A 72,089-nucleotide genomic window follows, 5' to 3' on the forward strand; every position below is an offset into this window, starting at 1 on the left:
AGCTCCTCCGGCCCAGATTGCAGTCGGGGAGCGGGTAACCGGAGGGAATCCACCGCTACCATCAGACAACATAGGTGCAAGGAAGAGAAACGTCACCGTTACCTACCGGGAGTGCAGGTGCAGCCGTCTGTGGGACCGTCCTACCAGCCGTTGGTTTGCCGTACAAACTGTGTCCGTGTGTCGGGCTGAGTGAGTGCCATAGTGCCGCAAGGCACAGCGCGGCCCCCGCGCCCCTGCGCCCTCCAGGCCCTACACTTCACATCTCATCACCGGGCCCCGGGATCACCAACCCCTACCCACGGAGGGGCAACACAACACCTGGCTGCTCCGCATCACCATCCCCGGGACCCCCACACTGAGCAGCGGTGGTGCAATCACCACAACCGTGGGTGGCGTCACGAACTATAACAATCCCCACACCCAACAAACACCCCCTTTCACTCACGGGCGAGGAGTGTCGCTCGAGACACCCCGGGATCCGGCCCACGGCTCGAGCCACCAGGAGCAACTGCCGGACCCGAGCAGAAGGGGTGAGCGCGGTGTGCTGACACCCTCCTCCCCGCCCGCGACATAAGCAGCTTCTTTACTTACAAAAGAGCAGTTTTTTTCCTGCAGAAAAAAAAGCTGGAAAAACATGTGTAAATATAGCCTAATAAATATAAGAGAAACTGTTGTGTCCTCTCCATTTCCCATAAACATTTGTATCATCCTAGACGTATATCTCATGCTAGCAAGTCATTTTTACATTTACAGCGCCGCACAATCAGCTCTACCCTAACCTACTGTATCCTCACCCATCCCTTGTAGACTGTGAGCCCTCGCGGGCAGGGACCTCTCTCCTCCTGTACCAGTCTGTGCCTTGTATTGTTTATGATTATTGTACTTGTCCCTATTATGTATACCCCTTTCACATGTAAAGCGCCATGGAATTGATGGTGCTATAATAGAAATAATAATAAATAATAATAATAATTTTAAATCATGTAGTCCAAATTTATCTAAAAATGCAGAGTGATACATGCAGGTTTGTATACATCAGGATTCATTTATTATGAACATGGTTATTTACAGCCATGACATTGCAACTTGAGGTTTATAGATTAAAAAAAAAAAAATTGCCATTTATAGTGGAGCATTATAATAATTATTTGGATAAATCAATATATGTCATTATTTAGAGAATTAAAATAATTCCAATGTAATGAAAAACGTATGTAATTCACAGTATAGTAAAAGTGTTACAAAAAAAATCTCCTAAGCTAAAAATACAATAAGTCTGAGACAAAAATTGGTTTAAGAGCCGCGTATTTGTACACATAATAAAAATATTGCATACGAAGATAGACGTTGATTATCTTATTCTGAGTAGCATATTCATATTAACAACCGCCCCCCCCCCCTCATTGTGTCATTTGCCTCTCCCCACCCTAATGATATTTCCCCTACCGCCCCCTCCAACAGGATGATGAACTAACTTTGTGGTCACCATTAGCTGCAAACAAATGTTGTAATAGGAACATATCACTCAGACTTTCAGAGAAAAATGGATGAGGGGGAGAGGTGAAGAAGAGAGAAAGAGAGTAGAAAAGAGGGGGGAATAGATAGTGGATGGTGGGTTTACAAGAAGGGGAATACAGGTGTGATGGGATACAGCTTACATGATGTAACACCAAAAACACGAAAGACTGGGTGAGAACAAGACCATCAAAGATGAGTGTAAGTGAAGAGAGAGGAGCATAGACACATTTAGTCATTAATGTGTTTCACTTCTTCTTGTGTTTGCTTCCCTTTGCATATTTAGAGGTATATTTCTATATATATATATGTGTATACCTTTATTTATAGACATATTCACACAATTTCTCTTGGCCTCTAATTTTGGTTGTCACAAATATATACAAGTAATACAAGAAACGAGTCTGTAGACTGGCCCAGCAGAGAATTAGGCATCGAGACCCCTAGAGACCACAATACCAAAACATAAATGTTGCTCGTCACGTAGCATGAATATTTCCCAGAGTAACACAGACACATGAATAAATCTGTCCATAACTGTGAACACACAACTTTAATCTCTGAGACGGAATCTTCCCTGAATTGTTTGCGAGTCTTTGAGTTTTACCCAGTAGGTGATTTTGTATGGAGACATTTTCAGCTGCAAGCTCCAGATGACTTGGCCAATGCAGCAGCTTCTGGGATTTGTCTGAAAACCCCTCTTAAAGCTTCAAGCTCTTGAGTCAGCTGCTGGATACGGTTCCGTAGCTTCTCATTTTCTGCCATGAATTCTAGAGCCCGCTGTTGAGTCTCCATGTTCCTCCGTTTGGCTTTATCACGGCTCTTACGGACCGCAATGTTATTTCTTTCACGACGCAGGCGATACTCTAGGCTGTCTTTACTCAATGACTTCTTACCCTTATGACTTTGTTCTTTTAATGGTGGGGCAGGCAGCATCCCGGAGAGAGAACCCTGGAATTGCAGTTTTGAAAAGTTGAAGACAGAAATGAATTAATATATGCAGATTGTCAGATATCACAAAATATCAATAACAAGGTGTCACCCAGATAATCCACGTCTCATTTATATCTCTCTTTATATGGTTGTTGGTGGGAAATTACCCCACTGGCTACTTTCCATTTACTACAGTAAAAGTGACATGACTAGAAGGTTTGTTTTTGTAAGAAAAATTCTTCCAGTGGCACTAAATGCATTTATTCAGATAATGAAAACATGCGCAAACATCGTCAAAGTCTTTGGGGGTATATTTATCTAGACACATAAGCCATGTTAAACCGGGGCATGCTGGAGTAAAATGTGGAGATTATTAAAAGGCATAAACCTCCTAATAATGTCACATCTTTTACCTGTCTGTGTGCGGCCCCCTTTGCACATCCATGAGAAATGTTCATGTTTTGCACGGCCGTGTTGAAGGTGTGTATTGCCCATCCGTATTGCCGTGATTTTGACTCGAGTGTTTTCTATGTGCTATCCATGATAGCACACAGAGAGCAGGAACTTTTTACTCACCTGTCCCTGGCGCTGCTATTCCCGGTACTGATGTCTCCGGCGCTGCTGCTTTCAGGTCTAATGTGCAGTGAATATTCATGAGCATAATGAGCGTGCCTGGAAGCAAGTGACAGCAGCGCCAAAGACACCATCACTGGTAACAGGTGAGAATAGAAAATAATTTTATTTCAAATACAGGTGTTTTCTCCTGTACATGCCACACTGATATCACATAGATCACATCAGTGTGTGGTCCGTGTTACTCCTGTGCTGCCGGAGAAAAACGGACTTGTCTCCATGCGGAACACACGGACACGCGTATTGCTGCATACAGACACACAGTCCTTTGGAAGACACTGATGTTTGCTGCGCAGACCCATTAATTTTAATGGGTCTGCATATGTCCGTGTCTCCGGTACATATTAAAACGGACGTCATACATATCGGAATCACTGACGTGTGAAGGGGGCCTGGCATAATGTTAAAGCTATGCCAGGCGTGGACCATTTTCTGGCATACACTATAATAAATTTGTCTGATTGTAGAAGGCCCCGCACTCTATTAAAAGGCTCACCAACCTTTTAGAAAAGTGGTGTGAACAGTGGAAAAATGGAAAATAAATTTTCTGACGAGAAACTTGTCTCATGTTAGTTAGTAAATTTCCCCTGTTGTGGTTTATACGTCACAGTGTTTCCTTATGAAGTGGCTTGATTGCTACACTTGACTCTTCGGCCCTCTGCATGTGTCCCCCCAAGGGTCTGTTCATACATGTCAGTTTCTTACAGATTTTATCTCAAAATCCATATAGAAATCTGTGTTGGATCCAATGACATAACTCATCCCATACATTTGAATAGTGGCTTTGCAATCTTGCGTATGCTATGACTACATATGTCTACATGAATTTTTGTCCATACTACTGAAAAAAAAAAGTTTGGCCACTATTTTTACACTGATGACCTATTTTTAGGATAGGTCATCAATTTCTGATCTGCCACAGTCCAACACCCGTAAGGAGAAAATAGCGCAATAGGGTCTTATTTGGTAACACCGGAGGATATCAGTGCAAACAAGCCTTTGTAGGTTGTGAACGGTCACAATCACTTCATCACATATAAAACGGCTGCTGCATCCGCACGAGGTAATCAATATCAATGGGTGCAGAGGAAGGGGTTAACGCTGCACTGCCATATGACAAATCCAAGTGTTGATTAAAATTGTATAATTTATTGGGTCGACACGTTTCGGAGTTCAAGTCTCATTCGTCAGAACAGAACAAGTCAACATGGTCATGTACATTTTTCTGTCCTGATGAAAGAGACTTGAACTCCAAAATGCGTAGACCCAATAAAAGATACAATTTTAGTCAACACTTGGATTTTTCATATGGCAGTGCGGCGTTAACCCCTTCCTCTCCACCCATTGATATTGGGGTCCAACATCTGACACCCCCACTGCTCTCGGTCCTGGCAGTGACAGAAGGTGGCCAGAAATGATTAGTTCGAGAGCTGTCTGTCTTCTGATAGTGGCCGCGGCCAGGTACTACACATCCACTTCCTATTGATATGAATGGGAGGCGGATGTGCAGTACCCGGCCACGTCCACTGTCAGTTGATGGGGCAGCTCCGGAACTGAGTATTTCTGTCTGTCTGTTGCTGCTGATCAGACATTGATGACCTATCTTAAGGGTAGGCCATCGATATAATTGTAGTGAACAACCTCTTTAAACTACATCAATAAATAGCATTTGTGGAACATCCACAGCAAAAATCCAGGCGTCAGTCTCAGATTTGTGCCAAAGAAATACACATTGAATTTAAAGAAAGTTTGTTTTCCGGTTTTGGAGAGCCCCTGTCCTCACATGCAGTATGTAAAAATAAGAAACAAAGCAAGAAACAAAAAACAAAATGCTTTATTCATCCTTCCCATGTCCAGCACTTGAGCTCAGCAGCTCTGAGTGGGTTATGCCATCATTTGGGAATAGCCACTGAACTCACTAAATGGCTGTAGACAGTAACATACATCGGGAGCACTGATGTAGACTCAGCACTGGACCTGGGGAGAATGACTAAAGCACAGTTTGTTTTTTTAAAACAAACTGCAGCCAGAGGAAGGTTTTTTTTTTCTGAAGCTGGAAAACCTCTTTAATGCCAATGTGTGAACAAAGCAGAACTGTTGTCAGCTGTATATACTCATAAACGTGAGGTGCCAGGGATAGTAAAGCAGAACTAGAAGTTAATACCATATCATTTAGCTGTATTAAGGGGGCTTTACATGCAACGATATCTCTAACGATATGTCGTCGGGGTCACAGAATTCGTGATGCACATCCAGCGTCGTTAGGTGTCGCACGCAACGACGTCGCTATGAGCAAGTGTTAACGATCAAAAATACTCACCTAATCGTTGATCGTTGACACGTCGTTCATTTTCAAAAAAATGGTGCGGGACGCAGGTTGTTCGTCGTTCCTGAGGCAGCACACATCGCTATGTCACATGTGTGACACCGCGGGAACGACTAACAGCAGTGTTCCTGCATCCTCCGGCAACGAGGTGGGCGTGTCATTAATGCGGATGGTCTCTGCCCCTCCGCTTCTATTGGCGGGCCGCTGTGTGACATCGCTGTGACGGCGCACAAACTTCCCCCTTAAAAAAGAAGTTGTACTATATCCCTTACAAACCATCCCAATGTTGCTAAAGCATAACGACATATGGAAAATAGAAGTAGCAATTTGAAAATTCATATGGAAAGGTCGTCGCCCCCGAATAAAACTGCAAACCCTTATGATGGCCAAGGAGGAAGGAGGCACAAATTTACCAAATATACGGGGGTACAATCTAGTTTGTATGGCCAGACATATAGTGGATTGGTTGAAAGATACTACTTGTCATTCGGATGTGGAATTGGAAAAAGCGTATGCTCACCCGTGGAACATAGTAGCACTCTTACATACACCACAGGGCCTCCTTCCCACTAAAATCAAGCAAACAGTGATCTTCCGAGATACGATTGCAGCGTGGACAGAAATGAGGAAGTTAAAACTATCATGGCGAATTTCCAAGCATTTGCCATTATGGCGGAACCCCACCTTCACGGCTTTGAGGGAAAACAGCTTGTTACAGGAGTGGAGGGAAAAAGGGATACAAAAGGTGGCACATTTGCTTCATAAGGAAGAAAACAGATGGATGAGGCAACAGGAGATAGTAGATACATTTGGGCTGAGGGCACACCAGGCGCTACAATACGGGCAAATAAAGGGTTTGGTAATGTCCCCACTGGTGCGGGTCGAGGAAGAAACGCGTAATAATGTCATGGACGACTTTCTTCTTCCCATGGAAGAAAAACAAACCATAACATCATTATATAGACGGTTCAAAGGGATTTTTACTCAGAAAGAGCCAGGTCAAATTTTTAAAAGCTGGGTGCAGCAATTGGGAGGGACAGGTATGGAGATAGGACAACAAATTTTAGATGGATGGAGAATCTTGAGGAAAAGTGTACTGAGCGAGGTGTGGAGGGATACACAGTTCCGAATTATGCACAGGGCAATCATAGCATTCAACATCCTGGCGTCAGCTGCAATGTGGGATCGCAAAATACACTGCCCATATTGTAAGATCAGAGATGCAGATCTTTTCCATGGTCTTTGGGACTGCCCAGAGGGCCCGGTGGGCGCAGGGACGCGGGGGCAGCGCTGTGCCTTGCGGCACGGTGGTACTCACTCAGCCTGAGACACGGACACAGTTTGTACGGTAAACCAACGGCTGGTAGGACGGTCCCACAGACGGCTGCACCTGCACTCCCGGTAGGTGACGGTGACGTCTCTCTTCCTTGCACCTGTGTTGTCTGATGGTAGCGGTGGATTCCCTCCGGTTACCCGCTCCCCGACTGCAATCTGGGCCGGAGGAGCTCTACACTTTGCCCGCAGGCGCTGGCCCTGGGGAAACTGGTGCCCTGGCGGTGGCGGTGTCTCCCCTGTAATGGTTGGGCTGTTGCCGTCAATCGGAACTTGGTTGTTGGGGGATCTACGTCCCCTTCACTGACGGATTCGGCAAATTCGGTGACTCCTAGCCTTGCCGGGGTCCGAGAGGCCCCTGCCCTGGTGCTGACTGTCCTTCGGAACACTGCTCCAGACCACCGGGCACACAGCCAACGGGGTCCTTCCAGGAACTTCCAAACGGTCCCCCTCCAAACAGTCACCGCCGTCGCTGACCTTGCTGTTCTGGCCCTACACAAAGCTGGGCTCTCAGGCTCTGCACACTCTCTGCTCTGTCACCACTTCTTGCTCTCCTCCTTTTCCACTTTTCCTTCCTTCACTTTCTTTTAGCTGTTTACTTTCTCACTTCAGCTCCTCACACTTGCCCTGCCTGGGCTATCTGCCTGGTTACTTCCTGCCTCCAGAGTTGTGAGCTCCTCGGTGGGCGGAGCCAACCGCCTGGCCCACCCCCTGGTGTGCATCAACAGACTCCTGGAGGAAGGCAACAAGGATTTCTGGTTAGCATAGATGTGCCTACCTGGAGTGTGGGGTGTGGTGGTGTTGTGACCCGTGTCCCCTGGCTTGCCCAGGGCGACACATTCCCCCTTAGCAAAATGCAGACCGTCCGCGGGCTGCCGTCCTACACCGGTTTTATTTTTCTGTAAAAAGGGGATAACAGGGTTAAGCAAACATAAATACATTTTTAATCAAAACTCTTCCCAAGACGGGAGGCACATTTGCTTTAACGTTGCAACGGTTTACGGTCACAGTTTCCGCTCTCTCCCACCCAAGCAACCTGGCCCTGATGCTGCCCCTAAAGCCCAGGCAGCACCCCTTGACCCACAGTCCAGCACAAGTTACCCGAGCGGGATCTGTCCTTCCCCTCCAGAGGGTAGCCACCGGTTCCTTTGGTGGCTGGGCCCTAGCCTGCTCCGCTGAGGGCCCTCCCTCCAACCTGCCTCTCCGGAGGCGGCATTGCGGAAACGGTAACGGTAACCAACATATTTACAAGCCACTTAACGTTTGTGGTGCCCTGCAAGTTCACGGGCTTGTCCATGGATAGTTCCCATGCATTTTAAACGGTCCCCACAGGGACAACGGTGCCGGCTCCAGCCGGTTCAATCAAGCAGATAATCAGGTAAAAACTCAGGGATCATTTCTTATCATTTGCAGAACTTTTTCAAACAAACTTGAACTCAGTGGTGGTCCCAACGGGGACTGCTGCAGCGGGCATCCACTGCCCTGGAGGCGGCTACCACCGCAGGGTGTCGGCCCATTCCGCGACCGAGCGGTATATGGGATTTTCCTCCCACTGGCAGTTCAACCCCAAACCACTGACAGCCGTTGGGAATGGCGGCGGAGGCGGCATACTTGGGACCTCTTCCTCCATCAACGACATCCTCTTCAGGCCTCCAGCCGCGGTGCTGATGTCCGTCTCCCACTCAATCAGGGCCGGTTCGGGGGTTTGGGTGGACTGATCGCGACGCGGCACGGCCGCAGCGGCCCCTTGCTCACGGGCCCCCACTACGGCAACCATCCTTCGCATCTCTGCCTTCCAATCCATCAACTGCTGCAGGCTCTGCGCTCTCACCTTCACGCAGAATCGGCCCAGCTCCCGCTCCAGCCACGCCGCGGTCCCGGCGGGGAGCTCACCCGGGCCGCAGTCCTCAAAAGCTACTCTGCCTCGTTTCCCCCAGAGCTTGTGTACTCCGGTGGCGGGCATTCCCGCACTCCAATTCGAGGACGCTGCCATTTCTCCATTCGTGTTCCCGTCTTTTTAGCTGCGTTGTTACATGCAGCCAGCCGCCATCGCGTCCCCCTTAGCTCTTTCCGGCCCCTCCTCTCTCGGGGCGGGGTTTTGGCCTTCGCGCCTCTACTGCTCGAGAAGACGCTCGAGCGGGAACTTTTCGCGCCAAAGATGGCGGCTTCTGAAATTTTTCTGCCGGATACCTCCGGCGGTAACAAGGCGCACCTCTACCAGACGGCAGAGCGGTAAGATCCTGTTCGTGACGCCAAGTTGTCGCGGGCGGGGAGGAGGGTGTCAGCACACCGCGCTCACCCCTTCTGCTCGGGTCCGGCAGTTGCTCCTGGTGGCTCGAGCTGTGGGCCGGATCCCGGGGTGTCTCGAGCGACACTCCTCGCCCGTGAGTGAAAGGGGGTGTTTGTTGGGTGTGGGGATTGTTATAGTTCGTGACGCCACCCACGGTTGTGGTGATTGCACCACCGCTGCTCAGTATGGGGGTCCCGGGGATGGTGATGCGGAGCAGCCAGGTGTTGTGTTGCCCCTCCGTGGGTAGGGGTTGGTGATCCCGGGGCCCAGTGAAGAGATGTAAAGTGTAGGGCCCGGTGGGCGCAGGGACGCGGGGTCAGCGCTGTGCCTTGCGGCACGGTGGTACTCACTCAGCCTGAGACACGGACACAGTTTGTACGGTAAACCAACGGCTGGTAGGACGGTCCCACAGACGGCTGCACCTGCACTCCCGGTAGGTGACGGTGACGTCTCTCTTCCTTGCACCTGTGTTGTCTGATGGTAGCGGTGGATTCCCTCCGGTTACCCGCTCCCCGACTGCAATCTGGGCCGGAGGAGCTCTACACTTTGCCCGCAGGCGCTGGCCCTGGGGAAACTGGTGCCCTGGCGGTGGCGGTGTCTCCCCTGTAATGGTTGGGCTGTTGTCGTCAATCGGGACTTGGTTGTTGGGGGATCTACGTCCCCTTCACTGACGGATTCGGCAAATTCGGCGACTCCTAGCCTTGCCGGGGTCCGAGAGGCCCCTGCCCTGGTGCTGACTGTCCTTCGGAACACTGCTCCAGACCACCGGGCACACAGCCAACGGGGTCCTTCCAGGAACTTCCAAACGGTCCCCCTCCAAACAGTCACCGCCGTCGCTGACCTTGCTGTTCTGGCCCTACACAAAGCTGGGCTCTCAGGCTCTGCACACTCTCTGCTCTGTCACCACTTCTTGCTCTCCTCCTTTTCCACTTTTCCTTCCTTCACTTTCTTTTAGCTGTTTACTTTCTCACTTCAGCTCCTCACACTTGCCCTGCCTGGGCTATCTGCCTGGTTACTTCCTGCCTCCAGAGTTGTGAGCTCCTCGGTGGGCGGAGCCAACCGCCTGGCCCACCCCCTGGTGTGCATCAACAGACTCCTGGAGGAAGGCAACAAGGATTTCTGGTTAGCATAGATGTGCCTACCTGGAGTGTGGGGTGTGGTGGTGTTGTGACCCGTGTCCCCTGGCTTGCCCAGGGCGACACATAATGGTTAAACGATTAATCCTAAAGCACTGGCTAGATGACCGGCTACCTGAATTTGGCGAGATTATCGGGCAGCTTAAAGCCTTACTCAATCTAGACTGGCGGGAGGCAGAACGAAGTAAGGAGCAAGGAATTAAAACATTTATAACAAAATAGAGGATATTTTTGCTGCGCTATCACACTGAAACAGAAATAATTAACTACATGGCACCATTTAGATCAACGACATGGTATTTACTGGAGGACATAAATGGCTCGTTGGGAAAGTTGAAAGTACCCATAGATAATTAGAAGGAAGAAGAATCTATGCTGTTAGACATAAAGAATGGGAGTTGGTATTTCCGGGGTGGAGTGGACCACCTCTATAAAGTCAGAAAAGAAGCTAGCTGCGTGAGTTGGGGGGAGGGCTAGGGAAGTTCAAGGTTCTTGATTTATGGTTTAAAGAGAGATAACACAAAAGAACACAATGTTATTATAACCCAATTGTGATTAATGTCTATCTCATGTTTATGTTATGATATGTAAAAAAAAAAAAATAATAATTATTGGATAAAAAAGAAGTTGTTCGCCGCCCACAGCGACGTCGCTAGGAAAGTAAGTACGTGTTACGCGTCCTAGCGATATTGTGCGCCACGGGCAGCAATTTGCCCATGACGCACAAACGACGGGGGCGGGTGTCTTCACTAGCGATGTCGCTGCGTGTAAAGCAGCCTTTAGAACATTGGATTGCCCAGCACAAAGCTTTTAGTACACTTATGACAAGTGCCAAAAAACAGAAGCATACAGTTATATATTACAAAAATTTAAGCTTAATACTTAAATCCAACTTTCTTATTTAATAGACCTGTTTAGAAAGAATAAATAATCCTCAAAAAATAAAAAGGTCAATATATCTAAGTAAGACCATTGCGAGGTTAGAGCAGGTAGACACCTTAGGGCGGCTTTGCACACTACGACATCGCAGGTGCGATGTCGGTGGGGTCAAATCGAAAGTGACGCACATCCGGCGTCACTTGCGATGTCGTAGTGTGTAAATCCTAGATGATACGATGAACGAGCGCCAAAGAGTCGTTATCGTATCATCGGTGCAGGCTCCGACATTTCCATAATGCCGGTGCCGCGACAGGTACGATGTAGTTCCTCGTTCCTGCGGCAGCACACATCGCTGTGTGAAGCCGCAGGAACGAGGAACATCTCCTTACCTGCCGCCGGCGGCTATGCGGAAGGAAGGTGGTGGGCGGGATGTTTACATCCTGCTCATCTCTGCCCCTCCGCCGCCATTGGCCGCCTGCCGTGTGACGTCGCTGTGACGCCGCACGACCCGCCCCCTTAGGAAGGAGGCGGGTCGCCGGCCAGAGCGACGGTCGCAGGGCAGGTGAGTGCATGTGAAGCTGGCGTAGCGATAATTATCGCTACGCCAGCTATCACAAGATATCGTACCTGCGACGGGGGCGGGGACTATCGCGTGCGACATCACAGCATCGGCTTGCGATGTCGCAATGTGCAAAGCCTGCCTTAGTCTTATGTCTGCCACTTTAATGTAGGCTGGATCTTCAATAGCTACTGATAATTGAAAAGTTTTTTTCACCAGTGGTTACTGACACTATTGTTATCAATGTTCAAATCAAAAGCAAAAATGTCATTGTCTTAATTTACAGATCAGAGGATCCCTTACCGAATATTTCCTATAACTGATGACCTGCATTGGTATTGTTATTTCACTTACCATAAATATGTATTTTTAACCTGATGTAAATGACTTTCTTCTGAATCTGATGTTTTTGTTAGTTTGTTTTTGTTTTGTTTTGTTGCTGAGCCTTTTCATCCCTGAGATATGGCCCCTATTTCTATTTGTCCCATGTGTCTACTGTAGGTCCAGTCTTGTTAGCCAAGGGGGCGTGGTGTCCAACTCTTCTGTTTGGGCATCTTCTTTAGTATCATGCTCTCTTGGTTAACAAGACTAGATGTATATACAAGGTAAAAAGGAAAAACTGTGCTACATCAAAAGGTACATTACACAGAAAGATTATCTTAAGAACACTCGTTCATGATCATTTTTCCGTGTAAATTTGTTGCCATCCGCACCTGTTAATCCTTTATGTCACACTATCAAACTCTGACTGCACAATTTAAAGTCCTCCGGTGGGGATCGCACTGTGCCCTGCCGCTATCGGCGCCACGGGGCGCCATTGAGTTCCCATGACAGCGTAGGGTCAGATGATGGCCCGTCGCTGCCATACCGTGTTTCCTGTGAATGCCAGCAGAGCACCGGCACTTACAAGAGAACAGCATTTCTCCTAATCAGAGCAATGATGAAGTAACACTCTGATCAGAAGAAGCAATCTGAGTGTGCAGGCAAGATTGCTCTAAAATGCAATAATGGCAATCAAATCGTTGAATCTATCCTAAAAGGGTATAATTATAAACCTCTGCTCAAGATGCAAAAAATAAGCCATCACTGAGCCCCAGATTCTGAAAAATGAGAACACTACGGGTCTAGGAATACGGCATTAAAAGCGCAATTCTTTTTTGTTTTTTTATCACCACTTAGATGAAAGTAAATCTATACATGTTTAATATCTGAGGACTCATACTAACCTGGAGACTCATAATACCAGCTCAGTTTTTCCAAATAATTAACATGGCAAATAACCCACAAAACCGTCATGCAATTGCAATTTTTTGCAATGTCACTGCACTTGGATTTTTTTTCACATATTCCAGTAAAATATGGGGCAGAATGAATGGTGACATTCAAAAGTACAACTTGTCACGCAAAAAAACAAGCTTTCATGTAGCAATATTGATGGATAAATAAAAAAGCTATGGCTCTTAGACGAACAGAAGGAAAAATTGAAAACGAAAAACAGAAACTCGCCCTGGGTGAAGGAGTTAATTTGCTTTTTTCTCGTCCAAAAATGATCAGTCATTGTCAAAATTCTCAATTCTGAGGTAAAATCTGTATTCAAATTGATGAAATTCTATGATGATGGGAAAGGGAAGAGCTAGAGGCAGAGGGAGGAGCTAGAGGCAGAGGGAGGAGCTAGAGGCAGAGGGAGGAGCTAGAGGCAGAAGGAGGAGCTAGAGGCAGAGGGAGGAGCTAGAGGCAGAGCTCTACCCCCTCCTCACGCTTCTATCTACATGGAATCTAATGAATAACAGCTGCCATATCCTCTCTCAGCAAGGGCTCATTCAGATGACCGTTCCATTTGTGCTAGTCAATTCCTTTTTTTTGCGGACCTACTGACAAGACCATGTTTTCAATGTGGGTTTTGTGTACAAACGGATGACACACGGAAGTGCTTCCATGTGCCATCCGTGTCTGTACAGTACAGACCAAAAGTTTGGACACAGGTTCTCATTCAAAGAGTTTTCTTTATTTTCATGACTCTGAAAATTGTAGATTCACATTGAAGGTATCAAAACTATGAATTAACACATGTGGAATGAAATACTTAAAAAAGTGTGAAACAACTGAAAATATGTCTAATATTCTAGGTTCTTCAAAGTAGCCACCTTTTGCTTTGATTACTGCTTTCCACATTTATGGCATTCTCTTGAGCTTCAAGAGGTAGTCACCGTAAATGGTCTTCACTTCAAAGGTGTGCCCTGTCAGGTTTAATAAGTGGGATTTTTTGCCTTATAAATGGGGTTGGGACCATCAGTTGTGTTGTGCAGAAGTCTGGTGGATACACAGCTGATAGTCCTACTGAATAGACTGTTAGAATTTGTATTATGGCAAGAAAAAAAATCAGCTAAGTAAAGAAAAATGAGTGGTCATCATTACTTTAAGAAATGAAGGTCAGTCAGTCCGAAAAATTGGGAAAACTTTGAAAGTGTCCCCAAGTGCAGTGGCAAAAACCATCAAACGCTACAAAGAAACTGGCTCATATGAGGACCGCCCAGGAAAGAAAGACCAAGAGTCACCTCTGCTGTGGAGGATAAGTTTATCCGAGTCACCAGCCTCAGAAATCGCAGGTTAACAGCAGCTCAGATTAGAGACCATGTCAATACCACACAGAGTTCAATCAGCAGACACATCTCTAGAACAACTGTTAAGAGGAGACGTTGTGCAGCAGGCCTTCATGGTAAAATAGCTACTAGGAAACCACTGCTAAGGACAGGCAACAAGCAGAAGAGACTTGTTTGGGCTAAAGAACACAAGGAATGGACATTAGACCAGTAGAAATCTGTGCTTTGGTCTGACGAGTCCAAATTTGAGATCTTTGGATCCAACAACCGTGTCTTTGTGCAATGCAGAAAAGGTGAACGGATGGACTCTACATGCCTGGTTCCCACTGTGAAGCATGGAGGAGGAGGTGTGATGGTGTGGGGGTGCTTTGCTGGTGACACTGTTGGGGATTTATTCAAAACTGAAGGCATACTGAACCAGCATGGCTACCACAGCATCTTGCAGAGGCCTGCTATTCCATACGGTTTGCGTTTAGTTGGACCATCATTTATTTTTTAACAGGACAATGACCCCCAAACACACCTCTAGGCTGTGTAAGGGCTATTTGACTAAGAAGGAGAGTGAGGGGGTGCTACGCCAGATGACCTGGCCTCCACAGTCACCAGACCTGAACCCAATCGAGATGATTTGGGGTGAGCTGGACCGCAGAGTGAAGACAAAAGGGCCAACAAGTGCTAAGCATCTCTGGGAACTCCTTCAAGACTGTTGGAAGACCATTTCCGTTGACTACCTCTTGAAGCTCATCAAGAGAATGCCAAGAGTGTGCAAAGCAGTAATCAAAGCAAAAGATGGCTACTTTGAAGAACCTAGAATATAAAGCATATTTTCAGTTGTTTCACACTTTTTTGTTAAGGATTTCATTCCACATGTGATACAGGTAAAATATATCTTTGTTCCACATGTGTTAATTCATAGTTTTGATGCCTTCAATGTGAATCTACAATTTCAGAGTCATAAAAATAAAGAAAACTCTTTGAATGAGAAGGTGTGTCCAAATATTTGGTCTGTACTGTATGTTTGTTCAAAACTCCATGGCAGAGAGAAGGGAGAAGCCAAAGAAGACCCACCTGTCCAATCTCTTATGTGGCTTAGAGGCGTATCTAGGGATGGGCTGGCGGGGCATGTGCCTGGCGCCGCTGGCAGGGGGGGGCGCCATTGGGCAGCCTGATGTGGTGGTCAGAGGTGTCTTCCCGGTGGCTGCTTTTTGCCACCCCTCGGGATTGAGAGTCAGCTGTTCTCTGATCTTGCTGTCAAGCTGACAGCAGTATCAGTGCAAGTACAGCACACCAGCTCCCTGTGATCAATTGTACACAGGTCTTTCCGACACAAGTATAATTAGAGCCCTGACCGCTGACACTTCTGGGTCAGAGCACATCAGCAGTGTGATCAGGTCAACTAGGGCCAGGGGGTAAAATTTGAGGGACGGAGAGATTTAAGGACACAATATGAGAAGCAAGGGGTAGATGAAGTAGGATATGTACGAGAAAACAGTATGTGGGGTGGGGGGGGGTTGGGTGCAGACATAGTATGGGGGGAAGGGAGAGGTAAATTTGAGGACAGTATTGGGAATGAGGGGGAAATTAATGTAAATACAGTATGAGGAGTGAGGGGGAAATGTGAGCAGACACAGCATAGGGAGCAAAGGAGGATGAGTGCAGAGGTATTGAGAAGACAGGATGGAATGAGAAAAATGTGAGGGGGCACAGAATAGAGACTTGGTAGTGTGGCGGGGTGGTATGGAGAGAGGGAAGCATGGGTGGACAGTGTAAGGCCATAGCAAGGAGGGGTGTGTGATAAAGGGGCACAGTACAAAGACTGTGCAATATAGCGGGACACAATGTAGAGGACAATGTGAAGAAGGTTAGAGTATGGTAGAAAGAGGGCAGTGTGGAAGGCATGTACCATTAGAAAGACAGTGTGCATAGTGTGTTCATCATATTTTGTTCAGGGAACAAAGTAAGGGGCAAATATTTATTCAGGGGCACAAAATAGGGCAGATATTTTTAGTCAGGAGTAGTCTAGTCATTCTGCTATTTTTAAGGGTATCGTGTTGAGATTTGGTTCTGAAAACCAGAGAAGATGGAAGTCTGCAGTGGAGAGATGTGCATGAGAAAAGTCATTATGGCATCTTGGCAACTTGAAGAAAAAAAAGAGATGCCTGCGATCAGACACAACATCATTTATAAGGTACCTGGATGTAAATGCTATTTGTGATACTGGCTAATTCTCATCAGTGCAATGGTTCCTGTATGGTCCATAGACTGATGATTGATAACAACTCCCAGTATCTCTTTACCATTGTTAAGAACATACCGGAAGTGTAGGTTCATGCAATACAAATGTAAATGGGGATGACCTGACATTACAGTTGATGCACCATGTACTGATGGTACTGAATCCTATAAGTGTACAGTGCATGTGCTGTGAGTATTCAGAAACCTGCAGTCACCTAGAGTAACTGCAGACTTTCATGTCAAATCTGGACAAGGCCTTTAATTATAAAATTAAGCAGTGTAGCATGCCCAATCTTAACGTTTGTAATACACTCACTGTGAGGACTCATATTTGCTTGCTGGTTCCGGCAGTCATCACATGGCCGCTCCACTCATATGCAATTTTCATAATTCTGGTCAAGTGACAACTGGCTTTTCTTCCTGCTTCTCTAAGTCTTTCATTGAACGTTGAGAGAATTATGAAGAGCAGTTTGGCAGCACATGTCTGTAAGTGTGCAAATCACAAAAGAATGAGCAATCACATGATGACTACTCAAATCGCTTGGGAAGGGGGACATCAAACTGAATTCTTGCACCGGGTGCCATAAAGTCTAGATGCACCTGTGAGCAAAGTATGTTTTTCTCTGAAATGCTTCAGCATGTCGGAGTGAAACATTCATGGCTGAAATCATTCAGTCAGTGTCTGATACTTGCTGCCCCTGGATCGGAAACCATGAATAAGCTGTCAGGTTCCATTTAAAGTTTCCTGTTAGATATTTTCTAATATCTTTCTAATATATATGCCTATAAAACAGGATTTACACATTTATGTTTCAAGTGAATTTTTTTATTGAACAAACATTTTTGTAGTCACTTTGAGTGCAGATTGCCAAATCTTGACACTGTACAACATGCTCACTGTCAATATTTCCAACTACTGCTAGCTCAAGTAGTCATCATGTTACCTTGAGTATGTGATTTGTATATTTGTAGTCATGTGCTCACTGCTGACTAACAACTTTTCATGCTTCTCTCAATTTTCTGTTGACAGAAGCAGATAAAAGCATAATTTGCATGCTAAAACAGATGATAGAGTGGAATTCTGACAGTGTGCGTATTACACACCACAAGGATTAAGTGATCTGCAGTCATAAAGTAACTGCAAAAATGTATGCTGCTGACCTAAGAAAACTCTACAAACACAATTAGATAAGTTGCAGGGGTCAAAAATTATCTCAAAAAGTGTATTATAGACCCCAAATTTTTAAAAAATTATCCTTTATTATACCAAAGCTAAAAAAGACTCACAGACATAAATACATACAATGTCTCCACTAGGTTCAACCAATTAGAGGGTAGATATATAACAATGTACAATTCATTTTTCTTTCCACAGATCGATAAGTACTTCTCCTCAAAAAATAGATATTTCAGAGGGACAAAGAAAAGAAAAAATCCAAATATTACAAATATTTAAGGGTTTGTGTACAATTCATACTGATATTTATATTTTATATTTTTAGCCCTCCAAACCCCTACTAAGCTCACTGCCAAACAGTGGTATAGGAGCTGACTATAGAGACAAAAAGATATTTCGTCTCTATGTCCAGTTCCAACCCCTACCCAGCTGAGAGACCATATAAATGACCACAGATATGCAAATATTACCCTGGTAACCCCTTTTTGATGTTTTTCATGACCGCTATTCAACATCCATGTCACACCCTTGGCCGGTCAAAATAACAGAGGAAAAAACAGGGATAACTTTAAAAAATAGGCGCATCCTGGAATACCCACAGGTTATTCCCAACAGAACCAACACCCAATATGTAGTGTAAACTCATCCACTGAACTGTTGATTTAGATACCGTGCACCCTATAGAATGCCACAAGGTCATTCTCTACAGAACAGAGAATTAATATCGGCCCAAAACTATCATCTGAACTGTTAGAAAAAAGATTTTTTCAGCAAAGCAACAAACACATATATGCCATAGATAATGCAGAATTAAAAAGTCCAATAACCAAAATTTGTTCCTTAATAGGATTCTTGATAGATGAAATATTCATCACATATCCACTGGAGATTATTTTATAAATATCCTTCTTCACAGAGGTAGTTGATTTCAGAAACGTGATATGTCGCAGGTTCCTTTTGGTAATGGTTAGACACACTGTGCTTGATAGCTCCACACTCTTAGGATACAATTTACACCTTACACCTCGACGCGTTTCCCCCCTTGTATGATAAAACCAAAGGGTTCATCAGGAGGTTTTATTGATCCATGAGTTTAATATCAATATTCAATATGGATCCCAAAAACACCTCAGATAAAGCATGGTATGCCGGATAGGACCACTACATCAATAGTTTAGGGGTCCAAATAACATAGGACAGTATGAACTGGCAAAACGCCATGATAACACCCGTCACAAAAAATCCCGGAATAAGGACATCAGCACGCCCATGGCGTGCTGGTGTCCTTATTCCGGGATTTTTTGTGATGGGTGTTATCATGGCGTTTTGCCAGTTCATACTGTCCTATGTTATTTGGACCCCTAAACTATTGATGTAGTGGTCCTATCCGGCATACCATGCTTTATCTGAGGTGTTTTTGGGATCCATATTGAATACTAGAAGGTGGCCCGATTCTACGCATCGGGTATTCTAGAATTTACGTATTGTGTAGTTAATGTATGATTTTTGTTATATATATAGATGTTGTTGTGTGTAGTTATCAAGTGTTTGTGTAGGCGCTGTACATGTTCTGGGTGTTGTCTGGGTGTGACGGGGGGTGAGAGCGGTGTTGTATGTGTGTTGCATTGTTTGTGGAGCGCTGTGTGTCTGTAGCGTTGTGTGTGTGTGTGTTGCGCGGTTTGTGTGGGTGTGGTGTGTTTTGGGGGAGGTATGTTTTGTGCAATGTGTGTGTGTTGCGTGGTATGTGCGTATATTTATGTATGCCGCAGTGTTTGTGTGTTGGGTGTTGTGTGTGTGCAGCGTTGTCTGTGTGTGTGGGTGTCTATGTAGGGCGGTGTTTGTGGTTCCCAGTGTGTGTGTGGTGTGTTGTGTGTGTGTGTGTTGGGGGGAGGTGTGCACCTCCCATCGTGCTCCATCCCCCATGCTGCGCACCCCCCATCGTGCTCCATCCGCCATGCTGCGCACTCCCAAACGTGCTCCATCCGCCATGCTGCGCACTCCCAAACGTGCTCCATCCGCTATGCTGCTCACTCCCAAACGTGGTCCATCCGCCATGCTGCGCACTCCCAAACGTGCTCCATCCGCCATGCTGCACACTCCCAAACGTGCTCCATCCGCCATACTGCGCACTCCCAAACATGCTCCATCCGCCATGCTGCGCACTCCCAAACGTGGTCCATCCGCCATGCTGCGCAGTCCCAAACGTGCTCCATCCGCCATGCTGCGCACTCCCAAACGTGCTCCATCCCCCATGCTGCGCACTCCCCATCGTGCTCCATCCCCCATGCTGCGCACCCCCCATCGTGCTCCATCCCCCATGCTGCACCAGCATCAGCCTCTCTGCCCCCAGCATCATCCTCTCTGCCCCCAGCATCAGCCTCTCTCCTCCCAGCATCAGCCTCTCTCCTCCCAGCATCAGCCTCTCTGTCCCCAGCATCAGCCTCTCTCCTCCCAGCCTCAGCCTCCCCCAGCATCAGCCTCTCTTCTCTCAGCCTCCCCCCTCCCAGCCTCCCTCCTCCCAGCCTCCCCCAGCATCAGCCTCTCTCCTCCCAGCCTCCCCCTCCCAGCCTCCCCCAGCATCAGCCTCCCCCAGCATCAGCCTCTCTCCTTCCAGCCTCCCCCAGCATCAGCCTCTCTCCTCCCAGCCTCCCTCTTCCCAGCCTTCCCCAGCATCAGCCTCCACCTCCCAGCCTCCCTCAGCATCAGCCTCCCCCAGCATCAGCCTCTCTCCTTCCAGCCTCCCCCAGCATCAGCCTCCCCCAGCATCAGCCTCTCTCCTTCCAGCCTCCCCCAGCATCAGCCTCCCCCAGCATCAGCCTCTCACCTCCCTCCTCCCAACCTCCCCCAGCATCAGCCTCCCCCTCCCAGCCTCCCCCAGCATCAGCCTCCCTCAGCATCAGCCTCTCTCCTTCCAGCCTCCCCCAGCATCAGCCTCCCCCAGCATCAGCCTCTGCCTCCCAGCCTCCCCCAGCATCAGCCTCCGCCTCCCAGCCTCCCCCAGCATCAGCCTCTCTCCTCCCAGCCTCCCCCAGCATCAGCCTCTCTCCTCCCAGCCTCCTCCAGCATCAGCCTCTCTCCTCCCAGCCTCCCTTAGCATCAGCCTTCCCCTCCCAGCCTCCCCCAGCATCAGCCTCCCCCAGCATCAGCCTCTCTCCTTCCAGCCTCCCCCAGCATCAGCCTCCCCCAGCATCAGCCTCTCTCCTTCCAGCCTCCCCCAGCATCAGCCTCCCCCAGCATCAGCCTCTCTCCTTCCAGCCTCCCCCAGCATCAGCCTCCCCCAGCATCAGCCTCTCTCATCCCAGCCACCCCCAGCATCAGCCTCCCCCAGCATCAGCCTCTCTCCTCCCAGCCTCCCCCAGCATCAGCCTCCCCCAGCATCAGCCTACACCCTCCCAGCCTCCCCCAACATCAGCCTCCCCCAGCATCAGCCTCTCTCCTTCCAGCCTCCCCCAGCATCAGCCTCCCCCAGCATCAGCCTCTCTCATCCCAGCCACCCCCAGCATCAGCCTCTCTCCTCCCAGCCTCCCCCAGCATCAGCCTCCCCCAGCATCAGCCTACACCCTCCCAGCCTCCCCCAACATCAGCCTCCCCCAGCATCTGCCTCCCCCTCCCAGCCTTCCCCAGGATCAGTCTCTCTCCTCACAGCCTCCTCCAGCACGCCGTGCTCCTCTGCCGACACTCACAGATCCGATCGCATACACTCACACACACACACACCCACCCGATCGCATACACTCACACCCACCCGATCGCATACACTCACACCCACCCGATCGCATACACTCACACACACCCGATCGCATACACTCACACACACCCGATCGCATACACTCACACACACCTGATCGCATACACTCACACACACCCGATCGCATACACTCACACACACCCGATCGCATACACTCACACACACCCGATCGCATACACTCACACACACTGACGATATTGCACATACGCACTCACACTCACAACATCCGGAGATACCACATGCTTCTGGCCATGTGATCCTCCGGCAGGTCCTGGAAGCTCACAGCACAGTATCGCGGCCGAGAAGCAAGCGATATCTCCGGATGCTGTGAGTATGTGGATGCGATGTGATGTGTGTGTGAAGTGTGTGTGAGAGTGAGTGTGATCTGATGTGTGTGTGTATGTGTGTGTCTGCTGTTATGTGTGTGCGTGTGGATGTTCCGCCGCTGCAGGACCTTGATGCGCTGGTAACTATGCTACAATGGTTACCAGCGCATCACGTCCCCCGCTCGCACGGGAGCCCACACCACCATACGCCGGCAACCCCAGCAATGCGAGGGTATGTGTCGGCTGGGTTGGCGGCGTACGCTGATGTGGGCTCCCGGGGGTACAGTACTCACCTGGGAGTCGTGTCTCCGTGTCAGTTCGGGGGATGCGTGCGGGGGGCGGGGCCAGAGCGAGCGTGCATTGCGTGAGGGTGGCGGGGCGTGGCCGAGTTGCCAATACGTGCAGGGTGCCGGGGCGAGAGGCCAATCCATGTGGGGGGCGGAGCCTGTGCGAGCGGCCGGCCAATCCGTGTGGAGGGGGAGCCAGGGCGAGCGACCAATCCGTGCGGGGGGCGGGGCCATGGTGAGGCCAGCGGCCAATCCGCTTTGTGTCACCGTAAGGACACAATTTTGGAGCAAGACAGACAGACAGACAGACAGAATAAGGCAATTATATATATAGAATTGATATTAAACTCATGGATCAATAAAACCTCCTGATGAACCCTTTGGTTTTATCATACAAGGGGGGAAACGCGTCGAGGTGTAAGGTGTAAATTGTATCCTAAGAGTGTGGAGCTATCAAGCACAGAGTGTCTAACCAGTACCAAAAGGAACTTGCGACATATCACGTTTCTGAAATCAACTACCTCTGTGAAGAAGGATATTTATAAAATAATCTCCAGTGGATATGTGATGAATATTGCATCTATCAAGAATCCTATTAAGGAACAAATTTTGGTTATTGGACTTTTTAATTCTGCATTATCTATGGCATATATGTGTTTGTTTGCTTTGCTGAAAAAATCTTTTTTCTAACAGTTCAGATGATGGTTTTGGGCCGATATTAATTCTCTGTTCTGTAGAGAATGACCTTGTGGCATTCTATAGGGTGCACGGTATCTAAATCAACAGTTCAGTGGATGAGTTTACACTACATATTGGGTGTTGGTTCTGTTGGGAATAACCTGTGGGTATTCCAGGATGCGCCTATTTTTTTTAAAGTTATCCCTGTTTTTTCCTCTGTTATTTTGACCGGCCAAGGGTGTGACATGGATGTTGAATAGCGGTCATGAAAAACATCAAAAAGGGGTTACCAGGGTAATATTTGCATATCTGTGGTCATTTATATGGTCTCTAAACTGGGTAGGGGTTGGAACTGGACATAGAGACGAAATATCTTTTTGTCTCTATAGTCAGCTCCTATACCACTGTTTGGCAGTGAGCTTAGTAGGGGTTTGGAGGGCTAAAAATATAAAATATAAATATCAGTATGAATTGTACACAAACCCTTAAATATTTGTAATATTTGGATTTTTTCTTTTCTTTGTCCCTCTGAAATATCTATTTTTTGAGGAGAAGAAGTACTTATCGATCTGTGGAAAGAAAAATGAATTGTACATTGTTATATATCTACCCTCTAATTGGTTGAACCCAGTGGAGACATTGTATGTATTTATGTCTGTGAGTCTTTTTTAGCTTTGGTATAATAAAGGATAATTTTTTAAAAATTTGGGGTCTATAATACACTTTTTGAGATGACCTAAGAAAACTCCTTTAAAGGAAACATTTCAGAGTGGGGAGGAGACTAAACAATCACTAAGGCTATGTGCGCACGTTGCATATTTGCATGCAGTCACGCTGCGATCTGCACCGCAGCCTAACTGCATGCGTCCTGTGTCCACAGCATAATCTATGAAGATTATGCAGGAGATGTGTGCACGTGGCGTATTAGAGTGCAGCGCTTCGGCTGCTGCCCGAAGCGCGCGTTCTAAGAAATGACATGTCACTTATTCTGTGCGCTCTGTCTATGGAAGGGGCTGCACTCAGTCAGAGCGCATGAAATCGGCTTTTTTTTTTTTTTTTCATTACGGACTCTTTCTGCAGTGATTTGAAGCACACATGTGCTGTTCAAATCGCTGCAGAAATTTCTGCAGGTATACATATAGAAGTACACTGCACACTCAATGAAATGAATAATGTATTAATTTATTGAAAATTCAAAAAAGCCATGCAAAGGAAAATGAACTAAAGACAGAAAATTGCTCTGACGTTGCGGCCACAGGCCTTGTTCACAGAGTCTGCTGTCACTAATAGTTCTGTGTTCCAGGGAGAATGCTGTATCACTATATTAGTAGAGATTGCATATATGAATAGGGTATCAGGAACGCCTAGGATATATTCTCCGAGTCTGTGTGGACGCCGGCACTCACGTGCTTTGGCTGTATGGAACGGCTCGCGCACGTTCTAAGAAATGACATGTCACTTATTCTGTGCGCTCTGTCTATGGGAGGGGCTGCACTCAGAGCGCATGAAATCGGCTTTTTTTTTTTTTTCATTACGGACTCTTTCTGCAGTGATTTGAAGCACACATGTGCTGTTCAAATCGCTGCAGAAATTTCTGCAGGGACAGAACGCTACGTGCGCACATAGCCTAAGGCAAGATTCATGCTGCACTGCCCCATTGTTTGCTTAACTCTAAGGCGGGCTTTGCACGTTGCGACATCGCAAGCCGATGCTGCGATGTCGCACGCGATAGTCCCCGCCCCCATCGCAGCAGCGATATCTTGTGATTCCTGGCGTAGCGAACATTATCGCTACGCCAGCTTCACATGCACTCACCTGTCCTGCGACGTCGCTCTGGCCGGCGTCCCGCCTCCTTCCTAAGGGGGCGGGTCGTACAACGTCAGAGCGACGTCACACGGCAGGCGGCCAATCAAAGCGGAGGGGCGGAGATGAGCAGGATGTAAACATCCCGCCCACCTTCTTCCTTCTGTATAGCCGCCAGCGGCAGGTAAGGTGATGTTCCTCGCTCCTGCGGCTTCATACACAGCGATGTGTGCTGCCGCAGGAACAAGGAACAACATCGTACCTGTCGCCGCAGCGTAATTTTGAAAAAGTCGGAGCCTACACCGATGATACGATAACGGCGCTTTTGCGCTCGTTAATCGTATCATCTAGGATTTACACACTACGATGTCGAAAGTGACGCCGGATGTGCGTCACTTTCGATTTGACCCCACCGACATCGCACGTGCGATGTTGCAACGTGCAAAGCCTGTCTAAAGAACTATATGAATTCAGTCTTAGACACTTCAGTTCTCTTCTTTTCAACCACTTTTTCCATTTTAATTATGTATATTTATTTTGCCTTGCAGTGTAAAATTTGTTTGCTAGTTCTGAACTAGCAGGTGAATACATGATATTACCGAAATTGGGAAAAAGAGAAATCCTTATTATACCATTCTTTGTGAAAGGAATTCAAAGCTTAAGATATCTGTTGAAAATTATTCTTACAATTTTTTGAGAGATATTCATTTCTCATTCTTGCCATTGGAGATTTAAAGGGGATCACTGGGTGTGTGATATTGATATCAAATCAGAAGGAAAGGCTACCAATATCAGATCGGTCCTGGTCCTGCACCAAATATTCGCTCCCTTGGGGGCCTTTCCAGGTACTGGAGAGCAGCTCATTTACTTTTCTTGAATAGGAGCTGATCAGCTCTATAGGCTGCTTTACACGTACCCGCCCCCGTCGGTTGTGCATCACGGGCAAATGGCTGCCCGTGGCGCACAACATCGCTAGGACCCGTCACACGGACTTACCTGCCTAGCGATGTCGCTGCGGCCGGCGAACCGCCTCCTAAGGGGGCGGTTCGTGCGGCGTCACAGCGACGTCACACGGCACCCGTCCAATAGAAGCGGAGGGGCGGAGAGCAGCCGAAAGAAACTGACGCCCACCTCGTTACCGGAGGACGCAGGTAAGGTGTTGTTCCTTGTTCCTGGGGTGTCACACGTAGCGATGTGTGCTGCCTCAGGAACGACGAACAACCTGCGTCCTGCAACAGCAACTATATTTGGGATTAGAACGACGTGCCAACGATCAATGATTAGGTGAGTAAGTTTGGTCGTTCATATGTTTCACACGCAACGACGTCGCTAACGAGGCCGGATGTAAGTCACGAATTTCGTGACCCCAACGACATCTCGTTAGCGATGTCGTTGCGTGTAAAGCCCCCTTATTTGGTAGTAGCCTCTACAAATGGATATGTCATCAATTTCATATGACCAAACAACCCTTGTAAAGTCTGCCTCAAATTGTTTTGCCCAGTGAAACATTCAGTCTATGACATGCAAAGAGAGATTACACATATGAGAAAGTGCAGTCCTTTATGTGAGTGGTAATGCATTAATATAATTAATATATATACAGCTCTTGCAAAAATTAAGAGACCACTGCAAAGTTGTCAGTTTTTCAGATTTTTCTCTTTGCAGGTATATTTCTGAGTAAAATGTAAATTGTTTTTTTATTCTATAAACTACTGACAACATGTCTCAGAATTTCCAAGTAATAAATTTTAAATTTATTTTCTGAAAATTAGAAATGGTCAAAATAATAAAAAATGCATTGCTTTCAGACCTCAAATAATGCAAAGAAAACAAGTTCATAATCATTTAGAAACAACAATACTAATAATGTTTTAACTCAGAAAGAGTTCAGAAATAAATATTTGTGAAATGACCATGATTTTTAATCACAGCTTTCATGCATCAGGGCATGATTTACACCAGTCTCACACTGCATTTGGGTGACCTTATGCCAATCCTGGTACAAAAATGTAAGCAGTTCTTCTTTGTTTTATGGCTTGTGACTATCCATCTTCCTCTTGATACATTCCAGAGGTTTTCAATAGGGTTCAGGTCTGCAGATTGGGCTGTCCATGACAGGGTTTTGATGTGGTGTTCCTTCATTCACAATTTGCAAAGGACGTATGAATCATAAGGTCACCCAAAAGCAGTGTGAAAGACTGGTGGAAAGCATGCCAAGACGCATGAAAGCTGTGATTAAAAATCATGGTTATTCCACAAAATATTGATTTCCGAACTCTTCCTGAAATAAAACAATATTAGTATTGTTGTTTCTAAATGATTATGAACTTGTTTTCTTTGCATTATTTGAGGTCTGAAAGCAATGCATGTTTTTGTTATTTTAACCATTTTTCATTTTCAGAAAATAAATACAAAATGCATCACTTGGAAATTTGGAGACATGTGGTCAGTAGTTTATAGAATAAAAGAACTATTTACATTTCACTCAAAAATATACCTATTAAGTGAAAAATCAGAAAAACTGACAATTTTGCAGTGGTCCCTTAATTTTTGCCACAGCAGTGTGTGTGTATATATATATATATCATGAAGTTAGAGAGTGAGTATTTTTGGAATTTTGTTGGCATCACCCACATAACTGAACCTGATAAACTTGTAGGCGTCACCAATGAAGTCTATCCCTACTCCTTGAAATACTATTAAATCAAGAATGGTAACACCTAGTTGTTAAGAAATTCATACTTTTCCTGGAGATAGATTAAAGGAACCATACAATGTAAAGGGCAAAGAAAAGCTGCTCTAGAATTGATATGCCATGGGAAAAGTAGTTAGAGATTTTCAGTGGAGTGGAGATCTCTCACCTTCAAGACACGGAGTGCAGGGTGTACTCCCTCCATCTGAGGAGGAAGATGCATTGCTGTCTGTGCACACTGTGCAGCCTGGTACTGTAGAGTATTGCACACAGTTCTGTGTGATCCACGTGTCTCCTCCTTCACAATCACTCCACCAGACTCATATCCTCCCATTCGACGTTCTGGCATCATGCCGTGTGGGTATGCATACAGAGCAGATGTTGATAGCCCTTCTGAGGGAAGATACTGATATGATGCTTTAAGTCGTTCATGCTTCATAGGAAACAGATCAGACAAAAGTTCCTCTCCCGACTCAATGTACGTGGATAAATCCACAGAGGTCTCAGGGTCACAGAGATTGCCTCCTACAATTTCTGCTTGAGATGCTCCCATACGGGGAGCATAGCCTGAAACTTGACCACGTTTTTCACACTCATAGTAGCTGTTTTGAGACATTTTTGTCACAGGAGTCTTCTTCTATCCAAGCCTTGTGCCACACTTCTTTACATAAAAAGGGTAAGACCACTATGGAGACAAAGAAGTTTTGACATAGTTACAGGTACATGCTAAAAATTAAAGGGAGTCTATCAGCACAGAATGACTGTTCAAACCAAGCATAGACACACAGTGTTCCCTTGGCGTGGTAATGACATTTAAGTGCACCTTTCCACCTTCTTTTTTTCCCTCTATGACCCCTCTCCCTCCCCTTATTTGATTGACAGCTGTGGCTTTATTGAGCCAGAGAAGGGTGAAGATAGATGGAAAACAAGCAGGTGGGAAGGCGCACTTAAATTATTAGCCCCGCCATGCGCACTGAGATATAAAAACTCTCTTATTATGAGGGGCTGCTGATAAGTCTTTGGCTTTGTGATCTTTTTTGTTTCTATAGTAACGAATGTTACATCACATGAAGGCCTTATGTGTGTAATATATGTTTTCAAAATTTTGTGTTTGTTGCTTATGGCAACAGTGTTCTACGCACACAGGAAAACAAAATGGCAGCATCTAATGTGATCTTCACAGCAACTGAGAGCAGAGGTGTGATAAAATTCTTGTTTTTGCAAGGAAAGTCCGCAAAGGATATTCATGGTGCTATGTCGCAGACATTGGGGGATCAATGCCCTTCATATTCCACAGTTAAGAACTGGGTTGCTAAATTTAAAATGGGCCACTTCAGCACCAATGATGAGAAACGTCCTAGATGACCGAGAGTGAATGTTGTTCCGGAAAACGTCGATGCTGTGTGCAACCTCATGCTGGAGAGTTGACAAATTTCACCTAAAGCAATAGCAGACATCATGGGGATTTCCCGTGAACGTGTTTGTGTCATTATCCATGAACATTTGGACATGAGGAAGCTATCTGCAAAGTGGGTCCCCAAATGTTTGAAAACAGATCAGAGAAGCATGCGATTGAAAACTTCCTGGTCCATTTGTCAGCGTTTCCAGACTGATAAGAACTTCCTGCATTGACTCGTCACCATGGATGAGACCTGGATTTATTTGTATGACCCTGACAACAAGAAGCAGTCAAAAGAGTGGAGGCACAGTGGTTCTCCTCATCCAAAGAAGTTCAGGATGCAGAAATCAGCCACTAACGTTATGGTGTCTGTGTTCTGGGATAAGGAGGGTGTGCTGCTAGTAGACTACCTTCAAAAGGGTTCCACCATCAATGCAAGATAGTACATTGAACTTTTGGACCAATTGAAGGCAGCACTGAAGGCCAAAAGGCCCGGCAAGCTGTCCAAAGGAATCATGTTCCTGCAAGACAACGCTTCCGCTCACACTGCACATGCGACCACGGCAAAACTGGCAGAGCTGGGATTTCAGCTGGTTGACCACCCACCTTATTCACCAGGTCTAGCTCCCTCCAACTATCACGTATTTTTGTAGAAATTCCACAGGTAAAAAATGCATTTTTAAGTGTGTTTACGTGGCAGAAATTGATAAAAAAAACCTCATGTAATCAGCACTTAAGGATATTTATACCAGGAAGTTTCAAAAACAAAACTGCTTTATTTAAGGGATGACACACCAAACAGACAAAAAAACGCAGAACCAAATCTGTGATAAAAACACAGCGGCAAAAAGCGCACACAAAAACGCAATGAAAAAACGCAAGAAAACTAAGGTGATGAGATGGTGCAGAAATTCTGCAGCACCAAAGACTCAATGGATACTGATTGTGGGAACGTAGCTTCAAACAAGAGGCATGTAAGCTATCCCAGCAGAATTAACCTTCATCAATGATGTGGCACTGAACACTTATGATCACTATGAACCTTAATAAGAAGTGTGTTGCAATGGTAGTTACACTTTATATACTGCAGCAATGGTGTTAGATTATGTTGGTTTGTGTATGGACCTGTTTTTAGTTATTACTTTTACCATTCATGAATTTGACTCTCATCAAATATTAAATGCGTTAGGAATTTTGTGTATTGTGCTCTTCTGTCTTTCTGGGGGCGGCACAATTCTAAGTCTGTCGCCCTATGATACATACCACTCCAGCAGTGTTTACCTGTGCAGAACACAGTGCTACAATGCTGGCTAACAAAAGTTAGGAGCTATCCGACTTTAGCCTGCCAGCTGCAGCTTCAATATGTTTTGTGTGGACCGGACTGACACTGCTTAAGTTACAGTGATTCTAAAAAAAATAAATACCCTCGATTATATGTATACAACTTTATGTGGATACGTGTGTTTATATGGTGAGTATTGAATGAGCATATATTGTATGCAGAAGTATATAAAGCATGTGTGGCGCCCCTGACCTGGTCAGGCACCACTGAGTACTGCACCCATGCTGGGGACAGTACAATACAGGTAATCCAGAAGGCTGACCGAGGTGTGACTACACAGGCGCATAGTGATCAGGTCTCACACATGTACCTATGAGAGGACCCCTGGGGATCCCAGGAGGGGGAAAAGCCTTCACCTTCACTGGAATAGTGGAGGGGGCCAAAAGCCTCCATCTCCTCTCAAGGGGTGTGGTAAGAGAGCCTGGTTGCTAGGTGGCGTAGGCAAGAACAGGAGAGGAGGAGCAGTGAGCCGGTTCAGTGCAGAGTCCAGGGAGCTCCGAGAGGAGCTGACCCCTACCCCTGGAGCTGTTGCAGTCTGACAGCGCCCGCGCAGTGGCTACCGACGGGGGAGAACGGTCACCTAGGAGTGCTACCCGAAACCCGTCTCCAGCTAAAGAGAGAGCACAGAGTGGGAAGTAAGGAGACTGCTAGGGAGTACCAGGCCCAAACGGGCGGCAGATCCCGGAGCGGGGATAGATCCACCTTTCCTTGCTAAACCTGCCGGTGTGGGGCCCTCAAAGCCCACACCACAACACCCAAAAGCCGCAGCCACGTAGCCACAGTTAGGGCCCATAGTTCACAGGAGGCAAGCAGCTGGAGTGATCTGGTCCAGGCAACAAGCAAACGGCAAACGAAGGGGAGAGAGGCTTCAGCAACTTCCCTGGGTGACCCCCATAGGGACTAAAAGTCGGGGTTACCCCAAACCACCAAGGGCTAAGGAAGGCGAGTTGGTAGTCACCATCAGAAGTCAGCCTGAAGGATACCTGGTTCCAGCCTGGTTCATCCCAGCTACGCCCGGGTTACTCACCCTGCCATCAACTGTGAGTAAAACCCCTGAAAGACATCCTGCTTGTGTGGAGTTATTCTGCGCCTTGTGGTTCTACACACCTATACAGGGCCCTGGGGCTTGCCTCACTCTCAGGAGGCTATCCCAACTGACTGCACACACCATCAGCCCCAGGCGACCCTCAACCTGCAGTGGCGGTCACCACTGACCGCAATTCTGAGAGTGGCGTCACGACAAATAGAAGATTTCCTACCTGTGACAGGATTCAGCAGAGTGGAGTCCCTGAAGGTAATGCACCGACACAGCGTTCTCGGGGCTTCACATCTGGCGTCACGAACAGGATAAGGACTAGACCTGTCTAGACAGGTGACCATGTGCCTGGGCGGTCCGCTTGAAAAATTGGAAGCGCCGCCATATTGCCACCATGAAAAGCGCGCTGAAAAACAACAGCAGCCCGCGCTGGGAGAAGTTACCGCCCACGAAGAGGTGTGGCTACCCAGAGATCCCCTGCAGAGTTCTGACCTCGCTTGTGAAGAGAGCGGAAGCGTCCAGAGACGGCGGAACGGAAAAGAAGCCAGCAGCTTGTTGTTAGAGAAAATGGCGTCTGAATGCAGAGACCCAGAGCCAGGCTCCGCTGCCTGGTGGTGTTGGGAGCTCGCCGAGTTCTGCGATCAACTGGAGGCCAGGGTCGGAAGGCTGATCAGAGAGGGACGTGCGGAGTTCCTGGGAATGACCGCGGCGGTTCAGGCCTACGAAGAGAGAGCCGCGCGCCGAGTGCCAGACCGGGCGGTGACGACTCAGACCCCGATGCTGCCACCGATGGGTGAGTCCAGTGATGCCCCTGCCAGCGCGAGTGCCCCGACCCCTGCTGCCACGTCCGCGGTCCCTGAAGAGGCGTCCGGCGCGGCGACGCTGAAGCAGGCCGCAGCCACGCCAGGTGCAGCCCGCCAAGCTCAGGCCGCCGCAGCGATGCCCTGCTCGGCCCACCAAGACCCGGTCCCTGCAGCGACGCCCAGTCCGGCCCGCAGAGAACCGGCTGCCACCGCGACCCTCATCCGCGCCGCAGGTGTGACGCTGACCCAGGCCGCCGCCATGCTAGGCCCGGCCCGCCGAGACCCTACCGCAGCCGCAACGCTCGTCCGCGCCGCAAGTGAGGTGCTGAACCAGGCCGCAGCCCCGTCAGGTGCGGCCCGCCAAGCCCAGATCGCTGCAGCGACGCCCAGCCCAGCCTGCAAAGACCCCATCGCAGCTGCGACGCCGATCCAAGCTGCGCCAGAAACGCCCATCCAGGCCGCCGCCATGCCAGGCGCGGCCCGCCAAGACCAGGCCGCCGCCATATCGGGCGCGGCCCGCCAAGAAAAGACAGACGTACCATTGTTTACCCCGGCCTGCAAGGCCAGAGCAGACACCGCTCCCCAGTCTAAGGAAGTCCCTGCTAGGAAGTCCCTGGTAGGTGAGGACCCCGCATACTGGCAGCTGAAGGCTGACCTGGAGGCCAAGTTCCCACAGGAGATGGTGGACCGGTACATGCTCCCTCCGCATACCCCCAAGACGACTCCTGCAGCAACCATGCCGAAGAGATCCCCGCCTGGGCCGGCTGAGGAGCACCCATCCCCAGCACTGCCACCACCGGAGTGCTCAGAAGAACTAAGGGGGAGGGGAGGCCAGGAAGCTGAGGAGCTGACTCAGGAGCCACCAGCAGTGGATCCATGCCCAGAGCCGGAGATGTTGCCATATTCCCGCTGGGATGAGGAAGACCTAACACCGTCTGCTGAAGAAGATCTGCCCAAAAGCCTCACCTGGGAGCTTGTAAGCTGTACCTCGCAGAATCCAGCCCGCAAGACACGGCGCCGTAACAGAACCCAGTCTTTCCCTGCACCGCAGTCCCCAGAGCAGAGAGATGACATAACGGCCAGAGACCTAGAGGAGAAACGGTTCCTGAGAAGAGCCAAAGCCCAGGTCAGAGGACCCCTTTGTCGAGGAGTAGTAGAAGATTTTAGCCTAAAATCAGGATACGGCTTCATCGTAGCACCTGGTATGAAAGAAGGCATTTTTGTCAACAGAAGAGACGTTAGAGCTCATTTGCCCAGAGGACATCCTGGAAGAAACCTAAGGATGGGAGACACAGTGCAGTTTACCATGCATCAAGGCGAAAGAGGCTGGTATGCGCTAGATGTAACACCATGTCCTAAAGAAAAAGAAACAGACACGGAAGAAGAAAGAGATCGAGAAACCAACAGGTGCCACAGCCCTACAGGCCCAAGCCCTGGTGAGGAGGAATCCACATAAAGTACAGAAAGAAGCATAGAAGTTCCCAGTTTGACAAGTTTGAAGTTTTGCAACGTTTTCAAGTTTAAGCAATGTGCCCACATAAACTAATGTGAGAAATGAACCTTAAGGCTATGAACTGGCTATAGCCACAAACTCTCGCAGTGTAAATAGTTACACCAGAGGGCACCACCACCACCAGCGTCAGCCTGTTTAGGGGCTTGGCTCGTCTGCAACCAGGGAGCACGTCCGTATATAGGGCCTTGGCTTACCTGCAACCAGAGAGCATGCCTGTTTATGGGGCCTGGCTCGCCACCACAAAGAGGGTACCTGGTCAGCACCAACTGTGGAGGCCGCCTCTGGATCCTGCCAGAAGTGGCTGAAGGCGCGGCTTCACCAGGCCAGGTATGCCCTGAAGACCACCAGACCATGAAAGCCGCCTCTACATCCTGCCAGAAGTGGCTGAAGGCGCGGCCAACGTGAAAGGGTTTAGGGTGGGTTAACGGACTTGTGGGTGGAGGGTGGTGATGTATGGTACCTGGTGGTTTTAAATGTTTTACCATGTTTTTACTGTTTTATGCATTTTAAAATGTTGTCTTGCAGCCCGAGGACGTGCTGGTGATAACTAAGGGGGAATGTGGCGCCCCTGACCTGGTCAGGCACCACTGAGTACTGCACCCATGCTGGGGACAGTACAATACAGGTAATCCAGAAGGCTGACCGAGGTGTGACTACACAGGCGCATAGTGATCAGGTCTCACACATGTACCTATGAGAGGACCCCTGGGGATCCCAGGAGGGGGAAAAGCCTTCACCTTCACTGGAATAGTGGAGGGGGCCAAAAGCCTCCATCTCCTCTCAAGGGGTGTGGTAAGAGAGCCTGGTTGCTAGGTGGCGTAGGCAAGAACAGGAGAGGAGGAGCAGTGAGCCGGTTCAGTGCAGAGTCCAGGGAGCTCCGAGAGGAGCTGACCCCTACCCCTGGAGCTGTTGCAGTCTGACAGCGCCCGCGCAGTGGCTACCGACGGGGGAGAACGGTCACCTAGGAGTGCTACCCGAAACCCGTCTCCAGCTAAAGAGAGAGCACAGAGTGGGAAGTAAGGAGACTGCTAGGGAGTACCAGGCCCAAACGGGCGGCAGATCCCGGAGCGGGGATAGATCCACCTTTCCTTGCTAAACCTGCCGGTGTGGGGCCCTCAAAGCCCACACCACAACACCCAAAAGCCGCAGCCACGTAGCCACAGTTAGGGCCCATAGTTCACAGGAGGCAAGCAGCTGGAGTGATCTGGTCCAGGCAACAAGCAAACGGCAAACGAAGGGGAGAGAGGCTTCAGCAACTTCCCTGGGTGACCCCCATAGGGACTAAAAGTCGGGGTTACCCCAAACCACCAAGGGCTAAGGAAGGCGAGTTGGTAGTCACCATCAGAAGTCAGCCTGAAGGATACCTGGTTCCAGCCTGGTTCATCCCAGCTACGCCCGGGTTACTCACCCTGCCATCAACTGTGAGTAAAACCCCTGAAAGACATCCTGCTTGTGTGGAGTTATTCTGCGCCTTGTGGTTCTACACACCTATACAGGGCCCTGGGGCTTGCCTCACTCTCAGGAGGCTATCCCAACTGACTGCACACACCATCAGCCCCAGGCGACCCTCAACCTGCAGTGGCGGTCACCACTGACCGCAATTCTGAGAGTGGCGTCACGACAAATAGAAGATTTCCTACCTGTGACAGGATTCAGCAGAGTGGAGTCCCTGAAGGTAATGCACCGACACAGCGTTCTCGGGGCTTCACACATGTATAAGTGTATAAGCGTACAGTGGCATGCAAAACTTTGGGCACTCCTAGTGAAAATTACTGTTATTGTGAACAGTTAAGCAAGTTGAAGATGAAATGACCTCTAAAAGGCATAAAGTTAATGATGACACATATACTTTGTATTTTATGTAAAAAAAAAGTTTATATATATATATATATATATATATAAAAAAATTTTCCTCTTTTACTTTTTAAATATTACAAAAAGGAAAATTGTCCTATGCAAAAAAGACACCCCTTTGAGATTTGTATGCTCAGATAACTTTGGCCAAGGTTTCAGACCTTAATTAGCCTGTCAGGGTTATGGCGTATTCCTTATCATCATTAGAAAAAGCCAGGTGATGCAAATTTCACAGCTTTATAAAAACCCAGCCTCCAATACTCTCATGCCAAAAACAGCAGCCATGGGTTCTTCTGAGCAGCTGCTTAATGACTCGCCCGCCCCAGGGCTATGGGACACCCGATGCCGGGCCGGACTAGTCCGGGGGTCGTCAGTGGTGGCGGGGCCCGACTCTGTGGCCCTGGTGGGTGTCAGTTAAAATGACTGATGACTTGCTAGTAATTAAAGTTTTTTTATTTCGTGACGCCACCTGTGGTTTGCGGCTATTAAGCCGCCGCTGCTGTGTGAGGCCTCCGGGGTGATGATATGGCAGCAATGGTGGTACTGCTCCCCACAGGTGGAGCGGTGCCCCGGGGACACTGTTGGTGCTTATTAGTGTCTATGCAGAGAAATAACTGAGGCAACACCAGGGGTGCAGTTTCAAGGTCTTTACTCACAGTTCTTGTCAAGGCCTGCAGGAGCCTTTGGACTGCTGGGACCACCGTCAGGGACTTCCGCCGATCCCGGGTAGATCTGGGGGTTGATGCCAGTGCACCCCTCTAATTGTGTCCTTTCTCAGCTGACTTCACTGGCCACCAGCTCTGAAGCTATCTGTGGCCCTGGAATCCCTTCGTTCCCTGCTTGGTGTCACCTGGACCCTCCGAGTCCCAGGGTCTTCACCAGGAAGCGTCACTTTCTTCTTTCTTTAGCTCCTGCCTGACTAGAGCTCTTCTTCTACTCTCTGTTTCTCTCCTTCTCTGTTGCTTTCTTTCTCTGTTGCGGACACTCTGAACTCACAGAGCTCCTTTCTCTTTCACAGCTACATGCTGGCTCCTCACTCTCTCACTCTCTGAGGTAAACTGACACTCTGACCTTCCTCTCTGCTCTACACTCGGCTGGCTCTTCCCACCCCCCGGTGGCTAAGCTACCATCCTATGGGAGCAGGGATGGGTCTTACGGCCCCTCTCAGCATGCAGCATGGGAGGGTTGCTGCCACTGTCCCTGGTCCCAGTGTGTGCCTAGCAATGGGTGTAGTGCAGTTTTACCTGTGAACTGGCATGTACCCCTTTCCTTACCCAGGATGGGACATCACACCTCTGACTGGGGTGCAATGTCTCTGTGGCGACGGAAGCCTCAGGGGCGCCACACTTAGCAATCTGAAAATTAAGATGGTGGAGGCCCACAAAGCAGGAAAAGGCTATAAGAAGATAGCAAAGCGTTTTCAAGTTGTCCTTTCCTTAAGCTGGTGTCACACATAACGACGACGACAACGACGTCGCTGCTACGTCACCATTTTCTGTGACGTTGCAGCGACGTCCCGTCGCTGTCGCTGTGTGTGACATCCAGCAACGACCTGGCCCCTGCTGTGAGGTCGCCGGTCGTTGCTGAATGTCCAGCTTCATTTTTTGGTCGTCACTCTCCCGCTGTGACACACACATCGCTGTGTGTGACAGCGAGAGAGCGACGAAATGAAGCGATCAGGAGCCGGCACTGGCAGCTGCGGTAAGCTGTAACCAGCGTAAACATCGGGTAACCAAGGGAAGACCTTTCCCTGGTTACCCGATGTTTACGCTGGTTACCAGCCTCCGCTCTTGCTGCCAGTGCCGGCTCCTGCACTGTGACATGTGGCTGCAGTACGCATCGGGTTAATTAACTCGATGTGTGCTGCAGGAGAGCAAGGAGCCAGCGCTAAGCGCGGCTCCCTGCTCTCTGAACTGTGACATGTAGCTGCAGCACACATCGGGTTAATTAACCCGATGTGTGCTGCAGGAGAGCAAGGAGCCAGCGCTAAGCGCGGCTCCCTGCTCTCTGAACATGTAGCACAGCGACCTTATGATCGCTGCTTCTGCTGTGTTTGACAGCTAAGCAGCGATCATAACAGCGACTTACAAGGTCGCTGTTACGTCACCGAAAATGGTGACGTAACAGCGACGTCGTTGTCGCTGTCGTTTAGTGTGACACCAGCTTTAGTTCTAAATGTAATTAAGAAATGGCATTTAACAGGAACAGTGGAGATCAAGATAAGGTTTGAAAGACCAAGCAAAATTTCTGTGAAAGCTGCTTGTAGGATTGCGAAAGAGGCAAATTGGAACCCCAGCTTGACTGCAAAAGACCTTTAGGAAGATTTTGCAGACTGTTTAGTTCTGAAACATTGTTCTACTGTTCAGAGACACCTGCACAAATATGGCCTTTATGGAAGAGTCATCAGACGAAAACCTCTCAGGCGTCCTCAACATAAAATGCATCATTCGAAGTATGCAAAGGAACATCTAAACAAGGTTGATGCATTTTGGAAACAAGTCCTGGGAACCAATGGGGTTAAAATATAACTCCTTGGCCACAATGATCAAATGTATGTGTGGAGAAAAAAGGGCACAGAATTTCAGGAAAAGAACATATCGCCAACAATTAAGCATGGCGGTAGATCTGGGGTTGTGTTGCAGCCAACGGCACAGGGAACATTTCACAAGTAGAAGTAAGAATAAATTCAATGAAATTTCAACAAATTCTTGATACAAACATAACACCATCTGTAAAAAAAAGCTGAAGTTGATAAGAGGATGGCTTCTACAAATGGATAATGATCCTAAACACTCGGAAAAAATCCACAACAGACTACCTCAAAAGGCACAAGCTGAAGGTTTTAGGCCCTGTGCACACACTGCATTTTTACCCAGGGTTTTTTTTGCGTTTTTGCTGCAGAAATTTCTTGAGAAAATGTTTGTAACCTTTCTGCAGACATTCCCCAGCAAAACCTATGAAAAAAATATAGCTGTACGCACACTGCGTTTTTTTCTCAAGAACATTCTTTCTGCAGAATTTCTTGAGAAAAAGAATGAGCATGTCACTTCTTTTCTGTAGGTACCTTCTTTTTTTGCCATAGATAATGGTAAAAAACGCAGGGACCAACCTGCGGAAAAAACGCATCAAAAACGCGGTAAAAACGCATGCGTTATTGGTGCATTTTATTGACCGCAAGTGCGCTACTCTTTCAGACTCTCAAGAAATTCCTGAGAAAAATCCTTTTTGTAGTGAGCACAGAGCCTTACAATGACCCTCACAGTCCCCTGATCTGAACATCATTAAAAATCTGTGGCTAGACCTCAAAAGAGCAGTGCATGCAAGACTACCTAGGAATGTCACAGAACTGAAAGACTTTTCCGAGGAAGAATGGATGAAAATCCCTCCAACAAGATTTGAAACACTGTTGGCTGGCTACAAAAAGCATTTACAAGTTGTGATATTTGCCAAAGGGGGTGTTACTAGGTACTGACTATGCAGGTTACCCAAACATTTGCATTGGCCCATTTTCCTTTATTGTTAACTTAAAGATGTAAATGATAAAAATATATATTTTGTGCCTAAAATACAAAGGATATGTGTCATCTTTAACTTTTATGCTGTTCACAATAAGTTATTTTGACCAGGGATGCCCAAACCTTTGCATGCCATTGTATATGTGGTACATAGCATCATTCAATATTTTCAACAGTGTGAGTGGGTTTCCAGGAATATTTTTTCAATGTTTATCAACTTGCACTAGTTAGGATAATAAACTCACCCTGCCCTACTAGATGACACCTCTAATCTCTGCTGGTAGGCTATAGTGGTGATTTCATGTCTACATCGCATGTGAAAGCTGCAGCCAATCACTGAGCTGAGTCGTCAAGTGCGCTGTAGTTGTGGCGTGACCATTGTAACCTGTAAATAAAGACTAGAGCCACAGCAGAGAGGCATTGCTATAACATCGTAATGTAAATAATGCTTACAGTGTAACTGTCATCCTAATTTTTATTTCAGAAATCAATAGTACACGTGGAGACAAGCAAAACTGTAATACATCTTATCAGAGATATTATCTTCTTTCTCTGCCCAGTCATTATCAAAATTCTCAATTCTGAGGTAAAATTTGTATTCAGTGAAGATTTTCCCATTACTGAGATAGGAGATGGCGGTTGTTACTGATGAATTTCTATGTAGCGTGCACCTGAAGAACATCTCTAGAATCCTCCCCTTTCTCACCATAGAAACAACAAAAACCCTCACCGTGGCCCTGATCCATTCCTGATTTGATTACTGTAATTCTCTATTAATTGGCCTCCCCTCACTAGACTTTCCTCTCTCCAGTCCATCCTTAATGCTGCAACAAGGTTCACCTATCTGTCTAATCGTTATTCGGACGCTTTCACTCTGTGCCAATCATTGCAGTGGCTGCCCATACATTATAGGATGCAATTTAAATTGCTTGTTCTCACCCACAAAGCTCTTCATAGTGCGTCACCACCTACATTTCCACCCTTATCACTGTCTGTCACCCTACTCGTTCTCTATGTTCCACACTCCCTAAAACACTTCTTTTAAGGGTGGCCTATCACCCACCCTAATCGAAGTCAATTCATATATATCCCCTGCATTATTTCAAAGAACATAATTCTCACTCCAACTCAACCACACCCAAAAGCATTACAAAAATTGGCTCATGACTGGCTCATGCAGCCTTCATCTATCCCCCATTTCTTTCAGATGGCTGGACCATCATGTAAATAAGCACTTGAACCTTGTGTCACCTCCACTTCACCCCATTGTAGAATGTAAGCTCTTATGAGCCGTGTTGTCTTTATTTTTGCTTTAATTATGGTATCTTCTATAATGGTTTCTTATGTTTTGTATATGAACCTCTGAATTGTAAAGTGCTGTGGAATACGTTGGCGCTATAGAAATAAAGATTATTATTATTATTATTATTAATAATAATATTAATAATAATATTATATAGATAGGAGAGGGAGGAGGTGGGAGAATCAAAAGGTTGTTCCTGGAAAACCTCTTTACAATATACAGTATACAATTGTAGACTACTGAATGATGCTATATACATAACACTTATACACTTATAGATACATACATTATATACAAGTGGTTAATTCACCGCTGTGTGGTATATTTATGTTTGTGGTTTATATTTATGTATGCAGCTTACTGCTTGTTTATACAACCCTCAACAATAAAATTGCAGCACCAAGAAGGAAAAGTTTTGAGTCTTAAGGCCCCGTCACGCGCAGCGACGTAGCTAACGATATATCGCTGGGCTTACGGATTCTGTGACGCACATCCGGCATCGTTAGTGATGTCGTTGCGTGTGACAGCAAGGAACGACCGTTAACGATGGAAAATACTCACCTTATCGTCCATCGTTGACACGTCGTTCCTTTTTAAAAAAACGTTGATTGTTGAGCACGCAGGTTGTTCGCCGTTCTCAAGGCAGCACACATCGCTACGTGTGACACCTCGGGAACGACGAACTGCAGCTTACCTGCGGCCTCCAGCAATGTCGAAGGAAGGAGATGGGCGGGATGTTATGTCCCGCTCATCTCTGCCCCTCCGTTTCTATTCGGTGGCCGCTTAGTGATGCCGCACGAACCGCCCCCTTAGAAAGGTGGTTTGCCGGCAACAGCAACGTCGCTAGGCAGGTAAGTATGTGTGTCGGTTCCAAATGAGTTTGTGCGCCGCGGGCAGCAATTTGCCCGTGACGCACAAACGACGGGGGTGGGTGCTTTCACCAGGGATATCGCTGCGTGTAACACCCCCTTTATGCAAATCACAACCTTTGTCGACATGTTAACAAAATAGAAATAATGAAAAACTGAAAACAAAATTTGCAAAACATCTCAATTTATTTAGCTGAGTATGAGCACCCACTTGCACTCCTTGCATGCCATCAATTAAGTTAATAATGTTTGTCTTAGGAACGTTCTGCCATGCTAAATGCACATGGACACATAAATCATCAGGATCTTCTGCTGGCCATTCCATTTGCAGTTGCCAACTGATGATGTTCCAGATGCATGTGTATTTCTGGTTCTCATATTGATTTTTTAAACAACTTAATTTACATTTATTCATCATTTTCATATTATTAAAATGTTTATTAATCCTGAGATTTCCATGATTTCATGACTTTTCCTTCTTGGTGTCGTAATCTCAATGTTGAGGGGTGTACATATATTTTTTACATGATATGTTGCTAGTATTGATGAGTGAGCAATACCATACTCAGGTGCTTGAAACTCGAAACGAGCAGTTTGGATGCTTGGATGAGCTAGACTCGAGTACCGAGTATAGGGGAAGTCAATGGGAAACTTGAGCATTTTTACAGAACATCTTCCTAAAAAAGGCTCGAGTTTCCCATTAACTTCCATAATAATTGTTACTCAAGTCAGGCCCGTCCAAGCGTCTGATCTGATTGTTTCGAGTACTGAGCCCCCGGCATGGCAGTGCCCGCTCATCACTAGTTACATTTTCTGCCAACTAAGATATTAATTTTAATGCATTTTTAGGGCAACATAAAATACAGTGGATATAAAAAGTCTACACAACCCGGTTAAAATGCTAGGACTTTGTCATGAAAAAAAGAGAATGATTTCAGAACTTTTTTCCCTCTTTAATGTCGCCCATAATCTGTACAAATCTATTGAGAAACAAACTGAAAACATTTTGAGGACAGCAATAAAAATAACAAAGCTTAAATAATATGGTTGTGAAATTGTAATCACCTTTTTTAATTGTGGATGTGGTTGTGTTCAGAATTAGCCAATCACATTTAAACACATGTTGAACAGTAGTCAGTACACAACTGCCATCATTCTGATTAACCCATATAAAGTTTAGCTGTTCTAGTAGGGTTTTCCTGACATTTACTTGGTTGGGTTTTACAGCAAAACCAATCTCTGTAAACAGCTTACAACACAACAAAGGGATCTCATTATTGAAAATTTTCAATCAGAAGGGTACAACATTTTTCCTAAGGCATTAGATATACAATTAAACACTGTGAAGATGATCATCAAGTAGGGGTTTAACTTTGGCACAACAAAGAAATTAACTAAAACCGGATGTACTTTAATAGTTGATGAAGAAACAAGGAGAAATTTTGCTTGGAAAATTTCTGGCAAATACTGTTTGTGTAATGCATGTGACAACAATCCCCCATAATCTTTACATGTCTGGCCTGTGGGGTAAGTTGCAAGATGAAAACCTTTAGTTGAATGTAAGGAAATTATAAACAGTTCCAAATATCAGTCAATTTTGCAACAAAACCTTCAGGCCTCTGCTAAAAAATTGAAGATGAAGAGGAATTTCATTTTCAGCAAGAAAAAGGAGCCTAAGCAAACCTCCAAATCAACAAAAATAAGACTTCACCAGAAGAAGATCAAAATTTTTAAATGGCCCAGCTAAAGCCCAGACCAGAATCCAATTGAGAATCTGTTGGTTAGCTGTACACAGGAGATACCCTCACAATCTGACAGTTTTGAATGACTACTTCAAGGAAGAGTGGGCAAAAATTGCCAAGTCCAGTTGTGTTATACTGAGACTCATATCCAAAAAGACTGAATGCTGTTATGAATTCATAGGGTACGTTAACAATGTATTAGTTTAAGGTACACATATTTATGCAACCACACTATTTTGGTTCTTTATTTTCTTTTTGTGTATTTTTCAATGGAATTGTCCAGATTATAGGTAACAATAAAAGTAGAAAAAAATTATTCTTATTGTTTTGATTTTTTTTACATGATAAAATCCTGCCATTCATTTTAACAGGGGTGTGTAGACTTTTTATATCCATTGTAGATAGATACTGTATAAACATAAGCATTTATTTTTCTTAATGAAATTCTCCTAATATGGTCAATCACTTAGCAGACCTCATCTTCACTCCAAGCATACCGGACAGAGATGTCTTGAGTTTACAGATTACCTATTATGATATTGAGTAAATTAACTATATTATCTAGATAATCTGCATTTTGTATATAAATGTATCAATACAGTATTTTAGGTTTGTTACTATATGTTTAATAACACTTTGCCTATTTGGAAAGGATAATTCTACAAGAAAGTTGTGCTTAGCATATGGCACAAGCATCCTATATGTGAGTTAAGGAAAATTACATAAAAATAAATGGAATTTATTGAGGCATATTAATGTAATTATTGTAGTCCTGGAATTTATCTGATCTGTAACAGCTAGATCTAGATGCAATTTATTATATTAAAATACTTTCCAATGTAATATAAACAAAATACTGTATGTGAATATGATGAAATCTCACTAACATTGAAAATCCTAAAAAAAAAATAATAAACACCAGAAAACCATAAAGCATAAATTATAAAAGGTAAGCATGTGGCCTTATGCTTTGCAATAGGAATATATTTATTCTCATAATAAAGCGTTGGGTTGATATCATATTTATCATAGGTACTTTATATTAATGATAATTTATATCTAAATATGCCATATTTATATGTGATAGCTTATGTATCAATCATCCAATTCTAACCATCTATGGTATCCCGCATATATAGCAGACGGGATGTGTTTGCTGGTAGAATTTACCTGTGTTAATCGATCGTTCTTTCCTCACACGTCTCACTCACACAAGGTGCCCCCTTTGGAGTAAAGGTTTTCTGTCTCACACCCCCGACTTAGTCCCAGGGGATGACTATTACACCTGATGCTGACTGCAAGTCTGATGTGAAGAAGATCACGATGGGGGGGTTATCATCTATATTACTATCTGTCTCCTCCCTGTGGCTGACAGATTCCGCCCCCCCATGATCTCCTCATCAGGAAGACAACTGATTTCCCAATGGGGCTGGTGCAATCCAGACACTGCTCTGAGTTTATCAGTTCTCACCACATGGTCCCACAGCACCCAGTAACGGCTACCTTACAGTGCATCTTTACATGGATGGAATATTAACCCATTACCAACTAATCTGATGTAACGAGATATGACAGTGAGAAGGAAGTATACGGGTATTTGTTCTTGTCATAGAGCTTTATTACAGCAATAGATTTGTAATGCACATATGTGAGTCATTGGTTTACAGTACACGTTTATACATATTTTACCTTTATATCACCAGATTAGATTAGACTTTTTTCCTAAAGGTGTCAGTAGTAGAACTATATTTAGAAGTAAGTACATTCCTGTGGATTCTCACAAAGGCAGCCCATTTTCTGGTTCCACCTGGTGATCGGCTTTTTGCCGTTGGTCTTTCAGAGACCAGGGCTCAGAGAGGGCAGTATATGACACATTGGAACTTGGCAAAAGGACTAGACCGTGGTCACAGAACAAACTAAGAGACTAGGAAATAAAACCAGGAGGTACCAGGAAGAGAGCCCAGTGTCTGATGGAGCCAGAGGTTATCCGGAGCATCGACCACGAACAGGCCTCAGACAGAAGCAGATTTAACCACGAAAAGGGATTTAGAAACAAGACTTAGGCAGAATCAGGAGTTCCCAGGATCAGGATAAAGAACAGGCCTCCCTCCCACTGATCCTGGAGGTCAGGACTGGAGTGTAGTCAGATGAAAATATTAAGTGACGAGCAAAAGGGTAATAATGTTTGGAACTTTTGACTTTTAGGCTCCATATCTCACCATCCACTACAACGTTGAGCTTGAAACCTTCATTTTACAGACAATTATCTTGGCTATCTCATTTGTAAATTTGACTTGCAACTATTTGGCATATAATTAGTTATGCAAATTCTTGCCATGTCACTGCATTTTTACTATTTTGCTTCTTAAAATCTAAATTTTAATTTTATTATTTTGTTAGTATTTTGGAAATCAACCTTTGGTTATTAACAGTGCCTAAATCCTTCTGAGCAATCTCTGTATCAGAATCAAACATGTCTCGACTGAAATCTGATCCCAGGTTTCTTCTACACGTTCCCAATGTTGGTGCATACTGGGCAACTCACTTGGGTTTAGGTATAGCTTTTTCTTCACATATACCCACATGTTTTCAGTTGGGTTGAGGTCTGGGGGCTTTGGGGGCCAAACTAGCACTTCTACTTCATTGTCATTGAACTATTTCTTTGCCAATCTTGACAATGCTGTGAGTCATTGTCCTGCTGGAACACTATGTCATCCTTTTCATGCCCATAGTACTCAAGTGTATGAAGTAACTCATCTTGTAGGATACTTAAATATAGCTCAGCATTGAGACCACCATCGATCCTTGCCAAGTATCCAACAACTTTGGCTTTCAAACAACCCCATAGCATCAGGCTTCCTCCACTGAATTTGACAGTTGCCTCAATTTCTTGATCCCTTAGCCCCTTTTTCTCTTGTTTTATTCAGACCTATTTGCATTCATCAAAGCCTAATCTATTGACTTTCGTCTTATCACTCCAAATCACCTGTTTCTGATCTTTTAATGTCCAATTTTCATACTTTTTTGCAAACTCGAGTCAACGCTTCTTATGATGATATTCTTTTTTCAAGCCACCATTCCAGACTTGTATAATGTGTATTGCACAGAGATTGCATGGATGTCTGTGATCTCACTATTATGAAGCATAGCAGCCACCTCTACTGCTGTATTTGTGACGCTAGAACTGATAGATCTTGTGATGAGACGACTTGTTGGCTTCAAGTTTTTGCCTAGACGTCCACCTCTTGGCTTTTGAATGGATGGACAGACTTAATTTCTTATTCTTGTATATCTAGAAAACAACATGGGAGAAGTAAGAAGTCAGAATCATGAGTATTACTACAATTTAGTAGAGTATCCAAGAGTCTGGTCAGTAATGTAGTCAGGAGAAGCCAGAAGTCAGAATCGAGAATGCTATTGAGAGGTCAAGGTGAATATTAAGTCAAATTAGCCAAGAATCAACTTCAACAATACACTGCAAGTACTAGATGTGGCATCCAAATGCTAAGACATGAATGTAGCCAGGGTCAGCAATGCGTTAAGACTAGAGATGAGCGAACCGGTCCCGGTTCGGCTCGAGGTCGGTTCGCCGAACGGAGGTCCCGTTCGAGTTTGGTTCGTCGAACGTTCGACGAACCGAACTCGAACCGCATAGGAAACAATGGCAGGCAATCACAAACACATAAAAACACCTAGAAAACACCCTCAAAGGTGTCCAAAAGGTGACAAACAACTCACAACACAACACAAACACATGGGAAAGTGACAAGGACATATACTCATGCGAAAACAAAAGAGCTGGACAAGGAAAAAGAGGAGGACACACAGATATATGAGTATATGCAAGGAAACATCGATGCCATTACTGTGCAACTTGAGCCCTGCTCATTTTAGGCTTCCAATCTGGATAAATTGCCTGAGATTGCCACGTACGCCTTGGGGATCTTGTCGTGTCCTGCAGCCAGCGTTCTCTCGGAACCTGTCTTCAGTGCTGCTGGGGGTCTGCTGGCAGATAAGCACACGCGTCTGTCCACTGACAATGTGGACATGGCTCTCAGAGGACTTTTCTTCCCCTGGGTCAGCCAGGGGACGGGAAAGGCACGCGTATTTTTGAGAGTGCTTCATGCAAAGCATCTTTTTCTTTTTCAAAAGGGGGGTCAACTGATGCCAGTCAAGTGGGGTGTGTGTGGCCCAATTAGTGGCAACGAGGGAGACTGTGGTTGGAGTCCCCTCGCTGTGTTTCTAAAAGAACCAAAATGAACAAATCATGGCTCTCAGAGGACTTTTCTTCCCCTGGGTCAGCCAGGGGACGGGAAAGGCACGCGTATTTTTGAGAGTGCTTCATGCAAAGCATCTTCTTCATCTTGAAAATTGGGTCAACTGATGCCAGTCAAGTGGGGTGTGTGTGGCCCAATTAGTGGCAACGAGGGAGACTGTGGTTGGAGTCCCCTCGCTGTGTTTCTAAAAGAACCAAGATGAACAAGTCATGGCTTTCAGAGGACTTTTCTTCCCCTGGGTCAGCCAGGGGACGGGAAAGGCACGCGTATTTTTGAGAGTGCTTCATGCAAAGCATCTTTTTCTTTTTCAAAAGGGGGGTCAACTGATGCCAGTCAAGTGGGGTGTGTGTGGCCCAATTAGTGGCAACGAGGGAGACTGTGGTTGGAGTCCCCTCGCTGTGTTTCTAAAAGAACCAAAATGAACAAATCATGGCTCTCAGAGGACTTTTCTTCCCCTGGGTCAGCCAGGGGACGGGAAAGGCACGCGTATTTTTGAGAGTGCTTCATGCAAAGCATATTTTTCTTTTTCAAAAGGGGGGTCAACTGATGCCAGTCAAGTGGGGTGTGTGTGGCCCAATTAGTGGCAACGAGGGAGACTGTGGTTGGAGTCCCCTTGCTGTGTTTCTAAAAGAACCAAGATGAACAAGTCATGGCTCTCAGAGGACTTTTCTTCCCCTGGGTCAGACAGGGGACGGGAAAGGCACGCGTATTTTTGAGAGTGCTTCATGCAAAGCATCTTTTTCATTTTGAAAAGGGGCATCAACTGATGCCAGTCAAGTGGGGTGTGTGTGGCCCAATTAGTGGCAACGAGGGAGACTGTGGTTGGAGTCCCCTCGCTGTGTTTCTAAAAGAACCAAGATGAACAAGTCATGGCTCTCAGAGGACTTTTCTTCCCCTGGGTCAGCCAGGGGACGGGAAAGGCACGCGTATTTTTGAGAGTGCTTCATGCAAAGCATCTTTTTCATTTTGAAAAGGGGCATCAACTGATGCCAGTCAAGTGGGGTGTGTGTGGCCCAATTAGTGGCAACGAGGGAGACTGTGGTTGGAGTCCCCTCGCTGTGTTTCTAAAAGAACCAAGATGAACAAGTCATGGCTCTCAGAGGACTTTTCTTCCCCTGGGTCAGCCAGGGGACGGGAAAGGCACGCGTATTTTGAGAGTGCTTCATGCAAAGCATCTTTTTCATTTTGAAAAGGGGCATCAACTGATGTCAGTCAAGTGGGGTGTGTGTGGCCCAATTAGTGGCAACGAGGGAGACTGTGGTTGGAGTCCCCTCGCTGTGTTTTACATGATTTTCGAAGGGCATGACATGCCTAAGAGGTTGAGTTTCATACACCCTTACACCCTTTTGAGACCGAGGATTTTTGAGACCTTATGCCCATTGCAGTGCCCCAAGAGCCGATGGCCAGTCGTCACTCCTTCTCCAAGAAAGGCGTGCCCGCGCTACCACAGTAGGTCGCACACAACCTCACCGCTTCCTTGAGAAACTCTGTGTGTGACAGGGTGCATTTCAACACAGATACTTGGACCAGTAAGCATGGACAGGGGAGTTACATGTTGCTGACTGGGCACTGGGTAACTATGGTGAGAGATGGAGAAGGGTTTGCTGTACAAGTCTTGCCGTCCCCACGACTTGTGTGTCAATCCTTCCTCTGTATGTACAAGTTCCTCCACTGCTTCTGCCTCCTCAACCTCGTGTGGGTCCTCCACCTCGGCCCAAACCCTGTGTGGTCAGGCCACCCTTCCTTGTAACTGCGCCCAAGGAATCCCACACACCTCCTTACTATGCTGGCAGCAGAGCTCAAGGCCATCAGGTGGTCAAATGTTTACTTTGAAATGTAGGGGAAATGTGAGACACCGCTGAGGAATTGTGGACGGTTAGCTCTGGAGAGTGAGACCGAGTTTCATCAATGGTTGTCTCCACTCAACCAGCAGTCAGGGAAGGTCAGGTGCGACAATGATGCAAACCAGTCTGCGACCCTTTTTCAGGGCAATGTGACACACGTGCCTTGTATGGCTCACGTGTTGAACCTGGTTGTCCAGCAATTTTTAAAACACTATCCCGGCCTACATGGCCTTCTGCAGAGGGCACGGTGTAACGCCTGCCTGGATCGACACACTCAGATGGGCTGTAAAGGATAGGCTAGAGGCAAGCCACTCACCAAGCTGGACACCCAGAACCCTGAAACCCTTTAACCCCTATACAGTGATTTGGAATTACACAGGGCCCAAGTTGATCAATACCTGTGGAAGGCTGCAGTTCCAGAGAATAGTAGTCATGCAGGGTCAAAAACATTAATTGAGGAAGAGGAACAGAATGGGATGGCCAGGACTTAATCAGAAAACAAGCAGAGGTGAAATGCGGATCGGCCAACGAGGTACATAAACAGCAAGCAGGAAACGTAGTCAGGTAACAAGCACACAAACTCATAAAACTGAACTGGGGGTAACAGTAACAAGAGGTTCATAGCTTTGTCTGGCAGTGGTCTGCAGACAGGAGGGGCCTAAAAAAGGGTGTGGTGTCTTCCCATTGGGACCAGAGTACAAATTGATTGAGTGGACTACGTTGGTGACTTAACAGCCGTGTGCGGCAATGATGCAAACCTGTCTGCGGCCCTTCGTCAGGGCAATGTGACACACGGGCCTTGTATGGCTCACGTGTTGAATCTGATTCTCCAGCAATTTTTAAAATACCATCCCGGCCTACATGGCCTTGTGCAGCGGGCACGCTGCTACGTGCTCACTTTCATTCTTCGCACCCATTAGCTCAACAACTTTCATCGCTCCGGAAGTCTTAGGGTCTGGTGGTTAAACGCCGGAAATGCGATGTTCCGACACGCAGGAATTGGAATCTGCACATGTTGCAGCGTGTGTGGCAGCACCGCAGAGCCCTGCTGAAATACGGTATGACGTATACCCTGGGCTAACTTGATCCAGAGGTGGTGCAGATCACGCTGCTGGAGTGGTGTCAGATCAAGGACCTACAGTTAGGTCCAGAAATATTTGGACAGTGACACAATTTTCGCGAGTTGGGCTCTGCATGCCACCACATTGGATTTGAAATGAAACCTCTACAACAGAATTCAAGTGCAGATTGTAACGTTTAATTTGAAGGTTTGAACAAAAATATCTGATAGAAATTGTAGGAATTGTACACATTTCTTTACAAACACTCCACATTTTAGGAGGTCAAAAGTAATTGGACAAATAAATCAAACCCAAGCAAAATATTTTTATTTTCAATATTTTGTTGCGAATCCTTTGGAGGCAATCACTGCCTTAAGTCTGGAACCCATGGACATCACCAAACGCTGGGTTTCCTCCTTCTTAATGCTTTGCCAGGCCTTTACAGCCGCAGCCTTCAGGTCTTGCTTGTTTGTAGGTCTTTCCGTCTTAAGTCTGGATTTGAGCAAGTGAAATGCATGCTCAATTGGGTTAAGATCTGGTGATTGACTTGGCCATTGCAGAATGTTCCCCTTGTTTGCACTCATGAACTCCTGGGTAGCTTTGGCTGTATGCTTGGGGTCATTGTCCATCTGTACTATGAAGCGCCGTCCGATCAACTTTGCGGCATTTGGCTGAATCTGGGTTGAAAGTATATCCCGGTACACTTCAGAATTCATCCGGCTACTCTTGTCTGCTGTTATGTCATCAATAAACACAAGTGACCCAGTGCCATTGAAAGCCATGCATGCCCATGCCATCACGTTGCCTCCACCATGTTTTACAGAGGATGTGGTGTGCCTTGGATCATGTGCCGTTCCCTTTCTTCTCCAAACTTTTTTCTTCCCATCATTCTGGTACAGGTTGATCTTTGTCTCATCTGTCCATAGAATACTTTTCCAGAACTGAGCTGGCTTCATGAGGTGTTTTTCAGCAAATTTAACTCTGGCCTGTCTATTTTTGGAATTGATGAATGGTTTGCATCTACATGTGAACCCTTTGTATTTACTTTCATGGAGTCTTCTCTTTACTGTTGACTTAGAGACAGATACACCTACTTCACTGAGAGTGTTCTGGACTTCAGTTGATGTTGTGAACAGGTTCTTCTTCACCAAAGAAAGTATGCGGCGATCATCCACCACTGTTGTCATCCGTGGACGCCCAGGCCTTTTTGAGTTCCCAAGCTCACCAGTCAATTCCTTTTTTCTCAGAATGTACCCGACTGTTGATTTTGCTACTCCAAGCATGTCTGCTATCTCTCTGATGGATGTTTTCTTTTTTTTCAGCCTCAGGATGTTCTGCTTCACCTCAATTGAGAGTTTCTTAGACCGCATGTTGTCTGGTCACAGCAACAGCTTCCAAATGCAAAACCACACACCTGTAATCAACCCCAGACCTTTTAACTACTTCATTGATTACAGGTTAACGAGGGAGACGCCTTCAGAGTTAATTGCAGCCCTTAGAGTCCCTTGTCCAATTACTTTTGGTCCCTTTAAAAAGAGGAGGCTATGCATTACAGAGCTATGATTCCTAAACCCTTTCTCCAATTTGGATGTGAAAACTCTCATATTGCAGCTGGGAGTGTGCACTTTCAGCCCATATTATATATATAATTGTATTTCTGAACATGTTTTTGTAAACAGCTAAAATAACAAAACTTGTGTCACTGTCCAAATATTTCTGGACCTAACTGTATGCACCCTTCTACACAGTTTACAAATGTCGACGAAGATGTTTAGCACTGGCAATGCCATTCTCAGCGTGACAATTCTGGTCATCTACATGATGGAGCACACTGTAAGCATTATTCGAGTCAGGTATTGGTCCAAGAGGAAGGTGAGGAAGTACAGGAGGAGTCATATGCAGAAGGGATAATAGGATCTACAAGGTCCATACGGTAAGCAGCACCTAGGCAGCAGTTATGGTGGGGGATAGGGATTAACAAGGGCACATAGTATCAGCAAAAATTGTTGAGGAAGGTGCAGGAGCCATGAAGAAATGGAGGACGAACTTGCGATGGGCATGGAAGACTCAGCAGATGAGTGAGAGCTTGCTCACATTTCGGTTGTGCAAGGTTGGGGGGAGAGGGCAGAGGAAGGAGGCACGATTCTCACCTCTCTGCCACCAACACACCAAGGACTTGGTCCTCCTGGATGCACAAGACACATGAGCGTCTTCTTGCTGCACTACCTACAACATGACCCTCGGATTGTACGAATTCGAAGTAATGCTAACTACTGGGTTGCCACACTGTTAGATCCCCGGTACAAGACAAAATTTGGCGAAATAATTCCTGCCATAGAAAGGGACGCACGTGTACAGGAGTATCTTCAGAAGGTGGTTCGCAATCTTCGATCTGCTTTTCCACTAAACACCAGTGCTGCACAGAGTGAATCTCAACGCTTTGTCATGGATAGGAGGAAATGGTCTTTTACTTGTCCACATCTGAGGGACCGAGGGCTGGCTGCTGTGCTGAGATGGCATTGAATACGGTGTCCCTGCAGAGTTGCACTTTTGGTCATATACAAAATGAGTTGAAAAAGGACAGATGCTGGTGGAAAGGGGAACAGGTGTGTTGGAAAGGGGAAAAAAGTTTTTGTCCGTGGGTTTGTTGGTTAAGCAAAAGTAACATTTGATGAAGAAACACCATCTGTTACGGTGGGACTGGCAGATTTGGATAAGGTGGTATATACTATGTTACCGCTATATAACGAAAATTAATAAGAAAAGAAAGAGAAAGGTATATATCCCCATCAGCAGTCAGTGTCCACCGTGCTCCCAGATGGAAAAGGAGAGGTTGGCAACTGGAAGGTTCGGTGGAGGATACAGAGCTGTGTGGCTATGAAACTAATAGTAGCCTGAACCAAGTTAGACGCCACTCGGATCTTGAGACTGGGAGCCCTGTTAGCATCACAGGGTCTACACGCCCACCCAGCCCAGGAACTCCCTGTTAACATCACAGGGGCCATTCAGTACGCTGACCGTATGCATTGGGGCCACACCTGTGGACAGCAGACGCATCAGCAGCAGTAGGCCTGTTAATGCCACTGGGCTGCACAAGCAGGACTTGTAGGACAGGAGCTGGTCTTAACCGTTCTGCGTTACCAACTGTGGTGGCGGCCTGCATCGATGCCCTATCCCTGCCTACCTCTGGCCTAAAGCCGCAATGGGTTCAACACATGGAGGTGTGCTCTTTCGGAGCATAATAGAAGACTGCGCACCTCCTTGTTGTCTCCAGCCCCTTTTATAACCTGGGTCCGCCCCAAACCAGGGTGGACCACAATGCACCTCCTGGAGACAAAAGCAGAGTGATACGTCATGAGTGGCATAACTAGCGTCCTATTTGGAACCGCAACTTCAATGATGACCTCATGGCTGTCATGACCCAAACACCTCACCAGTCATCGTCTGACCATCAATAATGAGGTGACAAGTCATAGGGGCGGGCCTCTGCAAGCCATTTGGGAGTGGCCTGGCCACATCGTCAGGACACCTGATGCCCTGTGGTCTAAATGGGCACCCCACATCAGGGGCAGGGCCAAAGAGTTCATTACCGGACCTAGTTTCTGATGCAGTAAGTGCCTGACCATGGTCAGTTGCATGAAATACAGTCTCTGAAAAAAGACTATCAGCTTTAGCATGGTGTCTAGGCACAACACAGGACTTAGACCCGGCACGGAGTGCAAGTACCTGTGCAAAGAGGCTTTTCGCACTAAGTGTGGGAACATGCGCTGTAGCCCGAAATGAAGACTTAGCCTCAGGAATGGCACAGTCAGGCTGAGCATACTCACTAGGCGAAACACTGGAGTTAGGCTGCGGCTGGGGTAAATCGGCACACGCATGCGCACTAGCTGCCTCTCCACACTTAGACGTGGAGGAGAAAGCAGCCAGCTGGACAACCCAAGGCACAGCCCTAAATGGCAGCTGACGCCTGGGCGCAAATGAAACCGCAGCAGGCTTCAGGTTACAGGTTTTGTAACAACAAATACCATCCAAAAGAACAGGTGTACTTCTTCCCATGGATAATCTGATATGATCCTTTTTTTCACGGACACAACCATTGCTAACAAATGTAGATGAGGCCAAAACAGCAGCTGCTTCAATGGATCTGAAGTGCTCCATAAAGTGGCCTCTCCTCCACCCCAATTTCAAGATCCCAAATACTCCATTCCTCTGTGGTGTCAATCCAATCGCACTTGCTTCCTAACAGCTCTCAAGTTTCCACCAGCCCTGCTGAGTATGGGGTAACAGAGATGGTTGAGTTTGCATAGCTGTTCAGTCGCACTATAGCCTGGGAATCAGAGGTCTGCTCCAAAGCTGCAATGAGTACAGACAAGGAAGTTATTATTATTTTTATTATTATTGATTTATAGAGCACCATTGATTCCATGGTGCTGTACATGAGAAGGGGGTTACATACAGAATACATATACAAGTAACTATAGACAGACTGGTACAGAGGGAAGAGGGCCCTGCCCTTGCGGGATTACATTCTAAAGGATTTTTGGGAGGAGACAGTAGGAGTGGTGTAGGTTGAGCGTCAAGTACGTATGGTGGTGGTGTCATTGAAGGTTATAGTCATTTCTGAACAGATGAGTTTTCAGATTCAGTTTGAAGCTTGCGGGTGTAGCAGATAATCTGACGTGTTGAGGTAGCGAGTTCCATGAGACAGGGGAAATGATCTGCGCAGATGGCCAGAAGCTTTGTGAGTGGGATCCAGGCCCCGATGAAGAAGGTGCTGAGCCTAATCTACACCCTCATTTCCAAAAAGTCAATCCTCCTGGTGGAGACAATGGGGAACATGATGAGGAGCACAGATACCTGATTGGAATGACAACTTTACTATTCGGTCAGGGCAGGAAGAGGTTTTCTCGGAGGATTCAGGACGAGGGGAATGAAAACACACAGGGTTATTGATGAGGTTGGAGACCACACTTACTGTCAAACCAAAGTCAGCCAGTCGATGAGGTCAGCAGAGGAGGTGGAGGAGGATGCTACTGACGACGAGGTTACGTTGCGTCTTCCTGGCCAGAGACAAAGTACTGGAAGCACGTCAACAACTGAATCCTGGACCACAACTTTGACTCTGAGCAGAAGTCGTGTTGGCTATGCAGGTCGCATGGGCTGTAAGCCTTGCCTAGCCTGTGAATTTTTGGACATCGCAAAGGATCACCCAAGTCATGGAATCTGTAAGATTTGTCAACAATCTGTAAGTAGAGGGCAAAAACTCACACTTTTGAGTACTTCCTACATGAAGTATCACATGGATATGAATTGACAGCGTGAAGGTGTATTGCTCAGCTTTAGCAACTGTCAACGCAATATGCTTATTTGCCGTTCATTGCATGCATTGTTGCAGACTACACACAAGGGGCTGCTGTTTTTTTGGAGCTGCCTTTGGTCACTATAGCAATATAAAATTGCTCTTTGGGTGTGGACTTGGAGATGCTGTCTATGAACAGAAGGAAAAGGTAAAGATGTGTGTTACAGCAAGGAGCCACCGCGGAAACAGTTTGTTCAATTGTGAGGGGAGTTGTGTTGTACTTTGATGATGAGCACTGTAACATCAGTGAGCAGCATCCTGTGCCACAGACCAACATTCTTACGGTGCTGTCTATACTGTTTACCGTGAGAGGAGCGTAAAGTCTGTATTTTTGGCAACTGGACATCACAGTACCCGGGTACGGTAGGCTGTGCCCAGACAATAATGCGGGCACGCAACACTTTGTTTTATTAGCAAAACACATATCTGTTCTGGGTAGGCCGACTATATAGACAATAAGACTTGCTGCCTCTGCACTGTCAAATTGTCACGTACAGTTTAAATCATAGAGGGACAGCAACACATGTTTGCATTGACTGTTGCTTTTCAAGATTTCCATGACTGTGTTGCAGAGCTGTGTGGTTTGCATTCACACTGTTATCATCTGCATTATCTGTGAGGCTTCAGCTAACAAGGGTATTCAGGGGGGTAATGTGTTTTGACTATGTTTAGGTAGATAACTTGGAAGCTCTTGTGATGCGCCACTGGTAAGTCGTGTTCGCACACACACACACACGCACAAACACACAATTACTGCTACACAGAGGGATTAGCAGGTAGTAGGCAACAGAATAGATTGTTCAATTATTTAAATTGTATGCATGGTTCTTATTGTTTGTTTTGGTAAAGTTAAACAATCATTTATCAACCCAACTGCCTAGAGTCCTTTTCCTGTTGCCTGGTTTTGCTACATACTGGGTAGCCCACCCTGTACACAAGTTAAAATGAAGCATAAGTCGCAATGTGAATTTCACTGTGCTACAATGCGGCCTAGCGTGCCTGTGCAACCACCGCCTGCCCCATCAAGTGCATCTGCATGCTCTTCATCCTCTGTGACTGTGGGGACAGCAGTCACACATGGTTTTTCACACTGAACTTCCACTCCTTTACCCGCAACAGGGAGTGTGATTGGCAGGTCATCACTTGTTTTGGAACTGGAAACAGAAGGTATTGTTGAGCTGTCAGACATCGAGAGAACCATCATTGGATGCAGGCTACATTATATCCACGCCTGCACCTTCGTCACAGATTGGCTGGACTACCTGCAGTTAATAATTGCATTCCAGAAATGGAAAGGAGAGTAGAATGCACATGTGTTGTACCTTGCTTGGCAGCAAAGGAACACTAACTTAGTATTCCAGACAATTTTAGGATGGCTGAAAAAGAGTCAGCTCTTTGGGCAAATTAAATATCGTGGCAAAAGTGGACAGATGGGTACAGTGGCCGTGTTCTGCGGGTACCAGGACAGTAAAAGAAGCCTCACTTTCTATCCCTCCGAATGATCAAATGCAGCAAGGAATTCCCTGAGTTTGCTATAAAATTAGCATAGCTAAATGTGCATGAGGGTAGAATGCAGAGGTGCTGCACATAGCTTAGCACCAGTGGGGCACTAATGGAATACAACAGACAGTTCTATGATGCCACTAAATGGCAGTATTTTTTGCTATCATTATAGCTTATTAAAAACGGAGCAGGAGGGTGTCATGCAGAGGTGCTGCACATAGCTTGGCACTAATGGAGTACAACAGCCACTTCTTGTATGCCACTAAGTTTACTCAATTTTTGGTATTATAATGTATTAGTAACAATGAGTTTGAGTGTGCAATGCAGGCAGACGTGCTGCAAATATCTTTGCACTAGTGGGACTATACAAAACTCCAATAGCCACGTTTAGGATGCCACTAGGTACACTCAGTGTTTGCTAGTATAATGGCTTAGTTATAATGAGTTGGAGTGTGCAATGCAGGCAGACGTGCTGCAAATATCTTTGCACTAGTGGGACTATACAAAAGTCCAATAGCCGCGTTTAGGATGCCACTAGGTACACTCAGTGTTTGCTAGTATAATGGCTTAGTTATAATGAGTTGGAGGGTGCAATGCAGGCAGACGTGCTGCAAATGTCTTTGCACTAGTGGGACTATACAAAAGTCCAATAGCCACGTTTAGGATGCCACTAGGTACACTCAGTGTTTGCTAGTATAATGGCTTAGTTATAATGAGTTGGAGTGTGCAATGCAGGCAGACGTGCTGCAAATATCTTTGCACTAGTGGGACTATACAAAAGTCCAATAGCCACGTTTAGGATGCCACTAGGTACACTCAGTGTTTGCTAGTATAATGGCTTAGTTATAATGAGTTGGAGTGTGCAATGCAGGCAGACGTGCTGCAAATGTCTTTGCACTAGTGGGACTATACAAAAGTCCAATAGCCACGTTTAGGATGCCACTAGGTACACTCAGTGTTTGCTAGTATAATGGCTTAGTTATAATGAGTTGGAGTGTGCAATGCAGGCAGACGTGCTGCAAATATCTTTGCACTAGTGGGACTATACAAAAGTCAAATAGCCACATTTAGGATGCCACTAGGTACACTCAGTGTTTGCTAGTATAATGGCTTAGTTATAATGAGTTGGAGTGTGCAATGCAGGCAGACGTGCTGCAAATATCTTTGCACTAGTGGGACTATACAAAAGTCCAATAGCCACGTTTAGGATGCCACTAGGTACACTCAGTGTTTGCTAGTATAATGGCTTAGTTATAATGAGTTGGAGTGTACAATGCAGGCAGACGTGCTGCAAATATCTTTGCACTAGTGGGACTATACAAAAGTCCAATAGCCACGTTTAGGATGCCACTAAGTTCACTCAGTGTTTGCTAGTATAATGGCTTAGTTATAATGAGTTGGAGTGTGCAATGCAGGCAGACGTGCTGCAAATATCTTTGCACTAGTGGGACTATACAAAAGTCCAATAGCCACGTTTAGGATGCCACTAGGTACACTCAGTGTTTGCTAGTATAATGGCTTAGTTATGAGTTGGAGTGTGCAATGCAGGCAGACGTGCTGCAAATATCTTTGCACTAGTGGGACTATACAAAAGTCCAATAGCCACGTTTAGGATGCCACTAGGTACACTCAGTGTTTGCTAGTATAATGGCTTAGTTATGAGTTGGAGTGTGCAATGCAGGCAGACGTGCTGCAAATATCTTTGCACTAGTGGGACTATACAAAAGTCAAATAGCCACGTTTAGGATGCCACTAGGTACACTCAGTGTTTGCTAGTATAATGGCTTAGTTATAATGAGTTGGAGTGTGCAATACAGGCAGACGTGCTGCAAATATCTTTGCACTAGTGGGACTATACAAAAGTCCAATAGCCACATTTAGGATGCCACTAGGTACACTCAGTGTTTGCTAGTATAATGGCTTAGTTATAATGAGTTGGAGTGTGCAATGCAGGCAGAGGTGCTGCAAATATCTTTGCACTAGTGGGACTATACAAAAGTCCAATAGCCACGTTTAGGATGCCACTAGGTACACTCAGTGTTTGCTAGTATAATGGCTTAGTTATAATGAGTTGGAGTGTGCAGAGGACAGGAGGGTACAGTGCCAGGATTGTGGGGCTCTGGGTAGAGGAATGGAAGCCTGCCTTTCTATTCCCTCCTAATGGGGAAATGCAGCGAGGAAATCCCTGACCTTAACTACACAGACGCTGTCTCTGTTTTCAGACCTGTCACCTATGGCTCTGACCCTGCCGGTATGAGCCCTTAAAAGGACTGATAGAAAGTGCTCTCCCTAAGCTGTCCAGCACTGTGTATGGAGCGCATACAGCTGTATCGGCGATAGGACTCAGGACGGAGCTGCGCCAGTGATGCCTGACACCAAGGACGCAGAAGGCAGATAATGGCGTCCTGGAGGAAAATGTCCGGTTTTATAATGCAGGGACATGTGACATGGACATCCTATCACACATGCCGTTGCTTCTCTGGCTAAAAGTCCACTTAGCTGTGTGTGTGTCTGGGATTGGCTGACATAATGGCCCTCCCCACTACACGCGCGCGCTTAGGGAAGGAAGACAAGGAAAAAAAAAAAAAAATGGCGATCGCCATTATACAAACAGTAGTGATCTGAAGGCGCTGTTCCCGCACACTATACACTGAAATTTCATAATAGTGTGAGTCACAGAGTGACTTACACTATTACAGCGGAAAGCGAGCTAGGAATTAGCTGTTTTTTTGCTGCTAGAACCGTTCTCGAACGTTTCTAGAACTATCGAGCTTTTGCAAAAAGCTCGAGTTCTAGTTCGATCTAGAACAGGCCCCAAAATCACTCGAGCCTAGAACTGGAGAACCTCAAACCGCGAACCGCGCTCAACTCTAGTTAAGACCAGGAGTCATAACAAATTTTCCAGGATTAATACCCAAGGGTCTAAACAGCATTGTATTCAGGAGTAGCCACTAGTAAGGATCAGAAGTAGTACTATAAATACCAGGGGTGGCATCTGAAAGCTAAAGCAGGCACCAAGTCAGAAGTAATTAAGTGCCAGGTTGGGGTGTAACCAGTGCTTTTTTTGCGTCACTACGTGCTGGTACGGCGTACTGGAAAATCTGAAGAGCACTGATGGCCAGCACCTCTGGCTCTGTCCACATGGCTAATTTGTAAACTGTAAACTAAATGTGTGGAGCAGAGGCACAAGCAGAGCAGCTACTGGAGCTGCAGGACCTGCAATGATGTCACGCACATGTGACTCGGGTGGGCGGAGCCATGGAGTTTTGCCCAGTGGGAAAGAAGCTGAAGAAAATGAAAGAGTGCAGGGTATGTGAGAGAGGGGTGCAGAGGGCGGCAGGTTGTGCAGGGGGAATAGAGTGAGATCAGGGGTATGGAGAATTGAGAGATGAGGGGGATGGAGGATGGAGAGATCAGGGGGATCGAGGATGGAAGGAGCAGGGGCAGTAGTGTGATGCCCTGGACTAGCCAGGTAGTCACAGATAGACCCCTGCACAACACCTGTCCCCCAAAAAGGTGTCATCAGCCAACCATTAAAACCTAGTCACCTCCCTCAGGGCTTGAGGAACACACCAGGGGTCGGAGCCAGGCAGATGGCCATGCCCACAGAGGAGTTCAGAGGGCCTGAGGCAGGAAACACAGTTAGTTGTAGAGAGAGCAGTTTGAGGAGTGAAGGAGTCTGACAGGTGCCGGGGTTGGAGCCCTGGCACCTTTGGCTAGGAGGCAAACGGTGGCCTTAGCCTGCAGGAACCGGGAAGACGGCTCGGTGGAACCGTGGTGGACCGGGACAGGGTAGTGGCCCACTGGTACCGACCCGGGGAACCGACTCGGAAACCGGAACACACAGGGGGGTACTCAGACCCTGAAATGAGGGTACTTAGACCCTGAAATGAGGTCCAGAATCCACTAGACGGAGTTAATTAACTGATTGCGGTCTGGACTATAGGTCCTTTCCCACCCAAGTCTCGACTGAAGACAACAGCCCACCGAGGGGGATAGAAAGCCACCGCATGGGCAGAGAGATCCCACGGGCCAGCGTCTGCGGGTAAAAGGGCTCTCACGACATACACAAAGCCGGGGAGTGGACTCCCGTCGCTGAAGCGCAGGCAGTCCATAGTTACACAACACGGTGCAGCAGAAAGGCCAAGACCACCGAACCAGGTGAGGGACCAGACGCAGCCGGCTGCGGGCACTGACCACCATCAACTTGGTTTACCAGAGACTTGTGTGTGTCAATAACAGTGAGTACAACAGTGCCATCCAGCCACGCACCGCCCTGCGCCGCCAAGCTACCCCCAACGGGTCCCGGGGCCACCATCCCTGCCCACAGAGGGGTTAACAACTTGCTGCATAAATATCTCCCACGGGTGCCCCATAACTGCAGCGGTGGTGTCTACCTTCACCATATCCCATGGGTGGCGTCACGAACTCAAGCGCGGCTCCGGCCGTGCACCTACCTAACCCCCACCAAAAGTGCCAGCATCCCCTTTAAGAGCGAAGTGACCCCGGGTCCGGAGGCGCTCGAGCCACCCACCAACAAGCCCGGATCCGAGCGGCTCAGCTGCAGCCGAGCACGGGGCGGTACAGTAGCGTAGCTAGCGAGGGGGGGGCAGAGGGTGCGGCCGCCCTTGGCTCCGTGCTCAGAGGGGGCCCACCTGGAGCTGCGATACCATTAACTATATCGGCGTGCACAGCACGCCGATATAGTTAACCTATGCGGCAGTGCGGAAGTGACATGATCTACCTGCACTGCTGCTGATGACAGTGCACACGCAGGACACAGAATCCCAGCGTGGTGACGTCATCACTCAGCGCCGGGACTCTGCTGTCTTGTGCGCACGATATCCTGCCTGCACTGCACCGCTCAAGACCTGATGGAGCAGGTGAGTATATGATTTTTTTTTTTTTTTAAAACGCAGAACAGTAGACATGTATACCAAGGCTGGGGCCCCATATACCAGCATGGGGTCCAGGCTGGTAGCCCATATATACCAGCTGGAGGCCCATATATACTAGCACAGGGCCCAGGCTGAAGGCCCATATACATCAGGCTGGGGGCCCATATACACCAGGATGGGACCCAGGCTGGGGGCTCATATATACCAGCATGAGGGCCCATATATGCTAAAATGGGGCCCAGGGTGGAAGCCCATATATACTAGCATGGGACCCAGGTTGGCGGTCCATATACACCAGAATGGGGCCCATTTCGGGGGCCCATATACACTGGCTGGGGGTCCATATACACCAGACTGGCGGCCCATATACACCAGAATGGGGACATACTATATATACTAGGATGGGGGACATTATTACATAATGAAGGGGGAGTAACACATGTATTTATAGGATTTGGAAAGCTGAAAGGACCCGTAAATGTGACATCAACATGAGAATGAGGGGGGGGGCAGATCCAAATGGTGCCACTGCAACATGCACTCTATACCATTCCTATTTCCTCCAGCGAATGCGAACGGGGATTTTCGCAAATGAACCTGATCACGACACCGTCCCATGCATCGTTGCTGACAAAGACTATTTCTTGGCTGCTTTTTGTCAGGCTAGTTGGGCCACCTTTGAAGCTGTTTGATCCAACAAAATACTTTGACTCTTGGATACTTCGAGGTCAGCAATCAGCCATTTCCAGAAACAGTAAAGAACGAACTCGAGACGTCGTGGCTGATGGAAATTTGGTTGAAATTTGGCATTCCTTATAGAATACAGCCTAGGTAAGTCGAAAACTATATTTTGCAAGTGAAAAAAAACGATTATACAGTATTAGGGGTACTTTGCACACTGCGACATCGCTAGCCGGTGCTTGCGATGCCGAGAGCGATAGTACCCACCCCCGTCGCACATGCGATATCTTGTGATAGCTGCCGTAGCGAACATTATCGCTACGGCAGCTTCACACGCACATACCTGCCCTGCGACATCACTCTGGCCGGCAACCCGCCTCCTTCCTAAGGGGGCGGGTCGTGCGGCGTCACAGCGACATCACACGGCAGGCGGTCAATAGAAGCGGAGGGGTGGAGATGAGCGGGAAGTAAACATCCCGCCCACCTCCTTCCTTCCGCATAGCCAGTGGAGGTAGGTAAGGAGATGTTCCTCGCTCCTGCGGCTTCACACACAGCGATGTGTGCTGCCGCAGGAACGAGGAACAACATCGCATCTCCTATTGGTGCGACATTATGAAAATGTCCGACGCTACACAGATCACCGATTTACGACACTTTTGCGATTGTTTATCGGTGCATCTAGGCTTTACATGTTGCAACGTTGTTACCGGCGCCGGATGTGCATCACTTTCGATTTGACCCCGACGATATCGCAGTAGCGATATCGCAACGTGCAAAGTACCCCTTAGTCATTTTTTATTTTTCTTTTAAAATCTAAATTACATAGTTTTTGATTGAAATTAGCATACAGACTACAAAACTGAATAATGAGAAACAGGGCCACACCATCCATTGGACAAGTTGAGCAGTTTGCTCGGGCGGCACTATATTCAGGGGGGCGGCAATGCGGCCGGGGGCGCGGAGCTGTATGGAGACAGCCGTTTTCCGCCGTCCAGTGCCTCAACAGGTAAACTGTGCACAGGATCTCCCTGCTGCCCGACAGCAGACAGCACCCCCTCCACTCTCCTCAATCTCTGCCGCCGGCTGACAGTCCCCCCCCTGCCCCCGCTCCGACAGCACACCCACCCCCCCCCAGTGCTCGCCTCAGATGCGTACCGGCAAATATTTTTTTACAAAAAAAGCACTGGGTGTAACACTACAAGTACCATGCATATTATCTGAATGATAAATCTTATATTATCTGAATGAGTTGGATCCTGACTACTGAAAAGTTATCTAGGAATCAGGATCAGATGTACTCCAAACAACAGTATTTAGTGCAAGGCATGAAGAACTAGGACCAAAGATCAGTAATAGGCAAGCACTATGCTGTGATATAGTGGTGCCCAGCCACACAAAGGTTTAGGCTATGTGCGCACTTTCCGTCGTCCTACATGCAGTTGTAAACGCACGTTTTAGCCTTAATTGATTTAGCCAAAGTTGCCTTTTTCAGAAATTTAGCGCAGAAAACGCATGCGTATTTACCGCGTTTTAGATGCGTTTTTAGCGCTTTTTCCATGCGTTTCCACATGCGTTTTCACAGATGCGTTTTGAACATCAAAACACTGCTAAATAAAGATTAAATAATCAAACAGAATGAAAAAAGAGAAAAAAAAGGGACAAATCTATATTAATGGGAAAAATAATGGAAAAAGATATATTTAATAAAATTATAGCGTTAATATACATTTTATCGGTAAAATAGCAATAAATGCATATTATTCTTAAATTTAATTGTCGGATTATGTGTGTGTGTAAAGGGACATATCAAATCATTATTTTGATATTCCAAAAGCATGCGTTTTGGTAGTCCAAAACGCATGTTTTCTGCAATGAAAAAGCAGGTAAAACGCAGGAATTTTGATATTTCTTGCTTTTTGCTACTTCTCATAGACTTCAATGTTAACAAAACGCACCACAAATGGCAAAAACAATTGACAGAGTCCTTTTCTGAATGGTTTTTGACCAAACTTATGCAAATTTTGAGATGCGTTTGGAAACGCAAAGTGCGGACAAGAAATCATGAATTCTCATTGTCTTTAATGGAAAACCAAAACGCATGCATTTGGGCACAAAAACGCTGCAGTTCAAAACTGATGCTAAACGCACCTGAAACGCAGGTGAAAACTGAAAGTGCGCACATAGCCTTAGAGGACTTTGCCTACTGAAATATGTAACAAAGATCATACAGCACAGCTGTCAGCATTTGCCCATTGCGTAACATTGAGACACAAGCAAAGTGAACTCAGAAGGACTGTGCTTGAGTGGACAGAACAGCATTAAAAGAGCTGTTTCTTCTGACATGTAAATCCAGTGCTGATCATTTATACTCTAATAGCAGAAAATGCAGGCTGGACAGCACCAACCCAAAAAGGGCCCAGGGCACGTTTTCGGGCAACGGCCACCACCATGACATTCCCAATAGAGACTCTGCCCGGGACCAAGTACCCCATATCCCTTGGCGCGATAAGCCTTTTTTCCTGGCGTCACGAACAGGATTGAACTGGACCCGGTCAAACCGGGTGACGGGTGCCTTAAAAACTGTGTTTTAGTGACTGAACTTTATTGTTTGAAAAACCGCCGAAATTTTGTTGTGAAAAATAACTGCGCCACAGCAGACTAAAAGGCCCGAAAAAGAAAGCCCTGCCCCCTGGGAGTATCCGGAATGTAAAACGAAACAGGAAGCAGGGAGCCCGGAGGCCCTGCCACAGAATGCCTCCAGGACTGTATCCAGCAATATGTCTGCTCCAGGAGATTGCACCAGTGCACCAGGTCACTCAGGGATCTGGACCGCAGAGAGGCTAGAGGCGGACTCTGCGAGAAGAACACCTGCAGTGAGGAGTGGAAGGCGGAAATGATGGAAGTGGTGGCATCCATGCGGGCCCAAGACAGAGGAGCGCTGCTTGACCAGGCTGCACCGATCCAGACACTGGAATCCATCCTCGACCAGGCCGTGTCACCACCAGAGCCAGAGAGACCAGCAGCAGTTACATCACCTTCTACGCTGGAGAAGGGCAAAGTGGCACCAGCTTCCCCTGCCAGACCAGAAGGGATCACATCACCTTCTCCGTTGGAGAAGGAACAAGTGTGACGCCCTGGGCAAGCCATCACCACACCCTACACCCCGGTTAGGCACATCAAAGCTAGACCCAAAAATCCTTGTTGCCTTCCCCAGGGGCTGTTGTCCACACCAGGGGGTGGAGCCAGGCGGTTGGTCTCCACCCACCAAGGAGTTCACAGTCCTGGAGGAGGGAAAAGCAGTAGAGTTGAGTTTTGACAGTGAAAGTGGAAGGAGGGAAAGTGAGCGGTAGTGAAGTGGCAAGAGAGCAGACTGAAGTGAGTCCGGGTGTGTGCCCCGGACAGAGACAGCAAGGTTAGCAGACGGCGGTGACCGTCTGCAGGAGTGGCCTATCGGAGTTGCCGTAAGGACCGTGGATGGGCGGTGGCCCGGCGGTACCGGACCGGTACACAAGGAGAAGCCAGCACCATTGGCAGGGGCCTTTTGGATCCCGGCAAGGCTTGGAGTCGCCGTGAATTTGCCAAATCCGTCAGTGAAGGGGACCTCCGGGTTTCCAAACAACTAAGTCCTGATTGAAGGCAACAGTCCAACCGTATGAGAGAGACACCGCCACCGCCAAGGCACCAGTTTCTCAGGGCCAGCGCCTGCGGGCAAAGAGGGGCTCCTCCGGCCCATATCCAGGTCGGGGAGCGGGTTACCGGTGGGAACCCATTGGAACCAACAGAAGTACTAGGTGCAGGGAAAGAGACAGTCACCGTTAACTACCGGGGAAAAGCATCCCCCGAGAGATTCCCCGAGCCGGAGCCGACAGCCCACTCCGTGCCGAAGGCCCAGCAGAGGAAAGCCCCTGTGCCCATCCCCCACACCTCGGCTGAGGTTACGCCGGGTTGCCGCTGCAAGGCGGCGTCCAAGGCCAAGTCACCGCGGGACCTTCCGCCCAGGTCACCAGTAGTGGGCAGTGTCCAAAAGGTCTCGCGGAGCCTGACCCTTGCGCCGGAGCTCGCAGCAGCGCCATACTGGGACAGGGAGCCGGTACCGTTGGGCCTGGAAGTCGAAGAGAGGGAAAGGAAGAAGGCGGAGCTGGTGGCCCGTGCAATCCGGGAGAAAGAGAATCTCCGTCAGGCAACTTTTCGTGTCCGGGGCCCGCTATATGAGGGGCAAGTGAGGCGGTTTGATGTCCGCCGGGGCTTTGGTTTCATCTACGAACCGGGCCTGGAGGCCGAAGTCTTTATAGCCCGGCGGGATGTTAATGCTCACCTGCCAGAAGAACACCCGGGCCGCAACCTGATGCCAGGGGACCTGGTGCAGTACACCCGGCACTGCGGGGAGAGGGGGTGGTTCGTGCTGGATGCGAAGCTGAGGGGCAGCCAGGAGGCCCGTGTGAGCACCGCGCCCCTTCCCAAAGTGATGCAGAGGACTCTGAGTAGGGCAGCGGAGCACCGTTGCACCGTCCCCGTTGGGACCACCTGTGTGTTTAAAAGTTCTGCAAGTTTGAAAATGAAAATGATTAACCGAAGTTAACCTGATTGTCTGCTTGATTGAACCGGTCGTTGCCGGCACCGTTGTCCCCGTGGGGACCGTCTGAAGTTGCGTAAGGGACTCCTTACGGACAAGCCCGTGAACTTGCAGGGCAACCACAAACTTGTGGGATGTAAATAAAAATGTTGTTGTTACAGCTTCCACCGTTACCGCCTCCGGAGAGGCAGATTAGAGGGAGGGCCCGCAGTGGAGCAGGCTTGGGCCCAGCCACCACCGGAACCGGTGGCTACCCTCTGGGGGTTCCAGGGGCCCCCCATGGACGCGGGTCCCCTGGAAAGGACAGATCCCGCTCGGGTAACTTGGTGCAGGACTGGGGTCAAGGGGTGCTGCCTGTTTTCTTAGGGGCAGCATCAGGGCCAGGTTGCTTGGGTGGGAGAGAGCGGAAGCCGTAACCGTTTGAAACCGTTTGAAACGTTTAAGAAAGTGCCTCCCGATGTAGGATGATGTTAATATGCATGTATGTCTGTTACCGTTTTTTATCTTTTTGCAGAAAAATAAAACCGGTGTTGGACGGGCAGCCCGCGGACGGTCTGCATTTTGCTAAGGGGGAATGTGACGCCCTGTGCAAGCCAGGGGTCACAGGAAATGACATCACCACACCCTACACCCCGGTTAGGCACATCAAAGCTAGACCCAAAAATCCTTGTTGCCTTCCCCAGGGGCTGTTGTCCACACCAGGTGGTGGAGCCAGGCGGTTGGTCTCCACCCACCAAGGAGTTCACAGTCCTGGAGGAGGGAAAAGCAGTAGAGTTGAGTTTTGACAGTGAAAGTGAAAGGAGGGAAAGTGAGCGGTAGTGAAGTGGCAAGAGAGCAGACTGAAGTGAGTCCGGGTGTGTGCCCCAGACAGAGACAGCAAGGTTAGCAGACGGCGGTGACCGTCTGCAGGAGTGGCCTATCGGAGTTGCCGTAAGGACCGTGGACGGGCGGTGGCCCGGCGGTACCCGACCGGTACACAAGGAGAAGCCAGCACCATTGGCAGGGGCCTTTCGGATCCCGGCAAGGCTTGGAGTCGCCGTGAATTTGCCAAATCCGTCAGTGAAGGGGACCTCCGGGTTTCCAAACAACTAATTGATTGAAGGCAACAGTCCAACCGTATGAGAGAGACACCGCCACCGCCAAGGCACCTGTTTCTCAGGGCCAGCGCCTGCGGGCAAAGAGGGGCTCCTCCGGCCCATATCCAGGTCGGGGAGCGGGTTACCGGTGGGAACCCATTGGAACCAACAGAAGTACTAGGTGCAGGGAAAGAGACAGTCACCGTTAACTACCGGGGAAAAGCAACAGCAGCCGTCCGTGGGAACCGCACTGTCGCAGCTAAAATTTTGCACACTCACACGTCTGGACCCCGAGAGCATGATGCTATGTTGTGAGGCGAAATTTTAACCCCACGCATTCCAATTTACCAATCAATTTTGCCCCTATCTACATGATGGGGAAAAAGTGAAACGAAAAGTGTATCTGCACCGTCGCACTTACAATCACGATATTTTGCACATACACCTCATGTGACCCAGGGAACGTCGTAGACTATGTTTTGACAGGAAAATGTAACCCCGTGCTTTACAGTTACTCTCCAAAAAACATGCCTCCATTAAAGTAAATGGAGCCTGGAACTACAGGTTATTAGTAGGAGCTGTGATTGGTTGCTATAGGAACAAAAGACATTCATAGTATAAGAAGCTTATATGTGAGGTAATAAGATGTCAGTGGGGAGACGGATAGAGAGAGACAGACAGAGAGACAGACAGAGAGACAGTCAGGGAAAGAGACAGAGAGATAGAGACAGACAGGGAAAGAGACAGACAGAGACAAACGGTGAAAGAGACAGACAGAGACAGACGGTGAAAGAGACAGACAGAGACAGACGGTGAAAGAGACAGACAGAGACAGACCTGGAAAGAGACTGACCTGGAAAGAGACAGATGGGGAAAGAGACAGACAGACATGCAGACAGGGACAGAGACAGGCAGACAGGGAAGGAGGAGACAGCCAGAGAGACAGACAAAGATAGATGGGGAAAGACACAGACCTTCATAGAGACAGACGGGGAAAGAGACAGAGAAATAGAGACAGACAAGGAAAGAGATAGACAGAGACAGGCAGACAGGGAAAGAGACAGACATGAAAAGACACAGACAAAGAGACAGGGAGACAGACAGGGAAAGAGACAGACCTGGGAAAGAGACAGACCTAGAAAGAGACAGATGGGGAAAGAAACAGAGAGATAGAGACAGATAAAAAAAGAGAAAGACAGAGACAGGCAGACGGGGAAAGAGACAGATGGGGAAAGCGACAGACGGGGAAAGAGACAGACCTGGAAAGACACAGACCTGGAAAGAGACAGACGGAGCACATTACTTGGCCAATTTAGTTAAATCTGTGTGGAATATCTGCGGTGTTGAAATATGCGTTGTGAAATGCTTCTATTAGCTTAGTTTTTGCCTTTTAATAATTACATTTCTATCTATTTGTTTTGTGTTTTTTGTGTGTAGAATACATTTTTGTTAATACATTCTATTTTGTTAACAACAGTTATTACCCCGGGCGAAGCCGGGTAGTACAGCTAGTATTAATAATATTAGCAAATGCCTCCAATTAGAAATGTATAGTTCTTCTGATTCACTGTCACTTACCTCATGTTCAGGGCATTGCAGGACCTTAGGTATGACTAGTATCAACTAACTGGCTGTGACTATATGCGTGGTCGTACTATGGATACCTAAGAACATGCAATTCCCTGAACATGAGGTAACGACGTAGTGAATAAGGAGAACTATACTACATTTCTAATTGGAGGTATTTGCTAATATTATTATTATTATTATTATTATTATTATCATTACTACACCTACTACATATTGGGATAGGATCTGGAAGATGGGAATAACCCTTTAAAGGGAACCTGTCAGGTGTAATATGCACTCATAACCACGAGCATTCCTGGGTGCATATTGCTAATCCCTGCCTAACTGTCCCTGTATCTAGTAGCCTAAATAAAGAGATCTTTAGAAAAAGCATTTCTAAAGATTCTTTATAATATGCTAATGAGGCCAGGGACTAGTCGTAAGGGCGTTACTTCCCCCGACTCGCCGCACTCTTAGCGAGGTAGAACGCCAACAGGGGCGTGCTAACATGCTATTCAATGCAGCATCACCAGCGGTGAAACATGTACCTGTGTCCACGGTGAACGCTGAGCTGAATGCCCCACACTTCCGGTCATGCTCAGTATGAAGCCGGGTGTACGCGTTCCGGCTTCAGACAGGTCTAATGCGCATGAACGGAAGTGCGGGGCATTCAGAAGCGCAGTCACAGCAGACACAGGTACGCGCATCACCGCTGGTGACACTGCATTGAAGAGCACATTAGCCCACCCCTGTGGGCCCCGTGCGTGCGGCGCCCCTGAGGCTTCAGTCGCCACACGGACCCGGGGGTCACGTCGCTCTGCAAGGGGGGTGTTGGCGCTACACGCAGGGACTTCAGTGGGGAGTTCCGCAGCCGGGGCCGCGGTGGTTTGTAAGGGGTGTAAGTTCGTGATGCCACCCACGGGTTGTGGTGAATGGATGGACACCACCGCTGCCGTTGACTAGGCCTCCCGGGGACGGTGTTGCGCAGCTTGTTGTTGACCCCTCCATGGGTAGGGGAGTGATGGTCCTGGGGGCCCTAGGGAGTTGCCGAGGCGGGGGAGCGGGTGCGTGCTGGGTGCTGGTGCGGAGCGCGGCCCGAAGGCACTGGTGTACTCACTATGATACAACACACTGGAGTCTCTGATAAACCAAACGGGGTGATGAACGGTGCCCGCAGCCGGCTACAGCTTCTACCTTAACAGGTTGGTGGTTTCCGCCTTTCTCCTGCACCTTTTTGTATGAATGTTTGACTCCTATGCCTAAGCAACGGTAGTCCGCTCCCCGGCTTGCTGGTTGTCGGAAGAGCCCTGTTTGCCCGCTGATGCTGGCCCTTTGGGTCTCTATGCCTTGGCGGTGGCTCTACCCTGTATGGTTGGGCTGTTGTCTTCTAACGGCTCTTGTGTGGGATAGGTCCTTAAGTCCAGTCCTCAATCAGTTGATTTGACTCGGCCCTGTCGGTTTGGGGCTTTGTACTGGGTCTGAGTACCCCTCCTGGTGCTCCGGTTTCCAATCGGTTCCCCGGTTTGGTACCGGCGGGCCACCGCCCGACCCCGGTCCCTACGGTTCCACCGGCTGTAATCCCAGCTCCTGCAGGTGGTCACCACCGTCTACCTCCTTACCAGAGGTGACTGGGCTCCTACCCCGCCACCTAAGTAGACTATTGGCAGGCCTGGTCACAGGTCTGCCCTTGAACTCAACCTCTCTCCTTCACTGTCAAGACTCCACTTGTGCCTAGAACTAGAACTTGTGTCTTTCCCGCCTCCAGGCTTGTGAACTCCTCGGTGGGCGGAGCCAACCACCTGACTCCGCCCAATGGTGTGGACATCAAACCTGGAGGGTGGTGACAAGGGTTTCTTGGTTGGCTGCTGTCACCTTTCCAGGGAGGGGGTGTGTGTGTATGGGACTACCTAGGACGACCTGGCTAGTCCAGGGCATCACATTCCCCCTTGGTTTAATGCAGACCGTCCGCGGGCTTCCCGTCCATCACCGATTTATTTTTGTTTTCTGAAAGATAAAAAAAACGGGAACACAGCACAAGTATACTAACAGGTGTACAAACTTTGAATTTTTGCTTTTTAGATCTTCCCTTACGGCAGGCACATACTTGAACGTTGCAAACACAAAAACATTTTTATTAATTCGGGAAACGGGACCGGGTCCTTCAATCACCCACCCAAACAACCTGAACCTTGATGCTGCCCCTAAGAAGTGGGCAGCACCCCTTTTCCCCAGTCCTGGAACGGGCCCAGGTGTTATCCAATGGGACGGGTGCAGGGTTTCACAACTGCCTGTCTTTTCAGAGGCCCCATGTCCAAGGGGACCCCTGACTCGGAGGATGGCCACCGGTTGTAGTGGTGGCGGGCCTCGGCCATCTATTTCCCGCAGGCCCATCCTCCAGTCTGCCTCTCCGGAGGCTGTGAAACCGGAAGGCCGGTTAAGGGAAGGTGGTATTTACAAGCCCAATAGTTTTTGGGTGGCCTGCCAGTTCTCGGCCTTGTCTCTAGGTAAACGGGTCAAAACAAATTCGCTACGGGGATGGGCAGTATGGTACCAACGGGGACTGTTCACTTTGGCAGCCGGGATCCGCTGCCGTTACTCCTGATCTTCTTCCTCATACTCCTCCTCGACGGCAACCTCAGGGCTGTACGGTGGGGGAGGGGACTGGGAGCGCTCCGGGACATCCTGGCGCACCCTCCTTTTAACACCGAGGGTAAACCAGCCCC

The 72,089-nt window shown here is 47.5% G+C and overlaps 1 protein-coding gene across 1 annotated transcript; it reads right to left on the reverse strand.

The window, feature by feature from the left end:
• Positions 1-1,446: 1,446 nt before the first annotated feature.
• Positions 1,447-43,815, reverse strand: CEBPE (CCAAT enhancer binding protein epsilon). The gene is made up of 3 exons (XM_075340773.1): positions 43,696-43,815; positions 27,319-27,834; positions 1,447-2,466 (listed from the first exon to the last, which is right to left on the reverse strand). Exons 2-3 carry the CDS (start codon positions 27,763-27,765, stop codon positions 2,152-2,154), a joined length of 762 nt encoding a protein of 253 aa, XP_075196888.1. The 5' UTR covers positions 27,766-27,834; positions 43,696-43,815; the 3' UTR covers positions 1,447-2,151.
• Positions 43,816-72,089: the final 28,274 nt, after the last annotated feature.

This window comes from Anomaloglossus baeobatrachus, chromosome 1 (assembly GCF_048569485.1).
Source record: "Anomaloglossus baeobatrachus isolate aAnoBae1 chromosome 1, aAnoBae1.hap1, whole genome shotgun sequence".
In the NCBI taxonomy this organism is placed as follows: domain Eukaryota; kingdom Metazoa; phylum Chordata; class Amphibia; order Anura; family Aromobatidae; genus Anomaloglossus; species Anomaloglossus baeobatrachus.

Bases quoted from the DNA above. Each gene is read 5' to 3' on its own strand.
- CEBPE (XM_075340773.1), bottom strand. From the start codon at position 27,765: ATGTCTCAAAACAGCTACTATGAGTGTGAAAAACGTGGTCAAGTTTCA. The intron at 2,467-27,318 runs GTGAGAGATCTC...CTGCAATTCCAG, and splicing joins CTGCACTCCGTGTCTTGAAG to GGTTCTCTCTCCGGGATGCT.